This window comes from Halichoeres trimaculatus, unplaced genomic scaffold (assembly GCF_033239565.1).
Source record: "Halichoeres trimaculatus isolate MK-OKI-2021-1 unplaced genomic scaffold, fHalTri1.1 fHalTri1_scaffold_10, whole genome shotgun sequence".
Taxonomy (NCBI): Eukaryota; Metazoa; Chordata; class Actinopteri; order Labriformes; family Labridae; genus Halichoeres; species Halichoeres trimaculatus.
The window spans coordinates 13,952,106-14,023,394 of record NW_027437187.1 but is presented as its reverse complement, the minus strand read 5'-3'; the positions used below and the strand labels follow the sequence as shown (position 1 = coordinate 14,023,394).

Genomic DNA, 71,289 nt, shown 5'->3' with positions numbered 1-71,289 from the left:
CACGGCGCGATCTCAGTGCCAGACTGAAACGCCAACCCAGTACCTGCGCTGGCTCAACCAACAGACTCGATGGAGCAAGTCTTACTTCCGTGAGTGGCTCTACAACGCCCTGTGGTTCCACAAGCACAGCCTCTGGATGACCTACGAGTCAGTGGTTACTGGCTTCTTCCCCTTCTTCTTGGTTGCCACGGTAATCCATCTCTTCTACCGTGGAAGGTTGTGGAACATCTTGCTCTTCCTTCTGACGGTCCAGCTGGTGGGGATGGTGAAGGCCACCTACGCCTGTTTCCTCCGTGGCAGTCTGGTCATGATTTTCATGTCCCTCTACTCACTGCTCTACATGTCCAGCCTGCTCCCTGCCAAATTATTCGCCTTGCTCACCATCAACAAGGCCGGATGGGGCACATCAGGGCGCAAGAAGATTGTTATCAACTTCATTGGTGCGGTGCCTGTCACAGTGTGGGCTTTGGTGCTGCTTGGGGGTGTGGCGTACACAATCTACTGTGAAACCCAGGAGCCGTTCAGTGAGACAGAGAAAGCCTTACTGATAGCAGGGACGATACTCTACGCTTGCTACTGGCTCATTCTGTTGGTGCTCTACTTGGCAATCGTAGCCAAACGATGTAACAAGCGTGAAGAGCAGTATCACCTACCGTACGCAGAGGCATAAACCTGCTACCAGGGACAGATCCAACATCTGGGCGGTGTTTCTCTGCTGTATGACTCTAGCAGGGTCTCTGTTGACCCTGCTCAAGTGATCAGCTCACGTATGAGCTCACTGGTGCTACAGAGGTGTGAAACTGATATGGGAGCAGAGGGAATTGAAATTAGTTGGCGGTTGACTGGATCCACACAGCAGCTCTCCCATTTCTATCAGGCTCAATGGTGCTTCATATTGAAAAGTTAAACAGTACTGGCCTAAATAATTAAATGCTCACACATTTGTAAATGTGAATGCTGAGAAGAACATTAGGTAGTTGTCTGGTGCAGGCTGTGATGGAACAAGCAGAATGAGGCTGTGGGAACACATTTGTAAAGCAGGAAAGAGCCAAAGGAAGTCATGGTGGTCCATTTTTCATTCAATGTCCTTTGTTTTATTAAAGATGACATGAACTAAAGTATTGGCTATCATTAGCAACATAAAGTATTGAGATAAACATCCCTTTCAAAAAAGATAATAAAGAGATGAGTTTTCACATTGGCTCATCTGGCGTAGTCATATATCAGTATATCAGTCGTAAATCAGAGCTTTAAACCTGAAAGGTGCATCTGTGCATTATGTAGACTCATCAGCAAAAATGTGGGAAGATCCTGGTGCTTCAATGTTCCACCTGATAACCACAAAGACACAAAAGAAAAGAGGTGAGAGGCTGAAGCAATACGAGGCACAAGCAGGCAAGCATATTTACTTTAAAATTTGGTCTGTGTCGTCTTAGAACCTCATAGACTTCTCTGCCTCAGTCTCAGTCGTAGTATCTGTATCATGCTTTTACTCTTTTCAGAGATATAGTTCCAAATCCTCAGCCCTCTTCCTGTTGTAAGAAATAGCATCTTATCCCTATCTTCTTTTTCAGACCATGCTTTGAAACAACTCATAAACATCCTCTCCTTGTGTGGCATCCTCTAAAGTTAACACACAAAGCCAGGTGGCGTGGTCTGCGAGCGGCACTGCAATTTGAAGCGATTCTGAAAGCCGACCTAACTGCAGTGACAGCACGCAGCTTCCAGAAAGTCCCAACCTCAACTGCACAGATCTCAAACCATCCGAATCCAAAGAGCTTTCTCCTCTGTAGGCTTAACCCCAACTAAGACAATTTTGGGATTACAGGAAACCATTCCTCCCTCTTAAGACTAGATCCTTTCAACAAACATGAATTCCAAACTTCTGTTTTTCAAGTTTAGTTTATGTCTCTGATATGAAAGCCCTTTTCGTGTCAGTAGACACAACTGCATTACATAATGGTAGCACAAATATATTCCAGTAGTCTCTACAGCTCTCTGTGAAAGAGCCTTTTTAAGCATCCAGAAGCTGCTTTCTATGTTTCTTGTGAGGCCAGAACTCAACACTTACTTCTTATTTTAGTTCTCAGAGTAGGTTTTAATTAACTCAGCATAGTAGTTTTGGTTCATGAACCAATCATCCTAAAAGAAATTAAAACAAAAAAAGAAAATTTAAGCTTTTCAATACAGAACATCAATTCAGACACAGACATCGCCACCACCAACCTCTGGCTCTTTATTTTTCAGACTTTTGTTTCACAGGTATGAGATGTAAGGTATTTGAAACATTTGTCTAAAACTCTGCTGACTGATGCTCAAAAATCAAGGTCCTTTTCTTTTAACATGATTCCATACATTTTTCTGTGCATTTCATGAAATTTCAAAACACTGGAGGACCAACCAAGTTAGAGTGATACTAGTTATCAGTCAAACTAATGCTAGGACTGGAGCTAGACGACCCAACGTTCTCAATTAACTACGATCATTAGCCATCAGCAAATTTAACAGATACGTTAGATTTAGCACATAGGTCTACTAAATCGCATATTTACATTTACACTTTGTTAACCACAACTAAAACTAAAGCTTGGAGGAATATGGTAAACCTAATGATCTTTCATAATACCAATGGATATTTAAGTATGGAATTAAGCTCCAGATAAATCTCTGGAAATCCTGCGAAAACATTTGCTCCGGAAATTTCCAACATTTGCAAACTCCAGAGGATTTCAAGCAGCTACCTGGCTACAATAACAAACAGCAAAGGGTCATCATGTAATCTCATCATCCTTGATCAGCACAATCATCCGCTCTGGCTGTGTTTTGTGGAGCAGCTAACGATTTACCCAAACAGACAATCTGCACATATCTGAACACGTGACATGCAGTTGTATTTTGGTGCTGTTGAGCAGTTCTGAATGAATGAATAGTTTATTGATGCACATCTTGGTCCAATTCTCTGTTTACTGTCACCACTGGGTGGAAGTTGCATTCAGTGTTTCAGAGAATTTTGTATGGTCACTTTTAGTACTTGTAAAGGTGCCAATTCCTGTTTTTGTAATTGTCGAGTGTGACTACTGGACTCTGTTATTATCTTTGGACATTTGTGTCCTTTTACACCAAATGTATCCTTTGAGTTTTCCTACCATCTGCAACGGTGTAAGGACTGAAGACCAAAGACGTGAGAGCTCTGTTTCTTTCTATTTTAAATTAAGTGTGATTTCAGGACTGACAGATTCAGACGTGTACCATCAGCATATATGTGCCTACACAGACAATGTCTCATTGTGCCATTTAACTTGTGTTCATATTGTTTTATTTAAGCAGGCTGTGTAAGTTAAAACTTGAAAGTTCAAAAAGGACACATACATTAAAAGAATTTGTCTTCACGGGCTTGGTTGGTTTCGTTTCTTCAGCTGCTTCCATCTCGGGCAGAAAACTGGCATTCTCCTAAGTCATTAAAAACGCTTCCTGTTTCAGACACAATCCACTCATTCACAACAAAATGTCTCTGAGATTTTAATGACTGTCGTGACATTTTACCACATGCTATCCTTTTTAGAATACTCTGACATTTTGGGTCAAACTCTTTTCCATAAAAAAAGAAATACAGTCACAGGAAGTAATCAGCAGGACCAGCAAATGTTTTAAAACCAAGGCTTCATGGAGCAACAGTAGTTCAGCACTGACAACCTGATGTGCCTTATGACCAGGCATACTGATACAGCAGCCTCAGCATTAAGCTTAAGACATGAATTTATTTGCCATGTGTTTGATTTAATAAGAAGACTGCAGATAGTGTATGGAAAAATACATCCTGGGAAGCGTACACGGGATCATGGATAACTTAAGCTGACATCTGAAGCAGTTCTTTTCATTCCTGAGGATTAAGAGGAAGATAAATTTATCATATATGTTATAGAGCTGACATCACAAACTTAATAACATGTCTTTCTAAATCCTGTATTTGCATGTTTTTATGACTACGTGACCAGTATGCTCAACTTGTTTTTGAGACAAACCTGTGAGTGATTTCATGGCTGAATGTGGAGGAAAATATGCTCATTTGAAGCTGTTTGATCATAACAGTTGTTATTGCACCTGTCAAGATTAGATTAACATTAGAGGTGGGCAATAACAGGAATTTTGGTATTGATCCAGTACCAAGAAACTACAGGGCCAATATCGTTGGTACCAATATTTTAATATCTTTACATTATTTAAAGTTGATGTGTCATCAAACTGCTAACCTCTAGGTGTTTTTGTGATTTTTTTCTTTTGACGATGTTGTTAAAACTGAGGACAGAATTTGGGCAAAGTTTAAAGGTGACTACAAATTAGTTTAGTGTCATGATAAAAATGTATGTTTAGAAACAAGAGAACAGTAACAAAACTAATTTTCCTCAAAACATTTTTATGAGTGGAGTTCTTTTCTTAAGAAAATAAACTGCAAAAAAAAATATCACTTAAAGGTAAAATTAAAACAAAATCTTTTTGAGCAGTTAAAGCCTACAATACAAAAATGAATAAATAAATAAACGTTCTACCATTGTTGCACTCATCTTTTTAAAAAACAAAACACAAAGAATCATCACACCAAAACAAATTTTATATTAAAAAAAAAATCAAAAAATCTTCTTTTTTTTTTTTTTTAAGTAGAACTGTGTATTAAAACAATTCAAAAATAAAGGGACATGTTATCGTTAAGTGCACCTCTGTTTTTTTTCTTAAATAGACAAATAGAAAAAAATATCACTTGAAAAGAAATAAAAACAAAATCTTTTTTTAAGAAGAGAGAAAAGAAAGCAGAGAGAGCAGACACAGTCAGGTGACTACTTTTATTCAAGTAGAGCATCTTTTTTTACACTGATATCATTCAATATCAATACCAATGTTGGTATCCATATTATCGATATTTGGATCGATCCACCCACCTCTAATTAACACACAACCTTTGTTTTAAACAGATCCATGTCTCTTTTTTTTTTCCCCATCTCTGATGTTCACATAAACTTACCTACAATGGAGAAAAGAAGTGAAATATTACAGCATTAGACAAAAACAATAACAAATGTGAAACAAACATATTGAACATTTCATTCATATCAATGCCACATTTATAAAGATGTAGTTTTAAGAAATGATTAAAAAATCAAGAAAAAAGAAAGACATTTATTTGTAATCTGTTTTTTGTTTTTTTGGTGGTCCACATATGCTGAGCAGTCTTTGTCTCTGCTGCAGTGGTGCACTGAAGACTACAGTAAAGTTATGCAGTGTCAGAAACACTGCATCATCTTCTTTTGTTTTGCCATACTGCGATTCAATACAAGTATTTTCAATTAGGAATCCTGCCTGTTCCCCTTTTGCTCTTTGTCTAGTAGGCCATACTTGCTGCAGCTAATCTTTTCATTCCTCTTTGTCTCTATGAAGGCAGCATTCAGCCCTTCGGCATTTTGTATTCTTATTTTACTTCACTGTTTTAAAATTCTTTATGGATTCATATTTTATGGTACATTTGACTTTATTGCAAATGCAGTCAGGTTTACATTTGATCTGGTTTGGTTTAATGCTTTTACAGACAGTCTTATCATAGGGATAATCTAGACATCTGATTAAATATAAATTTTTTTTAGTGTTTTTACTGCACATCAATAAAAAAGAGCCTACGAGGGAAAATTTACAGAGCTTTGACTTTAAGGTTGATCTACTAACCACTCTAGACCACGTTTCCAGCATGCTCGAGTGAGTGAGTGCGTCTGTGTGTGTGTGGGAGGTGTCTGCTGAGCCCAGGAGACAGAAGCTTTACAGCAGCTGAGTGAATGGCTTCCTTCAGTACCCACGCTGAAAACAAGGTGGCTTTTTACTTCCTTACACCTCAACATGAGACCCGCCCTCATCACACAAACTTACAGGCTGTAAATTATTTGGCCTCATGTTCGAAAGCTGAGTTTTGAAAGAGTAACATAATTTGGCTGCCACTTTGAATGAGCTCTCTTTTTGTGATGATTCTAAAATAGTATTATTATGGACGGACGTAAACTGACGTATATTCAGGATTTTTTTTTCTTATCAACTTTGATCAAAAAAAAAAAAAAAGAAAGAAAGAAAAGAAAAGAGGAAACTGTATTGGGGGTCAGGCACAATCCACACACAATTAAATTAATAAACGAAAAAACAAAACAGCAAAACATTCACACAAGAAAAAAAAAAACAAACAAAACAGTTTCAAATTTTTATTCCAATAGGTTTTTTTTTTTAGTGCAGCACTTTTCCCTACCTTGTTTCATTCAAGCTTTTTAACATCTTTACTTTCACGGTGGTGGTTGTGCTCAGGTTTTGCAGGTATCCTTTTTATCAGTTGTGAATAAATAAATGGGGAAAATGAATAAGGAAAAATTGCACTCAGGTGATCACAAAAACTGTTCTGAATGCGTTTGCAAGACAGGCTCCTCATTAGCCAAGAAAAATTCATCACCACAACACAACGAAACCTCGTGTGAAGCTCAGACTTTGTATACCAATGAGATGCACTCATTGACTTTTAGGCAGAATCCTGATGAATATGCATTGAGATTATCATGGGACTAGGAGTCAGCTCTGAGGAAATGTTAGTCCAGTCTTGTCAGGAGGAATGGGGTCAACTCTGCAGCTGTCTTGATTTAAATCCCCTTCCATCTATTTGCCAAGCTGCTGTTCATGTACTCAATTTACAGCAGGGTGAAACTAAAATACAGACAGAAATTAAACAAGTTAATATTTTTAATAACCAGAAGCCACAGTAGTAGTACAGAATACAGATTCAGCATCATGGTTCTCACTCCTTTCTATGAATCATATCCCAGAAGGTCGTCAGCAAAAATTTGGCTGTTACAGGTTTACATCGTTCTAATTATTTTGGAAATGTAGCCTCATAATAAAAGAGAAATAAACATGCCACATGGCCTGTGCTTAAGAGTGAATAACACACACCTATTTGTCCTCTCACTACATTCTGCATTAACTATTCGTTGAAACTGTCAGTATACATCTTACCAGATAATCATTACATACTTTTTGACTTCAGCTGGTGTTTGATTTTCTCACAGCACAGACATTCATAGTTTGAATCACTGCGTTCATTCTTCGATGACAGTCTCTTGTTTCAGGTGTAAATAATTTGTCATTTTCAGGAGCAGTGCAAGACTTTTTTCAGGAATTTTTGCTTTTTCTCTCATTTCCTAATCCCATGTATTTACCATAACTGGACATTTTTTAAACTGTGGAAAAGACTAAGACACACACCTGTATACTTCTAAAAAAATCTATGAAAGCTGTTTTGTCAAACAAAAACCACAACTTTTTTAAACACTGAACACAGAGTTAAGAGCAGGTGACTGCTAGCGCTGTTAGCCTAGCTACATTTGATGCACACAGTGCTGAAGGTATGGTACACCACACTGTAAGAAAAAATCCCCACCATATCTTTTTTTTTTTAATCCTAAGTACTTTTATTTTGAATTTAATTTTCTAGAAAGGAGGTTATATCAGAAAACTGAATTGTTGATACTACCTTACTGGCCTAATGATACACTGGTTTAAGTTGGATATTACAACTCTGTTTGTGACAATGCAACCAGTTCTTTCAAGGAGAGATCTTATTTCTACATGAAGAATATGTTGAGACATTTATAAACAAAAGGTTTAGCGATTAGAAGTCCAAGCTTGTATCCTGAGGAGCAAAATATTTCCATCTGAACAAATTCTCTTCCAATGTTAATGTTCAAGGCAACTGTCATTCATCCTTCAACAACAGATCAGCTAAATTTGAAGCTATACTCGACACCAGAGCATTCTTCCCAAGTATCAATAACATAACAGTTCAAACCACAACTATCACTAGATATGGCCCAGTGCTGTGATCTGAGGATTTGGCTTTGCAAGATGAGGATGGAAACTTCTGTTTTCAGATGTTCTTCAAGTTTTCTCATCCCAGAACAGCAAAAAACAACAACAACAAAAAAAACAAAAAAAACAACAAAAAAAAAACACTTACTCATGCACTCACTTCAGGTGAACGGCACAATATTTATGACATGAATCCTCATTTACCCATCAATGGATCAGGTCAGGTCACAGTCTGACAGTATGGGTTAATGTGATGCTACCAGTGATCAACTGCAGAACATACATGTGATGAAACTGTCCAACAGTCCAACTAGACCTTCTTTGGTACGTTAGTGATGATGGGTTTTGGGCGAGTCTTAAAGATCAGTTTCCGTTTAATGAGAGCAGTCACAGAGTAAGAGGTGGTGCTGGGTCCTTGCTGGTTTGTTTCCATTGGTGTCTGTGTGACATCATCGTTGTCATGGCTGTCCAGACTGTCCTGTGAGTGCCCAGGATGCTTGGTGAGGACAGCAAACGGCTTCTCCAACTTAACCTGCTTCCCGTACAGAATGTGATGTCCAACAATGAGCACTGGCACCCCCTGGTGGAGGCAGATGAAAGAGCAGCTTGGTTACAACTGACAGGATCAGTAGTACAGAGAGGGCAAGAAGATTTTAAAGGTGTTTCTGTGACTTCTTCTCTTTACATTCAGAGCTAAAGAAGCCACAGCACCAAATTTAATCAATACAAATGTCTTGATCTCCACAATGACAGCAGAAGTCTTGTAATATTATCACTGCAGAGACCGATTTTCAAGGTTGATCTAAACCTAGAACCTTGTGGCCCTGGAGCTATATCATACTTTTAGCTGAGATACCAAGAATTTTGGTCCCAGGGGGTACTTCTCCAGGAACTAAGAGGTTCTTTTGGTTCACTAGATATTCATTAGGCATCTGATTAAAAAACAACAGTAAGTAGAAAGAGTACAAGGGCATGGAGCACTTTATTTTAGGAGAAATAACCTCTTAAATTATTGATCTGACACCTGTTCATAGAGCTATTAAAGAACTGAATCTAAACTTGTCAAACTCCAAACTTAATGTTCATGTGTTTTTTTTTCATGGTTTTAGTAAGTATTCAGCACTTTTAAGTCTGTCACTTACCTCTTTAGTGTAAACCAGGTCACCCATCACATTTCCAGCCAGACCAGTGTTGTGTCTGGAAACCATCTCCCCCTGAAGTTCGATCAGCAGCCACTCTGGAGGACTGCTGCCATCCACACTGCCTCTACAGGAAGACAGACATACACATAACATACATGGAAAAACGTTTGAGTCCTACAGGCATGATCTAAAACATGCAGTGTCAAAACAGAGGAGGATGTCACCCCACTTTGAACTGTCTTGTAAAATAATACATTATGTAAGCGACACCTATTTTTTTCCATTGTCTGATAACTTTCTCTGTGACAGGTGAGGATCACTCATTCGTTGATAGACATCATCTGAATAATAAAAGTTTTACTTGGTATACCAAAATTATTCCTTCGTAAACAGAGTTATACCTGCTTTAACATACACATACATGTTACATTTTCATCACCAACCCTGTTCCACTTGCATTAGTTTCTGTTATGGACGAGAACACACTACAATTTAAAACTAGCAGGCAAATAAAGCTCAGTTCAGTTCTGTTGAGTTTACCTTATTACTATTTGAACCATGTTCCTCTCCAACCTCGAAGACAGCTTTAAAACGGCATCATATAATGTAACATAAAACAGTTGAAGTTTTAAAAAATAATTTACGATATGAGCAGTTCACTGTGAAGCAGTATTTCCCGCCAGCTGCGTATTGTTGTGTCGGTCGCGAACCATCCGGTTCTCAGAGCCGACTCTTTGAAGTAAACGCTGTGAGCCGTTTACTTTGATCTTTGATAAAGCTGTGCGTGATCCGTGAAGTTGTAAAAGAATAGTGTATTGTCTCCTCCAAAAATGGCAGGTAATAACAAAGGGAAAAACAGGGTCAATGCCTTATATTTTTCTGTAATTTGCTAAACATGTCCATGTGGTTTCACAGTCAAAAGTAGAAATATATGGATTGGACATTCTGCTCCAATTGAGATGGGTCATTTTTTTTTTCTTTTCTTTTCTTTCTGTCTTTCTTTCTTTCTTTCTTTCTTTCTTTCTTTCTTTATTTATTTATTTATTTATTTATTTATTTATTGGTAGCACTCTCCTTGAAGTTAAGTAAATTGAGATTTTTTTTTTATTTTTTTTTTTACATTAGTAATTTACGTTATTCTAGATTATTTTTGGTAACAAATGAATTCAAGAAAAAAAAATATAAGACGCTTCCCATGAGCCAAACTGGGCTTTTAACCGAAATGAGCCAAAAGAACCGACTCACTAAAATAAGCCTTAACTCTCACCACACGGTCGTCTTCTTCTTCCGCTTCTTAAACCTAGCGGTGAGAAACTATCATTTAACAACACCGCCACCTATATGTGGGTCATAGACATCTTTAAAAGTAGAAAGAAGAAAAAAATCACACTTTATTTAAATTTTAATTAATACAACATAAACAGAAGAAGTTTTATTTATATAAATTTCATAGTCATTATATTCTTCTGTCCAGCCAAATAATTGTTACTATCACTTTTAAGAGCCGATGTGTAGTTGTTGAATTTGATGACGTATTTCCGTTACCACACGCTTGTTTGGGTTATACAGTTCCGGTTGAAAGGTCCCCAACGTGGCTACTGATGTTTTCCAGCGTGGGGAAATTTATAGCAAATAGAGTTACGGAACTTTGGTGAAACAGTAGGTAATCTGAATACTATAATGTCCATATTCGGTTTAATGTAACGTAGTTATTACTTTGTTTTTGTTTATTGAGCCTGGGAGGTTTTGATCATGGAGAGCAGCACTTAAGGCAATGTGGGTTGCATGTTAATGTCGCTTGCTAAGTCATAAGTAATCACCTGTTTCTGTTTCAGGTAGGAATGGGTGAGTTTAAGGTGCACCGTGTTCGGTTCTTTGACTACATGCCCAGCGCGATCAGAGCCATGGCCCTCAACAGGTTCACCGAACGGCTGGCTCTGGTACGGGCTGATGGGGCTCTGGAGATCTTCTGCTTTGCTGACAACTATTTCCAAGAAAAAGTAAGAGCTTTAAGGAGGTCCTGAAAAACTAGACCCATATATAAGATGTATTTACTCAGAGTGTTTGGTTTCTTCAAGGTGTGAGATTAATGAAAGTAGAAGGAACAAGAATATCTAATTGATCATTTGCTTATTTGTTGCACATCTTGTTTTGAAGGGTGTTCATTGTACTACTGTAGAAATCTCAAGTTATGACCCAGTGTCTATGAAGTTTTCCAGAAAGACACAGAAACCTCAACTAATAAGTTTAGCAACTTGACCTCTGATCAACAATGTTCTTGATTTAAGATGAGCAGTAATAACATTCATTCATTTTATACACAGGTCATTCCAGGACAGGAAGGCAGGGCAGTTGAGGCTCTGTGTTGGGTGGGTCAGCGTCTCTTCAGTGCTGGTTTAAATGGAGAGATCACAGAGTATGACCTGGAAAACCTGAGGCCTCTGTACACGGTGGAAGCCTATGGAGGACCAATCTGGACCATCAGCAGCAACAGCCAAGGAACCCTGCTGGCGGTCAGTCAACACCTTGCAAATATTACCATGTTTTTTTGGGGGATAAAATTAGCCCATCCAGGTCTATATTTTTAGTTAAACTTTGAGGATTTCAGCTTGTTGACTGAGTATTTCTTGTTTCAGGTGGGTTGTGAGGATGGGACTGTGAAAATTTTTGAAGTATTGGAGGGGAGGATTCAGTTTCAAAGAAACCTTGACAGACAGAAAGGTAAGAAGGAAAAAGGGGGGAGATGCTTTTCATACTAAACTAACACGTAAAGCTTCCCACCTAGAATGACTTGCCATTGGAAGTCTTGACCCTGTTCTCAAGGCTTCACTGTGTTAGTAGTGTTTCACTTTACCACACATTCAAGGGTGGGGGTAAAAAGTGGGACCAGGGATTCTGCTTGAATTAAATTTCACTTTACTTATTCATCGCCTTTTCTTTTCTACTTCTGTTATTGAAACAAATATTCCCTAGTTGATAGAAAATTGATGTTTTTAGACACAAATTTGAGAGAATGGCACTACGAACATTATTATAAGTAAATAAGAGTATCATGAAATATCAGGAAATTCCTTTGAAACCAACCCCCCCCCCCCCCCCCCCCCTTTATTTTATTTTATTTTATTTTATTTTTTTACAAATGAGTGATAGTAAAATTTGAAAAGAAGGAAAGTCACAAGAAAAATAGATCCTTTGTGGTAGCAAGTAATCATTTTTGTTTTCTTTCAAGAAACAGTTTGGTTATGGATGTTATTGTTTTGTTGTGTGTTAGGTTTGGTCTTGCTTATGACTTGGATCAATTTTGGTTTTTCATTTTGATTTCCCTGATCCTTCAGGTCGTATCATATCTCTCTCCTGGCATCCCTCTGGTGCACAAATCGCTGCTGGTATGATGGACATGATTCGGATATTTGACGCTGAGACAGGTAACCATATATAATTCAACCTTGAAATGATTTTCACACCATCAATGTACTGGAGGACCAGCAGCTGAGTTTGGTGTCTGTTGAACCTGGATCACCCTGCGTTCCCTCGGAGGTTTTCGCTGGCCCTTAGATTTTCTTTCGTTTATTCTCACTTTAGGCCACGCTACACACAGACTGCTTGTGGAAAGAGGAGTTGGAGCATCAAAAAGTAAGGAGGTGGTGGTCTGGAGCATCGTCTTCCTGTCTGACCACACAATCATCAGCGGTGACTCTGCAGGAAAGGTCCAGATCTGGGACGGATTCACAGGAACTCTAGTCAGAACCCACCTGGTCACCAAATGGGACGTTCTGGCCCTGTCTGTTTCTCATGTGAGTCGAGATCTACCTGGATTAAAAGAATGAATCATATTTACCCCTGACAGAGGGAAAGTAATGTTAAATCGATGTGTCACAGGATGAGAGCAGTCTGGTAGCTGGGACATCAGAAGGAACAGTTACCCAGTTTCAGTTCCTCTCCCCGAATGTGGGACAGCAGGAAAAAGAGTGGGTCAGAACCAGGACTTTCAAAAACCACTCGCATGATGTGAGGGCGCTGGCTCACACAGACATCGCTGTGGTTTCAGGAGGTTAGTGTGGTGTTGGCGTCTTTAATGTATTTCTGACATGATGCATCATGAGGTAATGCTTCAACCAGAATTAGCAATTACCCGGGACACTCTATTTTTTTGTCAATAAAAAATCACAAGGTTTGTGCTTTGTGTTATCCAATGGAATTTTAAACTTTAATACAACCTAGATTTAATTCACATTTCCCTTTCAGGCATGGACACTCAGCTCGTAGTGCGTCCCCTGCTGGACAAAGTGGAGAAAAACACCAGAGAGTCAGCACAGCGCAAAATAGCTTTCCCACATGTAAGTACACATTTTAGAAAAGTCTTGGAAGACCTTTTTTTCCAGTTTATTGACGGATGAATGTGTGTCCTGTTTGTTTCCATGGTGACACGCTCACTTTTGTTGATCTGCCATGTAGAGGAATCTGGTGTGCTGTGCGAAGAAGGCAGGACTGCTGCTTTTCCAGTTTCCTGACCATCTAGAGGTGTGGAGGATCGGAGAGAGTGATGGACAAGGTGAGGGCAACACACACAACCACGCACACACACACACACACACACACACACACACACACACACACACACACACACACACACACACACACACACATACACACACACGCACACACACACACACACACACACACACACACACACACAAACAAATGCATCTGAATGGGAAAAGGGGAACTTGTGAACATTATAATCACTATCCATATTGATACTGCGTGTTAACAGGAAAGCCTGGAGACAGTCTGCCTGTGAAGAGGAATCCAGAGAAACTTGTCCAGCTAAAGATAAAGGTGTGTACTGATATTTTTCTTTCTTTTGATTTCGTCATTAAGCTGCGTTTCCACCAAGCAGATCAGTACGGGTTAGCTTTGTTAAAATTCAGATAGCTGCATCAGTTAAATAAAAGTGTGATGCTAAAGCAGCAGTGTACCCAGCTTATAAATCCAATGAAGAATAAAAACTCAGTAAACAAAGAGCAACTGTGGGAGACATCCAGCAATTTGTCTTCTTTGTGACTGGAATGTTGCGCTTTGATACAAAGTTCAATCAAGCTTTGTTTCAGAGAAGTCTGTGTGCCGCCAGGAGAGAAACAGCTGCTGTCACGGTAAGTGACAATTATCTTGACCAATCAACAGTCTGCTGTGTTGTCGCTCCACCTTCTGAGAGCGGATCGGTTCAGGCTGGCACCCATACGGGAGGGTCCCAAAAAAGTGGGACGGCTCGTCTTGGTTTTTGGGGATCTGTCCTGGGATAAGTCAGTGGAAACACCACAAAATGCGCGCTGTACCAAGATGAACTGAACCGGTCTGTTTGGTGGAAACTAGGCTTTAGTTATTTGGGGGTCTGTCCTGGAATTAGTCAGTGGAAACACTGCCAAATGTGTGCCATGCCGAGAAGAACTGAACTGAACTGAGCCGCTTGGTGGAAACGGGGCTTTAGATTCCTGACAGCTGTTGATCCATACTTTAGTGTGAATGACCAAAATGGTTTGTAAAACACTTTTTGGGAGCCCGTCTGTGCTCCAGAGGAAACTGTCTGTCACCTTTGGCTTTACATGGACAGCCTTTTTTGAAAATATACAACGCAGAAACCTTGTTGGGATATTGATCTCTCAGTAATACTGTTGATTTCCTCCAAGATCCTTATATTGTCTGTATTTTACCTTGGTAAAAATAAATAAAGTAATGATGTTTGTTTGTGTTCTGTCCATTGCAGGGGAAGGATCATATCTGCTGCAGCGCTTTGTCCCCATGTGGAGGCTGGTTAGCGTACTCCACTGTCTCCAGTGTCCGTCTGTACAGATTACAGTGCGACAGCCTCAGCATCACCAAGGTGAGCTCCACTCTTAGTTTAGCTGATTGTAGACATCAAGTGTGAAGTCCGGTGTTTCACTCTGAATGGTTGACTGTGTGTGCTGTCAACAAGGAACTCGATGAAGCTCATTCCTCTGTCTTCCTTTTCAGATCTCCAGACTTCCTAAAGAGCTCTGCTGGGCTCACCAGCTCTGCTTTTCATCAGACTCTTCCAAACTCTTTGCTTCGGTCAGTAATTCTTCAGTTATCGTTGCTGCTCTCAACCAGCTGGAATGCAAATACCTTCACACCCTCAAACCTAAGTCAGGTTAGTCTGAGTCCCGAGCCCTGACTGATTTCTCTCAGTGTCTAACCTGCATACTACACCTTTCTGTTGTTCTAAAACATCTTAATTTGTGTTGTTCAGGCTCACGGCAGCCTGTCCACCTGCTGCAGGCCAGTGAAGATGGTAAATGGCTTGCAGCAGCAAACACAGACTGTGAGGTCCATGTGTATGACCTCAGCAAGCTAAAGGTGAGGTGTGACTCAGATGTCTCTCTGGGTCTTAGTCGTCTTATTCTTGAATTGTCCCAAACTCTAAATGTCTCACTTTGTTTGCAGCTGCATTGTACAGTTCCAGTGTACAGCTCCTGTCCCACTGCCTTAGCCATCAACCCAACAACAAGCAACCTGGTCGTGGTGCACGCTGACCAGCAGGTACACACAGTAACAGACTAATTATAAACAATCATATAGGTGAACAATCACGAGAATAATAGAGTTGATTCTACTTTTCCTCAATTTGTAAATATTAAACCAGGGTTTTTAAGAAACACAGGATCGTTGTTGGAAGTTCCTCAGATGTTAACTAGTGATGGTTTCACTCTTTTCTGTCGTTCATACAGATCTTTGAGTACTCTCTGAGGCAGAAAGAATACACAGAGTGGAGTCGAAAGCTGCAGAAACAAGGATTGCACTTCCTGTGGTTGGAAAGGGACACGCCCATCACTAATGTCACCTTCAATCCGAAAAACTCAGCTCACATCATCCTGCACGACACGTTCATGTTCTGCATCATCGACCAGAGCCTGGTTCGTGCATGCTCATGATTCAGTTCTGTGTGTCAGTCTTACTGCAAAGAAACCTTGAAGATGTTGGGTTGTTACTGAATGTGTTCAAGGTCTCATGTTTCTGTCTCTTTGTTTCCATGTGAAGCCGCTCCCTGAATCAAAGACTGTGCTGTTCAATCAGATGACACTGAGGAGTCTTCCTGAGGCCGAGAGGAAACAACACAGCCATGCCTTCAAGATATCCAAAAATTATCAGGTACACACTTTAAAGATGCAACAGCTAAAACAAAGAGTTCCAGGCAGACACAGCATCCTGGTGGGGGAGAAAGAGGGAGCTGTAAATCATGTGAAGCTACTTAAGGGTACTCATGGGACAATGTAAAGCCTAAACTAAAGAAGCACAGTATCCCTACTTTAATTCAGCCCAGAACATGTTTATAACAACTCTTTCTAAATCTAAAATGACATCTATCTATTACAATCGATCCCATGTTTACGGATGTTTTTTTGTTTCTGTAGCATCTCCTGTGTGTGAACTTACTAGAGGACCACTCTCTGGTTGTGGTGGAGCGCCCCCTGCTGGAAATCATGTCTCAGCTGCCTGCACCAGTGCGCCAGAAGAAGTTTGCTACATAAATGAACTGTTAGAGGAAAAAGATCGTTGGGGTGATTCAATGTATCGCCCACATCTGAACATCAATAACTGCTTATGTGTCGCTACTTTGTAAAAAAAAAAAAAAAAAAAAAAAGCTATGATTAAAAAAAAAAATTAATAAATAGATCTATTTACTGTCACTCCTGTCCGACTCAACAGATTTCTTTTGTGTGTGTGTGTGTGTGTGAATCTAGCTGTTTGGTCAGAATAATGACTTCACCAGGATCTTATAAGAGAAGGTCCTTGGATACGCTTAAAAATGATGAATAATTTAAACAGTTCTGAATTTTTATTTTGGTAACTCAAAGCTGGCTTCAGATGTGATCATCACTGTCTGACTGAAATGACCTGAGTTTTCTTTTGGGGATAATGCTGTTAGATTTAAAGGTCCTCGAGACACCCTTCAGTTATAAGCTGAAACCCAGACACTTCAAACTCTGTTAAGAACAGAAAACATTTGACTTTGTACGGTGAAGTTTTGTCAGCTGAGCAGTTGAAGTGGACGTATTCCAGGAAGAGCTGTATTCACAAATATTAAAGTAAAAAACTTCACTAGTAATGAGTTTTTTACCCATGACACATTTTTATCGATAATAATGCTCACATTTGAATGTTCACATGGATCTACTTTATATCATATAACAAAATTGCTTCAACCAGCAGTATGAAACGGGCAGTAAAGGCTGCAATGTCTGATTTTCAGGCTTATCTAGGCGTCTGACGAAACCGGCAAAAGGATTTTTGCAGACAGAATTGTCTAAATCTGAAACTTTTTCTGTACCAGAACCTGTGGTAATGGTGCTCTTTGCCAAACTGTCAAACTTCATTGACAAAAAAGTATTAACACCCTCATAGTTAATTTCCTTTGCACAAACACTGTAAGTGATGCAAACTTGACATAAAAACCATCATAGCCCTACCCTGGTATTGGCACTCAATTTACACCCTGGTTTTGACTCATGCTGCATGCCACTCCTCACTCTGCTGCCCACATGTCCTGCATCACCTCTGCTTTTCTGTCTAATACAGGCAAATTTGCATTAAAAAGCAGATTTTTTTAAAAAAAGGTCAAGATAATCGAAACCCAATGACTGAGCCAGCAGCTTCTGTGATCTTAAGGGTTTCATTTCTGCTTTTTTCCAACATCGTTTCATGCGTCTTTGGCTTGGTTTCAAAAGAGAATCCTTCCATCGATACAACTCCTGAGCCATTTAGTCACCTCTTCTCTTGAAAATTGCTATATATAAATGAACTTCACTAACTTACTTGAAGCCTGCATTTTGTAATGTGGACCGTGGAGGAAACATCACCCTAAAGGAAATATCACGCAAAGCCTTCTGCAGAAGTGGTTACAAAACCCTAGTGTTTAATGCTCACAAGGTAATACAAGGAACAAAAGCTGAAATCAATACCTCATTTGTCGTCATATAATTACAATTAAACAATTACCTTATGTCATTAATGCACCTGAACATGGCAGCTATTTTGCACTTTAAACTGTTTTGCACTGACTGAAGGGCTTTTGCAATGTTGTTGCACTTGTTGCAATGACAAATACAGTTCTATTCTATTCTATTCTATTCTATTCTATTCTATTCTATTCTAAAGGTCAGGTTACAGCCAAGCGGCAACCTCCGGTCTAAGAATATAAGACAATGCGGAAGTGCAAAAATCTGCTGTTTCTCGAGTGTCTGATTGAGGCTGGCTCCTGAAGTACTGGAAGTCACACACACACCAAGCCAAAAAAAAAGCTGTTTTTAAAGCAGAAATTAACCTCTTTACAGCCTGGTTCAAAAAAACGTCTCCTGTCTGAATTGTTAATTTCACTATCAGCACACACTGTACAGGGGGTGAATTTTTTTTTCTGACTCAGCCGCTCAGGTCACATGACCAAGGGTTGCCCTATTGCTGTACTCCAAGTCCTTGCCGCTTTCAATATGGCCGCTAAAGCCAATCTGCTTCATTTTCAATTTCAGGAACAGATGAGTGACTTCAGTCTATGGTTATAGCCCAGATATAAAATCACCAGAAACCAATGTTTTCAGGAAATATTAAAATACAGATACACACATTCAGCTTAAAAATATCTGATAAATAACAGATGTAAATAAAAAAAAGTGAGCTGTAAAGATTTAAAGTACTTTGTCATTGGCAGCTAAAGCGTCTGAATTTAATGCAGAGGTGACTCAGGGGGGCTGGTTATTGTTCTTCTGGGAATCCTGTGGTAACGATGCACTCCAGGGGAGTAAGGAGCCAATAACCTTTGATTTAATCATGGCAGATGAGGTATTACCCTTATAAAGCCAGCTGTATGAACACTTAATCTGAACTCTGTACCTCTCTGCTTAAACAAGAACAGACTCTGGTATATCCAATAATCACTGAAACAACTTGTTTGGTTCCAGTTAGTTAGCAGAGGGCGCTGTTGTGTTGTGGTTCCACACAAATAAATCGACAGGTGGTGGAGTTGTCATGACAACTGGTGGTGGTGATTGGATGTAGTAATTTAGGGATTTCATGAAAAGAAGAGCTTCAAAAAGTAAGTGGACTCAAAAAAAATAACCGGGTTTTACAGAAGAGTTGTTTCTCCCCCCCCCCCTTCTCTCCATCCCTTAAATCTTAAAGTCATTTGTTCAAGCTGATGGCGGCAGATTCCTTACAGATCTCATATGTCCAGGTGGAGTCAAACATTTTCTTACCTGCCTCCAACTGGACCCAGAGTATGTTACAAGTAAGATGGTGCTGTGGCCCACACATGCAGCTCAGAGCTATTTACCCATAACTAATGAGATCATCACTGGAAGCTGGAAACCTGGGCCCCCTCAACCAAACATCTGGGCACTAAACGGGAGACTCAACATGGAAATGGGGACAAACAAGCAGGGACCACTCACAGTTGGTCCACTTGGATGTCTTGATCTATTTCCTGCTGTGAAAACTCCCAGGTTAGCACAAGTTTTGTTTTAGTTTTGGAAATTCCACCATCCGAGTAACATCCCAGTTCAAAAGCAGGTAGGTGTGTAATGTGAATCCACTTGCGTGTTTTTACTGCTTTGGCATGAAGCAACATTTAGAGTTATTACACAACTGCACCAAACCGGGTCACTCACTGAGTGTGTCACTGGTTTGTTTGTGTTGTAGTCTCAAGGTTATAACTGTTGAGTGCTGGGAGGCCTGCTCTGGTCACGTTGTGTTGATTTCTCAGTTAACTTTTTACGTCCATACGTTAGAGGGAGCTCTATTTTGTCATACTCTGTCATGTATCTAATGTGAACGAGTGGATGAATCAATAGTTTACATTCGAGTCTGGTCAAGAACATGACTCACCCCTGACAAGATCATTCTGACAAATAAACTGAAAGTCAGCCTAAATATTACAAAATTTCAACCGGCCAACATCAAGTAGAAAAACAACATCATCGTGTGCGTGAGAACCACACCCAGGTAATAACATGTGTGTGTTCATAATACACGCATGCTGATGTCAACATACTCTCATAGACTCAAGGTGCCGAGACAAACCTAAGATAAACTTCATTTTGTTGATCTTTTTCAAATACTTTAGATCAAACAATTTTTAAAACATGTATTACATGAGAAATACACTTGAACAGGTTTATATATGTATTAAAAGTTACTTTTCTTCTATGTTCCCATGTTTTAACCTCCTGAGACCCGAGTTTTTGTCTGGTATGCATCATTTTATTTCTCCTTGCTATTTGGGATAAGTAAGATCTAATAAATATAACATAAAGAAGTTTATTTATTTGTGTTATGAGTTTGCTGTTAGTTATGTGTTATGTGTGTTATTGTACTTTGTGTCTGTTCTAATTGTACCATACATGTAATGTTTTTTTTTTGTTTGTTTTTTTTTTTTTAATGGATTTTGTTTTATTTTAAAACTTAATGTTTACATTTTAGGCTACCTTTTGGACAACTAGCCAGGGACTATGGCTGGAAACTAGCTGTAAAGGCTAATGCTACCTCTTTTGCTGTGTAGTGAATTGAAAGGGGACTGTCCATGAAACAATAAACAAATAAACTAAACTATCTTAATATGCTGTTGTTTTCACTGAAGTGGGTGTAAGGTTGTGATGTCACTAAAAGATGACACTAAATGTGGCTGATAGGTCAAAGTTTAGGAGGGGAGGCAGAAATATAAAGTCCACATATATGGGCACAGGGTCTTAGGAGGTTAAAGATGTTTTCTGATAAATCATACCAGAATTATCAAAGAGGTGACCATTCTAATGAACCAAATCCAAGTCAGGTGTACTTTATATATTTTAAACTATTTTTTTTGTTACTCAAAAGCAAAGAAAGCAAACAGAATATATCCAAATATTCTTAATTTGGATGATCAGTAGAAAATAGGACTATCTTTGTGCACATATTGCTGTGTTTCCTGAATGAATCTGGTCCCAGTGATGCTGTCATTTGGGTTCTTGTTGCAAAAAAAAAAAAAAAAAAAAAAAAAAGTAGAAAACAGATGAAACATATTCTGTCTGCATGTTTTTATACAAAGTTAACCCCAACTTTTGTTCATAATTTTAAATTCAGGCATATAATATGCAATTGGTAGTACTTTTTGATTTGGAGAGGCAATTTGCAAACCACTGATTTAGCAGATAGAACAAAATCAAATGAATTTCATCTTCCACTTCATTTAAAATTATTCAAACTCATTCACCCTCAGTCTGACCTAGTCCCTGTAAGTAGTGCTAACACACCTTAACTGTGCTCATGGGGATCTTTGAGTTTCAGTGTCCATACTGGCTGCTTGTGAACACTTGTCTTTGAGTCAACCCTCTGGTAGGTAATGATAGTATTAGATATCAGTCAGACCGAGGCACGGCTTCACTTTTCAAACAGAGTATGAAATCCCTGTTTCTGCTTCCCTGCAACGCATTTCCCCCTATGTATTCTCTCACTTACTGGTGACAACATAGTATGATGTCATTTGTTGATTTTCTTCCCTGTTCGCAGCAATGACATCACCTTAAAACCAATACACAAAGATTACATACTCTACCAGGGGAGCAGGAATGTGACAAATCTATTAATCATCAGTGATAAAGGACAGATTTCTTTCTTTCTCTTTTGGATGTGACATGTCTGTCTTTATCGTTCCCGAGACTTCATCAGCTGGTTAATGATCATAAGTGGAAAGTTACAGTTATGTGTCATGTTTCATTCTAGGTACTCATCAGCCAGGTTACACATAAATCCACTGACTGTACTGACATCAGTCCAAACTTTTTTTTTTTCACATCATCATATTGAAAAAAAAGTTGAGACAGTTAACTTTTTTCTCTTCAACTCCATTTTTCTTTATTTCCTTTTTCACACATCAATAAATATTACATTGTTTTCATCTATTCATAAAAAATGCTTCAAATGCTCAATGAGCCTTCATGTACACCAACTAAATAAATAGATATTTATATAAATATTATTAGCAGTTAAATTAAAAATTTAAAAAAACAACACACTATTTTACCATAAATCTTATAAAATAAGGAAATAATCTGTTTAAATCAGCTGCACTAAGCAGACCTGTAACATTGTCTTATAAAGAGCAAACAGGGTCCAAAATGACCTAAACAACAAACAATACAGTGTATCATGTGATGTATTTAAATAAAGCAGCCTGTAAAAACAGGCAGATGTGATCCTGACTTGTGAAGCCTCAGTGATGATCTCAGGGTTGTGGTCTGGGCTTTGAGATACAGCCAACAATCTGCTCTCTCATCACACCGTGACAACCCTGAGTTACAGCATTAAGTGTTTTAAAACAAACACAATCTTCATATTGTAGTGTCACACTCTCACAGCCTGGGTCTTACACAGGTACAGCCTACTGTCACTTCCAAATACTCTGGCTTTAAGTGGTATTTCGGCCCATCTTCTCCCGTGCAGAGCTCTCTCTTGAGAAACATCCTTGTCTGAGTTACGGGGGATGAGTTGTAGTCAGCACTCAGCACAAGACCCTGGTCCCCATTTTCTTTGTTCTCGATCAAGATGCATCCTGAGCAAAGACACTCAGCCTCGGCATAAGAGGATGGGAAATAATCGGGGCGTGTCCGATTCCTGGAAAGAAACAAAATCAGCTAAGTGTCAAAAGATGTAGAGGAGATGCTGAGCTCCTGTTACATAAAAAATATTTATAAAACAGAAAACTTAAAGAAATGTATCATTGTAAATACAACACAAAAAGGTTGAGACACTGTAACATAAAAAACAACAGAGACCAACAACTCCCATGTTCTGCAAAAATAAGCATTTTTGTTGATGGAGTATCAGACAGCAGCATAGTGGACCAGGACTAGCTGGTTCTGAAACCAAGCAGGGACCCACAACACCTCTGACTTTTGAGGTTCTGCTGGTTCTGGTCAAAAAATGGAACCCACTTTTGATCAAAAGGATGTGTCCCTGTAGGGATCCTTTCTGGGAAACTTTTAGACTCCCTAAACTTCATTTGAGCCAACAAGCACTTGGAGCGCACCTACTTTGATCTGAAGCTGTTGTCCTAAAAGATGCATTTTTTTTAATCTCTAATAGTCTTTTAGTTTTTTTTCATACATAGTGCATCTCAGTTTCATGTAAAACATGACATAATAAAGGTACAAGTCTTTATGAAATCTATGGAACTGTAAAAAAGCAGTTAGGCTTTAGAGGGCTTCAGATACAGATTTATATCTTTGTCAGATTTTTTTTTCTTCAAAATTTTAATATACTTTGAAAAAGATAGCTGGGTATGAACCTCTTACCTTGCCTAACTTACTTTCATTTTTCTAATTACCTTCACTTTTTAATTCTCTAAAGTCGTAAAGTCGTGTGTATTTTTTTTATTTACCCTCACAGTGGTGTTAAAGGTTATGTCCATGGAGAAGAATTTTTCCAGTATTTTGCAAATGGGCTAATTTTACCCATGCGGTGTGCAACAGTAGGCTTATAATAATTGACAAAATCAGAAATCAAATCGTAATCACTGAATTATTAATTTAAAGTTAAGGGTGACAAACTGCTACTCACACATATCTCCAGGGAGACAGAGATCTTTCGTTCTTGCCCTGAGGCTGGTGTTTCCGGTACAGCTCCAAGGGGCAGGAGGCGGCTACCTCCTTGAAAGCGGGATCCAGAGCCTGCTGGAAGTGGTTCCTCAGCCGCCTCTCCGCGGCGGTCTTCAGCTCGCGCTCTTCAAAGCACTGGTAGGTAAACACGGGCACGAGGAGGAATAGTCCAAAGATGAGAACCTGCGGAGCAGAGAGGCTGCAGTGAGGCATGGCGCAGGCAGCAGCGGGACATTCAGCTCTCACTGTATGTCTGTGTGAGTGTCTCACCTGTTTGAAATCCATTTCTCTTGTTTGTGTCTTCTTTGACTTCTGTCGAGGGTTTCTGCGCTCCTTCGCTGGCCGTCATGTTTATACGGTGACTTTTATTAAGGCGTGTATGAGGGAAAAACCGGCGGCATGAGGAAATGGAAACGCTTCCTCTTTCTGAGTGAAAGTGGCTCTACAGGTTAGTAGACAGGTGGGTGTTAAGGGCCACCCATGTGCTGTCATCAAGGAATGTATCCGGGCAGTCTAGGAAATATCTGCACACACTGGAGGGCAGTCAGGAGCACAGGAATACAGGCTTTCCATCTACAGCCATCTGCTCTGTAGTAAAAGGCATGAAGACTTAAGTGTTGAGGCACTAAAGTAGCCTAACTCTCAATACAGGGAGCCTGTACCTTAACATTAATGCAAACTTGATAATAATAATAATAATAATAATAATAAATAAAAATAATAATAATAATAATAATAATACTGATAATATACCTGTAGTGTGATCCCGCTATGTAAACCCGTCATTTTATGATTTTGCCAGTAACAGTTTGTAAAAAGTGAAAATAATTGTTACAGGTTACGCATGTGTGTATACATACATACATACATACATACACACACACACACACACACACACACACACACACACACACACACATATATATATATATATATATATTGCCCCTGAGTGCAATGTTTAAACGGCACAGCCTACCTGGGTATTGGCCTTGTGTATTGTTGCTGACCATGTCCATCCCTTTATGAGCACAGTGTACCCATCTTCTGATGGCTACTTCCAGCAGGATAATGCCCCATGTCGTAGAGCTGGAATCATCTCAGACTGGTTTCTTCAACATGACAATGAGTTCACTGTACTCAAATGGCCTCCACAGTCCCCAGATCTCAATGCAATAGAGCACCTTTGGGATGTGGTGGAACGGGAGATTCTCTTCAAGGAGGTTCAGCCGACAAATCTACAGTGACTGCGTCATGTTATCATGTCAATATGGACCAAACTCTCTGAGGAATGTTTCCAGTACCTTGTTGAATCTATGCCACGAAGGATGAAGGCAGTTCTGAAGGCGAAAGGGGGTCCAACCCGGTATTAGCAAGGTCCCCTTAATAAAGTGGCCAGTGAGTGTGTATATCACATTCAAATAATCATTAAAGCTAATTTGGCTCTATTTATGCAGTATTATTATGTAAAGACAAGAAGTAACAAATACATTTTATAATATCACATTAAATTATATATGAACTTAGACTCAACTTGGATGTTTATTTTGTAAGTTGGTATTTAAAAAGGTACCCAGACTGGGTTCTTGTGAATGAATGAATGAATAAATGAATGAATGAATGAATGGATGATGAGGAAAGGTTGTGATTTAGCATATGCCACTTCTTTCCACTCCTCTTCAGATATGTGGATAGAAATTAAACCAGTGAAAACATTATTTGTTTGTTTGTGAGTTGTTTGTAATACTGTGAAGTTTTCTCTCTTTGACTTCATCAACTTTCAACTTTTTGTTTATTTATTTATACAGCACTTTTCATGTACCTGTGCAACACAAAGTGCCTCACAGAGGATAAAAACAAAACAAAAACAAAACAAAAGAAAAAAGAAACAAAGGAGAAAAAAGAAACATCTTGTTTGTGGGGTTAATTACATCATGGCATTGTATCATGACACAATATGAAGCTAACAGATCAGGAGTATAATAGAGTTCGTTTATTTTGAATCTGGTTCAGGATTTCTTCACACATGTTTTGAGTAAATGATGTGTTGGCTTTTGTCTGTTGTATGTGAGCAACTGATCACACACTGATTCACAGCTCAGTAATCTTAGGTCAGGGTAAAGTTTATCAGGATCAGCCAAACAGTAACAAATGTGTTCATGATATTAATGGTCTACTCTTCACTTATTGTGCCATTACTTATACTAACTCTGCATGTCTAGAGTGCATTTCAAGGCACAAGGCATCTTCAGGCATTTTAATAACAGGTCTTTCTACTACTCTTATTCATCAAAATTATTAGTCAACAAAGGGATGGGGGACAGGGCTTACATCTCAATATGGTGTGTGGAGGAACTTAAGGATGCTTACAGTGCTATGTTGCTGCCATTGGGGTTTCCCCCATGGGTTAGGAAGAGGATCTTGATGACCAACATCCTTCTTATAGCCTGACTCTGTAGTTGAAACAATAAACAGTGAAACCTGCAACACACTCACTCACGCACTGACAGAATTTAACTCACACTTATGCACTCATACACTCTAAGTAACACTCCCTCACACATGTAGGGGCAGACAGCCATCGGTCTCATGTTTGACACAGAAGCTGGTGCTTCAGGTTAATAGAGGAAAATCCAGTTGCAACTTTTCTGTTGTCATTTGTCATGGTTTACTGACATAAGGCAGGTGCGTGTGAGCTAAGGTGTTAAAATTCTTTCCATGGAGCAGTCAAGTCCTTTCATTTAAGCCAGGTTTTAATGTAATTTGAACAAATTTTCCCCGTCTGTCTGTGATACTTCTAAAAAGTGGGGATGTACCATGTTGTGGTTTGAACATATTGCAAGCTTTCTGGTAGTTCCTGAATGTAAAGTAATGACATCTATGTCAGCATTTCCAAGTTCCTTTTCTTATAGCATTATGAATGCAGCTGTTCTTCATTGTCATATCAATCACAAATACAGACACCTATTGTTTTCCAGTGATGTCTGATTGATTGATTGATTGATTTATTCATTGGAATGTGAGGGTGGAGCTGGTTTTGCCTGCAAGGATAATAATACCAAACTCCAGCAAGTGAGGTTGTGGAAACAGTGAAATCCAGGGAATGTTTTGCAGTCAATCCACAGACAGTTGATCTTTAAACACTTCAAAAGAGCCAAAAAAAAAAAAAAAGAGAAAATAACATACTATTTATTAATTTTGGTGAGTAAAATATGGGTTTTTAATTTTTTCATCAATTCACTTTTTTGTGCAAATGAGAAAAAAAGTAAACATGGATGATTTGTAGAAGAATCAAATGTGACGAAACGCTTTATACTCTTATATACAAAATACTATCACTTTTTTTTATATCTCTAGCATTTCTGCCGGGTGAATTTCCAGGACATCTTTTTAGTCGGTTCATGTTTCCCCAGAGGAGATTAGGTGGCAGCTATTATTAGCCAACACTTTTGTTTGCAGCTCTTTGAATAAGTCATTTAATGACCTGGCTTTAAGTCTCTGTGATTGTTGCTACACAGTAATTTGTCGTCACTCACCCCAACCAACCACATAACAACCTAACACTCTCTATCTTCCCTCCACTTTGTGTAACATAGGTTAAATTTGATCCTTATTTGTGTTTGGATATCTACATAGTCAGTCTATTAGTGTATGGTCTGTCGCATGTGGCTTTCCTACTCATCATATGGTTGTGTAAATTACTTGACTCTGAATAGCAGAGGTAACGCAAGGGACAACCGGATCACAAATGTCATATGTGTGGAAAGATGTTACAGCACATTTAATATGCTGTCAATGGTTTCACCTCTTCCTGATGACACAAACATTTCCTTCCGATAGAATTTTATATGAAATAAATGAACTTTTTTTTTTTTACTCAGTTTATTTTAAGTGCAAATAACTTCAGAAAGATTGTATAACATCTGATGAGTTAAAAGCAGAGAAAGAAAAGAAGAAGCCATTAAAGATTGAATGAGACATTGCCAAGTTACAGGAAACTGTCACGAAGCAACCACAAACTGAAGGGTGTTAATGGGCTTTGGCAGCGTACACTGAATCGTGTTATTTCATGTCAACTCAAGGTTCAGGGTTTGTTTAATATCCCCAGGGGACAATTTGTTTTCCGCTTTGTGGTGACAGATCAACAAACAATACAACAAATTACACCACAACTTTAATCATGTAAAACATTAACAAGGTTAAAACAGTAGCATCATGTGACATTGTTTAGCAGGCCAGCTGCAGGGAGGGGGCAGCCTTAAGTACAAACTTAAAGGTCCCATATTATGCAAAAATCACTTTATTAAGTCTTTTAGTGAAATTTGTGGGTCTTTGGCTTTCCTCCCAGCCCACAAAACGTGATATTCAATAACAAAACCTGTACTTAGTCGTGCTTGTGAATGTAACACCCTGACCTAAAATGAGCTGTTTGGATTTTGGGGATTTGCTGATGTCAGCGAGTCCCTTTTTGACCAATCAGGAGCAAGTCTGACCTGATTGGTCCACTTGAGCAGATACCCCCGAACCCCCTCCCTGCCCACTCTTGCCCTTGCCCTTGCCCTTCAACTTTGGAGAATGCCGAAGTTGAAGGGCCATCACTGCTTTGTTTTTGGCTGTAAACAGCCACATAGTTCCATGCACAAGCTTCCCATCTCAGAAGAAGATAAGACTGAGTGGCTAGAGTTAATTTATCAAGGAAATGTGCCAGCTACACTCAGTAAAACTGTGCATGTGTGTGCTAGTCACTTCACGGCCGACTGCTTTTCCAACTTTGGACAGTACAACAGAGGGCTAGCGAATAGACTGGTCCTGAATCCAGGAGCATTACCAACCATCCACCAACAAACCTCTGACCCTGAATATGTGAGTATTTTAAATGCTGTGTGCTGTGGAGCAGATGTAAGAGCTTTTCCTCAGTGTCCCCCCTGTCTCTGCGTTAGCTTCAGGATGCTAACTTTAGCTGCAGTTAGCCTGTTGTTTTATCCTGTAATGTTACGGTAAACGATCTGTTTTCTAAACACTGTGCACTTGGAGCTCGTGGCGCCGCTCTCAGTGATGTGGAAAAGTGGGGCGGTATCAGCGGTGGCTCATTTACATATGAAGGTCACGCCCACTCAATCAGAGCGTTCTGAACAGAGGGGCGTTCGGAACATGAGAGCCTGGAAACAATGCTGCTGTGCTTGATTTATTGGCTTTTTGGACCAAAACATGTTACTACCATTTGATCCAGCCTGTTTCCCTCTTCCATCTCTTTCTGATTTACACACTTCTGAGTGGGGTGCTGGCTGGTTCAGTGGCTTTAGTGCACGCCTCATACAGGTGTCCCACTCCCAGCTATGACCTTCTCCAGCTCGTCTTCCCGCACTATCTCTGATCTTACTTTACAGGTAACTGGTTGATCACGCCATGAGGAACTACAGAGTTGTGTTTTTATTGTTTGGCAGTGATCCGGTCACTCTGTAAAGACTGAGTATGCAGTGGGGCATTTTGTCACAACAAATCACCATCAGTCCACAGAAGGGAATGTTCTCTAAATGAAGTCAGACTGTTTTGGTATTTACATTTGACTTTCCCCATTTGAGTGTTTTCTTCAGTGTGAAAGCATCAACATCTCAAAAGAGAGAACTAAACTCAGTAAAAATACCTGACTGGGGTACTTCAGAGTTTTCAGATGGCTGTACTTCTCCTAAACACCTATTATTCTAAGTCTGATGCAAATAGCTGTATTTTTATCACACTTACAACACGGCTCATAAGCTCTGGCTTGAAAGCATTTTAGAGGAATGATTTGCTGGGGATTTTTGCCATCAATGCTTGTCCTATTGGACTTAAATAGATGAGACAGCAACACACCAAAACACTGTTCAGTAGTGTTATTCACAAGTAATTTTATCAGAAAAAAAAAGAAGAAAAATGACAAGAAGATGCATCATACTGACACTGGTTGTATGCCTCTTTCCTTTTTAACTCACTTAGTGGTTCTTGACCTTTACCTATTTATTACTATTACTGTTGTTGGTTTTTTGATAATATTATCATTTGCAGTGGTTAGAGGAAAAACACAGTTTAAGAGGGCACTTGCCGACTGATTTGTTATGATAAGTCATGATCTTTCTTTTATTTGAAACATGAGTAGGGGTTAAAAGTATTGTGTGCAGGAGTATTCGTTACTTGTTTGTAAGCACAACATTCAAACTGGGCTCTTCCTTGGATCAGTGCCAAAGCACGGCCTCCGACCCAAGCTACATGAACACACTCACTAGCCTAGCAACCACCTGTAACATTGCGTTTCTACCTGGGAGAGACTTGAGAAACGTGCAACTGACCTGGCATGCTAGCACAAGCTAATCACAGGTATTTCATACCCATACCTAATCAGTAGAAAGCCAACTCGAGTTGCTATTGGTCACAAGCTGCTTTCCAATTGCCCGAAAGTGAAAGAAAGTCGCTTTTACTTTAGCGAGCTTCACCCTCGCTTAGGACAAAGCTTCATCTGTTTGGTGTCTCATTTCACTTTGGTTGTGTTTGTTTTTCTCTGTGCTATGTCCACTATAGTAGCTGCTCAAGAAAGCTCCTTCCACTTGCTATTATCAACAGGCAAAGTCACTTTCCCACTAGGCGTGTGTGATAGACTGACATCTCCAGAAACTACCAAAACATCAACATACAGGCTAAGGAGACAGTTAGAGGCAGATAGAGACACTGACACACATGTACACATTTTTAAGGAAAACTCAGCAGGCCCTGCCTTAAACAACTGCATAAAAAATTGTTTAAAAATGTTGTGTGAAAGTGGTGTAAGGCCTGATGTCTTCCCTTGTGGGAAGACATCAGGCCTTACACCAGTTAGCATTGACATGCTACAGGCTGCTAACAGCTGATTTCACATGTGAATGATGCAGCCATGGTTACATGTAGGATCTCCAGACAAACCCCAGAGAAAAAGTAGTAAAAATTTCACTGAAGCCACAGAAATGTTTGTTGTCCATGACCAGTAACGATCCACTCCAAATACAAAGATGACGGAAAAAGGAGAAGAAACGGACAAATTAGAGAGAGCTGCTGCAAAAGGCAGCCGTAGCCAACAGTAACCGATAAGATCATTTAAGATCATTTTTCAGAAGCGTGGCCCTTTGCAAGTATTTATTCCAATTTTTATGCTTGCATCACCATTTGAACTATCTGCTGCTCTACATTTGTTATAATTTGTGGCTATATAAAGAAAGATTGATTAATTAATTGATTGAGTAATTGACTGATTGATTGATTGGCTGATTAAAAGTTAGAATTACAAACATATCTCTTGAATTCAAGTGGCTTTAGCTTTGGGCAAGCACTTAGCAATATTCTGACAGGGGTGAAAAAAAACTTGATCTTAACCTGGAGCAGACCTGGACTCAGTCTTACACATCCATCTGCCATGAGTCAACCAGTTCATCCGCCTTTACCAGAGGCTTTTTTCCCACCTTTTTTTTTAACTTCTTAATCAAGCGAGCATGTGCACCGTTTCCATCTCCACTGCCTATGTACTGAGAGCAAAGACATATGGAAAACAATCACTTGCAGCACAAAGACGTCAGCACTCATGATAAAGTCTACAAGGTTTGATAATAATTAACAGCGGCTCGCAGTAATGAACTCATTTCAGCCCGAGAGTCTTGTCAGCATTTTACGCGCATGCATCTTTTAGCAGCTGTTAATTATCAGTAATATACTTTATTGCGAGGGCTGACGTCAAACAGTCATTTACGGTAAATAGCATTTGAGCTAGTGAGACATCACAACACAGATTATAGCAGTGAAGATCAAACTCTTTCCACATGAAATAAAATCTGCCTGAATTATATTCCCTCCTCAAGCCTGAGACGTAACTCTTGTGTGACTCTTAGTGACTGTGTTCATAATCAGAGTTTTACAGATTGACCACAAAGGTCAAAGGTTACTGAGGTATTTGAGTCCATCTTAAGACTGATGACGGTGGTTTTAAAGCTAGTGAACATACGGAACCAGGTCCTGAGGCAACTTCATGACAGTTTTTTTTTTCACCATTTGAACCACAGTTCCCAAAATTCTCCATTCATGTTTCTGTTCTTTGCTCAGGATGTTTCATCTTATTTTTTTCCACCTTGATACTCTTCGAGTCAAAGCCTGACTTTTTTTGGTGGGGTACAGCTGAAGCTGAGTTAGAACAGAGCTTCCCCGATACCTTTGAGACATCCATAAGTTGACTCACTCAGACACCAGCTCCTCTATTGGACAGTGACATAATTTTTCAGAGAACAAAGTCAAACAGTTTTTTTCTTCAAAGAAAAAAAAAGTGTGGCGTGTCATGTCATTTCTGAAGAAGCAAAGTTACAATGCATAAATAAAACAATGAATCATGATGCATGATTATTGTTAAGATATAAAGAAAAAAGCTGAAAGATTTTAATTTGCATCTACCCAGGGAGCAAAATGATTTTGGAGTCAGCCAAAAGATTCTTGAAGTTTTAAGTAGTAGTAGTAGTAATTTTCCTTTCAGTGTGGTAACAAACAGGAGTGGTTATTACAGCAGTGACATCACAGGGAAAATGAAAGCCCTTAACATCACAGTAGGCGTGTAATTCATGATGAAAACAGTTAAATAATATATAAATAAATGCATAAAGAAAAAGCTCTGCTTTCAACTGTTCAGTGTTTTTTTTATTTGAATCTTTAAGTTGAAATCCAAACTTCTGAATATTGACTCACTGTCTATGACTCATGCTGACTGTGACAATGTGATGCTATTTTTACCTCAGTCAGTTATTTTTTTAGAATAGCTATAACTTTGGCTCTAACTCTTACCATTAGGGATATTGAAGCTATGAACTCATCACTTTTCTCCTTATCGTCTTCATTATGAACCAGAGTACCTGGAATAACAAACAGTTTCACTATACAGTTATACTATAATTACCTCACACAAGTGTTTTTTAGCCTTTCTTTTTTGGGGCTGGTTTTTCCTTGCATTGTCAGGAGTAGATGACAATAAGATAAATTTGCATGCCAGCTAAATTTAACTCTACCTAGAATCACAGCAGAAATTTACTGTGTCCTCAAAATAATCCCATGACTGGGAAAATTTAGCAACAACTATCAGCTGACTAGCACTTTTTCACACGCACATTTTGGAGTATGTTTATTTACAGCTACTGGTCTGAAACCAAACAGTTAAAAATGGGTTTTTCCATGCTTTGAAATGCCCACGTGCTCGTATTTTCGAGGTATATTAGGGCTGCACCATATTTGAAAAAACTGACATTGCGATTTTTTGGGGGTTTGTGATGTATATTGCATTATTAAAGATAGAAGAATTTTCACCAGATGACTTGAATAGCTCTGTTTGGGAAGAATTTGGTTGACTCACAATGACACCATTGTATTCCTATAATACCGTTAGATCCAGGTTAAGGGGGTCTATCTGTGAATGATGAAGATTGCTGTATATGAAAGGGATCCAGGAGGCCATGTCTCTGTAAAAAATAGAATAGGTTTCAATTTCAGTTGCTTTTTTTCCATTTCTCCAATAAATGGGGGAAATGCGATAGTCACATCACATGGGCGATGTGACTATTGGGCATGTGCATATTGCGATGGCGATGTTCAAACGATATATTGTGCAGGCCTATATTAAAGTGACTTTCCGGTCCCTGTGAAACTGACAACATCCCATATGTATTTTGTGTTAGAATTGCTTTTTTTTGAGCCCAAATGATTTTTTTAAGTGTGTGTTTAATGATTACTCTATCAAAGGTTTTACAAGCTTTGGGTAAGCCATGGACAGGTCAAAGCAGTCAGGAACCTTTCCACACACTTTTCAGCAGCAGTAATTGGTTGAGTGGAATTTATATGTGACCCAAATTTCTACGAGTAAATATTTCAGACATGTGAAGCGGGTTAATGATTGTCCTCCTTGCGTGACAAATAAACACAAAGCCGGCCACTTAAATTCATGGTCTACTGAAAACATCATCCTGTTTCCTTGTCACCGGATGCAGCAAGAAAGATCATTTGGCTTAATTCACTAGCACATATGTGAGTGAACCATTCGTACTAATGTTTTAAATACAAATCTGGGAATCATTAATATATTCTTTCTTGAATTAATTCTTACCATACGAACAAAACCAGAACTTCCTTAGACCATGCATACGCACAAATTATGATGATGACCATAGTTCTCAGAAAATGTAAACATACTTTAATTGAATCAAATTCAATCATAAAAATTGTAAATTGACTAAATGTATTTAACTACCATGTCAGTGACACCTTTTCTCCTCGAATATAAACAGACATTTCTGCCTTTGTTCTGCTCTCTTGCTCTGTGCACAGAGCTTTGAATGTGACACACTTTTTAGCAATAAATGAGGAAAATGTCACAATTTTTAACAATGTTGCTTTTGTCACTTCCACTTGTGATTTAGGTTGCTTTGTAGCAACAAGCATCTTGGAGATGCATTTACCTGCTTTGCTTTGCTCTCAGAATCAGGTACTGAACAGAAAAGTGATAAATTGGACACATCTGGGGCACATTTAGAAACACTCCTTGAAAATGTTGCCTGTGCATGATACAATTTCACTTTTTGACATTTAGCTTTAACACTCAATGAGCTGCAAAATTCTTCTTAAAAAACCTGAAAGAATCCAGAACGGATCCCTGAGGGACACCAGTCGTGCATGTACTCTATTAAATTTCAGATTTCAGATTTTAATCTCTCTGCATTTTGGTACAATTTCTTAATAATTAATGTAAGATGCTTGTACTTAAGATAAAATATTATGTATGGTAAAACGGCAAGTATTTTTTAATGCTTCCTATTCAAACATACTTTTCAGTACATGATGATGGTTAATTTGTCAGTTTATCAAAAGTCAGGTAAAGGTCACTTAAAGGTCACTCAGTATCTTGGAGTCTTTCTCAAGAATAAGGAAAAATGAAAGGGCTCAACTTCTCTTTATCAAAATAGTTTATTTAGAAGGCTTTTGTCACAAAAGCAAGACAAATCTTGTTTCTAAATTTCTCCATTCCATCTCTCGCACTCCTCAAACTAAAAATATCACACAAATAAAACATCAGTTTATCACTTGGGAAGAGCTTAGAACAAAACAAAATGCTGTAGATAAAAAAGAAGCATTACTTCACATCACTGTAGTCTATGATCTTACACTTGAAAGAATTGGATGATTTGCTATTTTTGTACAAAGTGTGACAGCAAACACTGCTCTTAACACACAGAACCAGACGTGCCATTGGTTAAAGATGAGTCTGTTGTGAATAAAAACAGGCTCGTAATGACTTACAAGGGCTGAACGTGACGCTTGGGGATTTATACAAATAAGCAGAGTGACAGCTGTCAGTAACCTGCTGGGCTGACTTCACATGGAGAAAACTGAAGATGTGAGAAAAAATAAGCAATAAAAAAGATCAGGAAAGACAGAAGTGGTCAGCTTCATGTCTACATTTTTGTTGTCACACCTCGTGAGGAGGTGCTCCTTTTTAAGGGAAGGAACAGAGTTAGGGGGAAGTAGAGAAACGCACTTCAATACCCTTCTTCACTCCATTCCTGAGACTCCCCTCCAAACTGAATGCCCAAATGTTCCATCCTCTTCCTCGCTGAGGTAAACTGCAACTGAGACATTCAGACTTTAAGGGGATCTAACACTGGACAGAGAGGAGTAAGAGACTCTCCAGAATGGAGCAGAGCCAAACCTCAAGTAAAGGATGATTGCAGTGTGGCCACTTCCTTTATCTTTCACAATAACCTCTATACACGAACCATACAACATTTTAAAGGTCCACTGAGGCAGGGAAAATCCCCCCATGACCCTCACTGTTCCTCTGGCTCTCAAGGCCTCACAATCAGACGGGTGAGCAGACGGGTGCTGGCCTTGGTTTATTTGGTGGGAATCTTTGCTCGTTTTCTGGCGATGGCGTCCTCCACCGCCTTTAGCTGTTTCAGCAGCTCCTCGCGGCGGGACAGTGTGTTGCTGGGTTTGCCTGAACCAGAGCCAGAGCCAGGGACTGGAGCGGAGCCAGGGGCTGCTGGTTTTCCCAGTGGTGGCGCTGGGCCTTTCCCAGAAGATTTTGAGGGTGGTGACAGAGGGCGTTTTCTAAAAAGAGTTAAAAAAAAAAAAAAAAAAGTTTTTTTTTTTTTCATTCATTATCTCTATCACTTTTCCCTTTCAGGCCCATTGGCAGGCTGGAGCCTCTTTGCATGTATTCAATTATGAGAATTGCTATTATGTATGTGTGCAAAACGCTGAACAAAGCAATGTGTCATGTTTTGATTTAATATACATAGACGTGCATGTCAAACATCTCACTCTGTGTCACAGTAAGCGACGTGTTCCCATCACACCATCAACAAACACTACAACTGAGATGACTCAGACACTGCGTCCTGCAGCTGGGGATACTACGAGCTATTTAAAGCTACGTATTTATAAACTTCTAAAAATAGCCTCCTTCAGTTTGAAGAACCAGCTGCACCAGCTGCTCAGAGATGCAGACTAATCATAAAATCAACACTTGAGTTTACAACATGACTGAACTTACAGGTTACAACACATGAGCTTGTTACTTTTGAAAGAGGAGTTGTTTTTATAGTTTGCAGCTGGTAATAAGCAGGTGCTTCGGTCACATAGCTAACTAATGAGGAGGCTTAGATAAGAAAACAATCATCTCTTTCTTTTTTTCTTTGTTCTTTTCTTGACCACATGTTTAAAATGAGAACAGGTGAACTGTGGCTGACGCCTCTGAACAAACACTTGAATGATTGCTAATCAAACATTAACCCGATTCTGTGTGGCTTATTTTAAAACTTGCACAAAAATGATCTAATTAGAGCTGAAATGATTCCTCGAATGATTCGAGGTACTCGATTACGAAAAATACTCGAGTAATTTTTTCCGCCTCGAGGAATCGTTTAATTTTAAAAAAGGTCAAAGAGTGGTATTTCAAATAGAGCTGAGGCCATATTAAGAGAGTTTTCAGACCCCTCAAGCTACCGCTTATACAAAATAGCAACTAGCAACAAATCTAGCTTCTTTTCTGGAGTTTGGAGACTAATGGGTCATTCTACGAAACGGGTGTCATTTGGGTCGCAGCATTTGATGAGATGTACAAGGCACAAAAAATGTGTCAAAGTGTGTTTACAAAAAAAATGTTCATTTGAAAAATAACTGCTCTTTAACTAAACAAAAATGTATTTTATCCGATTACTCGATTAATCGATGGGATTTTCAGTAGAATACTCGAATACTAAAATATTTGATAGCTGCAGCCCTAGATCTAATACTTTGCTTTTTATTGCCAGATCTGATTCACAAAGTATGATGTCATGGCTGGAGGTGCAAAATCTGGCAATTATATAGAGATATGTCAAAGTAGAGAAAAGAAGACACCCCGCACTCTTACAGGGTTTAGATCATCAGATCAATTAGTCATAGAAAACTATGAAATAAGCACATTATGTTCATTCGGGTGATGTCATTCTATGCAAAGCAGGTGACTAATGCTGCTCATTATTATGAAGGCTCAATAATAGGTCAGAGTAAGTGCTCAATTAGTTTCCTTCCGTCATGTTCATGAAACAGAGAAATCATCTGCACTCACAATGCCTCTCTCATCAAGTGGGAACTTTGCACAAGAGGATGTTTAATATGGTGACGCATGCAGTGTTGATGTAATATTTGTGTACTTCCACTTCATGCCACTAATTCTGAGCAAGCACTTGTGGCCAGCCAAACTTTATGACCTCAAAGCTTTGATGTGTTTGACCCCAGTACACTACAGAGTTCAAGATAAAGTTTGGGGAAGAAATGAAGTTTAAAATTTCCAGACTTCTGCGTGGGTTTTTTTGTTGCAGTATTTTTTTGTCCTTTGATTAACAACAAACAGTAAAATGATGAATACAACAGCCTGATATATGCAAGGTTGCACCCACCTGTCTCCCTGGGGGGGCATGGGTCGTGGTCCTTGTCCTCTGGGTCGATCCATTCGAGGGGAAAGCGGGGGTCGACCTGGGAACCTCTTATCACGGCCTGAGAAGCACAAGTTTCACAGTCACTGATGCTGTCAGGGAGTTTGGTGATCACATAAAAGTTTGTAGACTAAGAAATCTTTAAACTGAGACATGACATCTGAAATATTTGGACCTCCACATGAGATGATCTGAAACAGGACACAGGCTTATGTTTGTGTTGAAGTGATTTAACAACACCTTCAAAACAAACCTGAACTTTCAAATCAAAAACAGAAGAGGAATTAACCCCAGCTTGGAGACCGCTGTGGCCTTTCTGTCTTAATCATACGTGCACACGTCTTTTCATATTTTTTCAATCAGGAAATATTGTGAAACCAACCTTTGCTGACACTACAAATTGTTTATTTTACTAACCCAAGCATTTCACTAATGCAGATTTTTTTCTTACTAAAGCAGAAATACAAAAATTACACTTGTTCCAGCTTTCACTGAGGAACTGTTTGCTGTTTCCCAATTTTCATTTTTATGTCATTTCTCTGATGGTGCTCAGCAATGCAAAAAATGTAACAAAACACAACAAAACATGGTAAGGCTTAGCACTACTTGCTTGGCTTTTAAAGCCTTAGTTAAAAAGCTCTTAATAGGTTTATTTTTCCAATCACATTTCCTTTGGTTTTGTTTTATTCCTAGAGCTGTAAAGTTTCTCCAGTCTTGATTTGAATGAACTGATATTCCTACACAGAGCACTTGGAATTACCTTCCCTCAACATGAACCTGCTTTGCCTTAATCACAAGTGGGCAGGCTGGTGAGTAGCTGTGAACCTAAAAGAGCAGAGCTGGCATTTGATGCATTTGAGCTGCTTTGCATGTACGGTTTCTACAAAGACAGTTACTGTTTTGTTGGTCAAATGATGGACCAGGCTGACACTGGATCATATTATGTAAGAAAAACACACGATGAGGAGGGTGTGGACATATTTCCAACTATGATAAAAATGGACGCCATGTTGGAATGAAGAGATCATTGTGCTATGCAAGCTACACTGATAAGATTTGTTACATCTTTCTGATATGCACAGACTCTAGATTATTTATTTAATCTAAAAAAGATTGAATCAATACTAACAAATCTAGGCTGTGATCCAGGCCTAGCTATCTTTATGGGGAGCTAAATGAAGCATATTCGATTATCTAAAACTGTAGATCTACAAGTCAAACTAACATTGTTCTCCTTTTCAACAATAGGCCACAAAATGTGTGTGAAAAGGCCCAGTTTTAAAATACCAGTTCCTCTTTCTGGTTTGAAAACTGGGGAAAACACCAAGTCTTAATTTACATTGGATGAAGAGGGGCAACACCTTCAAGAGGGACCGTCACGAGTGGACAAAGGAGGAAGGTTAGAAGCTAATAAGATTCGTCATGATGGCATGACAAGAAGAATGTGGCTTTAAAAGGTCCCATAGTATGCAAAAATCACTTTATTAAGTCTTTTAGTGAAATTTGTGGGTCTTTGGCTTTCCTCCCAGCCCACAAAATGTGACATTTAATGAAAAAACCTGTACTTAGTAGTGCTTGTGAATGTAAGATCCTAACCTAAAACAAGCTGTTTGGAATTTTTGGGATTTGCCGACGTCAGCAATTCCCTTTTCTGACCAATCAAGAGTAAGTCTGACCTGATCTGGATTGGTCCACCGGAACAAATACCCCCGAACCCCCTCCCAACCCCCTCCCCTCCCCGGGAGGAGAATGCCAAAGCTGAAAAGCCATCATTGCTCTGTTTTTGGCTATAAACAGCCACATACGGTACATTTATCAAGGAAATGTTCCAGCTACACCCAGTAAAACTGTGCATGTGTGTGCTAGTCACTTCATGGTTGACTGCTTTTCCAACTTTGGACAGTACAACAGAGGGCTAGCAAATAGACTGGTCCTGACTCCAGGCACATTACCAACCACCCGGCAACAAACCTCAGACCCTGGAAATGTGAGTATGTTAAATGCTGTGTGCTGTGGAGCAGATGTAAGAGCTTTTCCTCAGTGCCCCCCCCTGTCTCTGTGTTAGCTTCAGGATGCTAACTTTAGCTGCAGTTAGCCTGTTGTTTTACGGTAAACAAGCTTCGCCGTTTTCAAAACATTGTGCACTTGGAGCTTGTGGCGCCGCTCTCAGTGAAGCTGAAGAGCGGGGCGGTATCAGTGGTGGCTCATTTACATATGAAGGTCACGCCCACTAAATCAGACCGTTCTGAACAGAGGGGCTATGAGAGCCTGGAAACAATGCTGCTGTGCTTGATATATTGGCTTTTTGGACCAAAACATGTTACTACCATTTCATGAAGACATCAATGATCCATATTAAACTGCAGAAAAGGAGCAGAATATGGGACCTTTAAGTCACTCTGGTTTATAGCCCATGTTACCTCTGCTATCTGTAGAGAGTTAAGTCTAGAGAGATGAAAATAAATGTAACAAAAGTGGTTATAATACTTTCTAGAATAGTTTCATCCAAACAAAGCATTTCAGAGCTGTCACCAGTCTGGCTTATCTCAAGGATAAAACAACAACATGGTTCATTTAGCAAACCTTGTCATCGATTATCAAAAGATCACTTGACTGGTTTATCTTTTCATCTCTCTAGCACAAACTCTGGCATCAATCGTGGGTCTAATAAAATTTCTTCTTACTCTTGCTTGCCTGTTACACCCTTCCAACACTGATTAAACATGTCCACATGGAAGTCAGCAGAATCAGGCCAAAATGACATTGTTTGTGAAAATAAACGTGTGTGTCAGGTGTCATAGCACAATCCTCACCTCGATCTGGAGACATGGCCATTCTCTTGCTGACCGGGGAGCCCGGCCTGTCCTTGTCGGAAGGCAGGTACCTCTTCCTGTTACCTTTGTCTCCCTGCTGCTGTGGAGAGTACAAATACTAACTTAACATCTGATTGACACCAAATCACCAGGAATTTACAACTTTAAACGTCAAGTTTGAGAAGCTCGTCATGCTCAATATATTATCACGAACCAAACTGAAGAAAATGACAAAAAAAGTATCAAATGATCAGAGGATAAGTGTTCTGAAGCTCCAAGTTTCACTTTTTGGGCTGTCAGACTTTTTTTGGAACCAGACTTAACAGACTTGATATGAGAGTTTGGAGCAAAAGAGGAGTGAGTGATAAAAAGACATTTACTGATTTTTTTTCTATTTCATTCATTTTTTTATGCTTTTTTTTTTTTTTTTTTTAATTTTATTTTCTCTATATTTTCTAAACTATGCCTTTAAATTCAAAGCCAAAAATCAAATAAAAAGAATGTGTTGGGGAAAAAAAAGACTGTATCCAAAACTCATTGTTTGTTGAAAAAAAAAACTCTATAGCGCAAAATGAGCTTCCAGAACAAAACAAATAGGATACTTTGAATCTTTGTCAATACATTATGGTTCAGGTCAGGACACTACCATCCAACTAATTCATTTTTTTGGTCAGGAAACAAGGAGATGGGGGTAGCTATTTGTCTATTTTAAGATAAGCACCTTAAAGCTTCCTCGTTCTTCAGGGAAAGGCAGGTTTGGGACAACTTAAACTAGAAATGCTTCTCGCTCCAGACCCTAAGGCTTTGGAAAGAACCCACGCTTCTGCAACACAACACCACACAACTCCATCTATAGTACGACTCCAGAGTTTAAGTTACAGACATCTCATGTGCAGGTGGCTTTATCCAATTTTTTGTGCCTTGTCACTTACTAGAAAGATAAATGCAGGGAAAATACCTTCAGTAAAATGTACTGCAGCTGTGTACGAGTAACATCAAAGTATGTTTTCTGCAAGTCACAAATTCCTGTTTTTTGGGTCGGTAAATAACACGCGAGTGTGCCAGTATGTGAATTTAGAATTACTCAAAGTTAAGGTCTCCCACAGTCTGCTTGTGCTGACTTGATGGGTGGAATAAACTGTAAAAAATGTTTAAGTCAGCAGACACCTTTTGACTGTGTCTCATTGTTAGTACACAGTTTAACTGATTTATAACCACAGAGTAAATGTAAAGTGAAACATCCAGATAGCCCTGCATGTCTGTAAACATTGGCCTCTCCCTTGTGCAGGAGGTTGCCAATGATGTACAGTGCAGGGTCATGTTAATAATAATTCAAAAAAATGAATTAGTTGGATGGTAGTGTCTTTGTTTTTCCGTGTTTTAAAGCTGGTAAATTACCTTGTTGAGGAGAGTGAGTTTGATGTCTTTGTGTGATCCTGAACCCCCATAGCTTCCAGGGGGGCCCATGGCGCCGGGTGGAGCGTGTAAAGGGTGGCCGCCCCTGCTTCCAGGTCCTGACCTCGGCATGGGGTTGCCTCCCCTGGGTGGGGCACCAGATGGATCCATCTTCCTGCGGTCCTCCCTGAAGGGTTCATCTTTCTTGGGCGGTCTCTCTGTGTGCAGGATAAGAAAACTTTCACTTTCACCGAACTTGATTTCATAAACATTTTTTCTTTTTAGCAAATTTGCGTTTTACACTCAGATAATGACCAAGAATTTGGAAAGTGGTTCTGAAAACCCGTTTAAAATTATCTTGTTCATTTGGATTTGCTTCAATCTTCATTTCCCCAGTTGTTGCTGCTCTCCAACAAAAATACTTTGATTGCTGATCATTGTTTATATTACTGTTCAACAAGCTTTAAATGACAGGTCTTAAGTTACCATAATTAGGTCTTACTCAGTGGTGACCTTACAGAGCTTTAATCCATCTGCTGCTCTGTGGAGTCTGGCCTTTTATGTAGTCCTGGATTATTTGAGATTTATCATTTGTGTGTTAATTATTTGAATGTACAGTCTCTAACCTCTGTTCTTGTCCCTGCCATGTGGAAGCTGGTCCCTCGGCAGCCCTCTCTCTTTTCGAGGGTGGTTTGGTGTGGGTGAGCGGGAGCTGGCAGAAGACACGGGACTGGCGAGGTCAGCGTACATGTCGTCTGAGTCGGCACTCCGCACCGAGCTGCTGCTGGATGACGCTGATGACACTGACGACACGCTGCTGACGCTCAGTGACCTGCAAATCAGAATGACTCGACTGTGAGGTTTTTGTTTTCTGTGACATGAGAAACTGTGTAAACACTGTCCGTAACTTTCATGAAAATCTTTCATACCTGGATTTTCTGGAGGGTTTCACATGAAAGCAAAAGAAAAACACACGATTAGTGCACATGACTAAGTCATGACTGATTTAACATTCAAAACTTCCAGCTCTCTATTCATCCACTGACATTTGAAGAGGTGTGTGTTGATGACAAATCAAATTCATAAACATGAACACATATATAAATATATAAATTTAAGACCAGATGCAGCCGTTAGACTTTTTCCCGACAGTGTCACGGATCTTATCTGTCATAGAGCCGGTTGTTAAAAGAAATAAAAATCAACACAAACTTTCCACTCCTTCTAGGGATGTTTAAAACTTTCAAAACATGCATGTCATTCCCTCCATCTGTATTTCAGCTAATCACCGTGCATTTTATGACTCACCGTCCGAAATGACCCACTCATTGCATTCGCCCTTACAGCTAAAAATGCTGCTTTGTTGCTTCTGGTCTAAATGGGTTAAAATGCTCTGACGTTTTAAAAACAATCGTAAAAACTTTTTAATTAACTGAAGGTGAATACAATATATAAATAAGCCACAACTTCATTGTTTGAAACCTAAAAGAGGTTTTAAAAGCAATGCTTGACTGCACAATCAGCTTCAAGTGTGAGATGACTTTAAGCTACACCACTCTCTGTGCCACCATACTTTATGACCTCTTGACTTTTGCTGAAAGCAGAATGTTAAATTTATGTGATCCAAAAATAAATATATAAATTACTCTGATTTATTTAATAGTATGTCTAGTATCGTGAAGAAGTGTGAATTTGGTTAAATGCTCTTTAGTGAAGGAGTTCAGGAGGCCTGTACCTGGATTTTCTGGATCCAGAGCGAGAGAGGGAGTTGGAGGAGGATCTGGATCTGGACCTGGAGCTTGAACCAGAATAACTGCTGCCACTCCCACTAACACTCCCACTTACAGTTCGCCTAGAGGAAACAGACAAAGGTTGTTTATTTGTGCTGAACAGCTCCTCTGTTTGTGTGGCAGAAGATGATCTACGACCTGTAGGTGTTCAGAAAAACCTGGATACTTGAAACTGAGATCGAAGCTGAGGTCATGACAGATTTATGACACCAAGCTTTTTTGAGCATGACTGAACCAGTCTCATTCCATCTCACTAAAGGACTGTGACTTAAACATCTATTTATCTGACAGTCTTTGAAATAAATATATATTTTTTATTGTTCCAGACATAAGTGAAACTATCATAAAGAAATGTTGCACTGTTTTTTTGGAGTTACTATCAGATGAAGAAAAAATGAATGATGTAAGAAACCTTTCAAGAAATGTAAACGTTGTTGTCAAGAATGGGCAAAACTTTTCTTCTTTTAGAAAAAAAGGTCCAACCAGCCCAGACAGAACACAAAGTTTACAGTCAGAGCTGTCTCAGGCCTGGACCAGCTCTTCATCATGCTGCTATAGGAGACATATGCTGACAACCAGGGCTGTGTCTCAAAGCTCTTAAGTTTCATTCTTCGTTCCTCCACTTGCATCATTCACTTGCGATTTAGTCCCTCCCACCAGAGAAGCATGGAATGAAGAGAGGAAACAAGGAGATGTGTTTTAAAGGAAATGACATCCTTTCCTCCAGAGCGTCACATAAAGCAACATGTTTCAGTGATGACGGCGTCAGCTCTAATAGCTGCTTGTGTGCTGTAATAACTCTAATGAAACATAAACATTAACAGAGCTTGGTGTGTTTTTAACCTGTTAAACAAACATGTTCACGTGAAGAGAACCTGTGCTCTGTTTATTCTGTGTCCTGTTCAGAAGCACATGGATCACCTCACCGGTAAAATGTCTCATCATTAGATTATTCATTGATTATTTAGCCTTTATCTAGAGCTTATCTAAACATGAACCCTGAAAATTATTAATATAACCTGGTTAATTGTGTCTCACAAACACTAGTTATTTATAAGATCTCAGGGAAAGCAGAACTCGCTACTCTTTACAAACCCCATGCTCATGAGTGAAACCTGATGAGCTCTAAAGAAAATGTAAAATGTGTTTTCTGCTTTGTTTTCTAACAGACTTTTCTCTCAGACATAAATTGTGTCATTAGAGAAAATTAGAATCAGCAGGAAAATAAATGTGAAAAATAACCAATTTTAAATTTTTCTGTTCCGTCTGAATTATGAGTTTATTCGTTGAATAATGAGTTTGACATATAGAGTTATTTAAACTGGGTATTGATCTTCTGTTGAACTGATTTTATGACAGTTTTGCGCAGAGCTTTGTGCTTCAAACACTTCTTTAACCTCAGCTTTATGACCTGTTTCGGAACGATCATTAGTGACAATTTAAGCTCATCTTTTCACTCTCATTAATCTCTGGAGATGTGAAGTTTCAGCAAAGCTGCTGCAGTGGCCAATCAGTGAGTTCTATTACATATGGGGGTATGCCTATTGGTGAATAGCCTAGTTCATAACTCCTCTGATCAGTCTTCCTTTTTCTCTCTCCTCAGAGCACAGTCATTGCTTTGGGACATCAATTAATAGGTGGCTCAGAAAGTTCTTCCGGTGCCGCGAAGGAGAAAAGAGAGAAGAGACTGCAGTTTATCGCTTTGAGATGCACCCCAGGTGCCTGATTTTCCCCCTGATTGTCAGCACCCGTGAGCATGGGCTCTGCTGCTGTGGTCAGTATGTGTCCTCTCCATAAATGGGCATGCCAGTTTTGACTAGAGCTGCACGATTTGAGGAAAAGGTGCGATTTGCGATTAGGTGGACAATATTGCGATTGCGATTGTGCTTGCGATTTAATAAAAAAAGTTGTGTCATGATGAGTCTACAGACTTGCTTGGTTATCATGGAGGAAAATCTGAATTGCATGTGCTGACATTGCGATTGCGATTGCGATAACCTCTTTTGCGATTACGTAATTGCATGTGCTGACATTGCGATTGCGATAATTGTGCAGCCCTAGTTTTGACTGGTCTGGATAAGGCCATGTGACAAGACAACTTAAAGCTGGTGGTCCACAAAACAAAGCTGTGGCATTATTCTGTGTTAGTGGGGGGCAGGGCCCCCCACACGGGAAAAAAGAGGCTTGTCACATTTAAATCAATCTCAATGCAGTGAGATATTGAGGTGAGAACCAGAGGAAATCTCATACCTCCACAGTCTGGGACTGAACTCTGTCCTCCAACTTGCAGCCCCACAGAGCAAGGTTTCTCAGAGACAACCTCCCAAATTTGGGAGTGGAGATGACTTAATAGTCAAACAGCACTCGTGACCTCAACCCTATTGATCGCTTGTAAGATCAGCTTGGGCGTACTGTTTGCTCCAGAACAGCCTTGGTAGCTGACTTGTGACACGTGCTGGCTGAAGAATGGGATGCCAACCTACAACAATGTGTGACCAGTATGAGAAGGAGAAACCAGTGGTCCTTCCACACGCTACTGAAGCTCCTGTTTGTTGAATAAGTCAACTTTTAAATTGCCAAAGTGTCTAACTTTTTCAGACCAACCAAACAAAGTCCACAGCAGAATAAGCTGCTTGGCATCGGCAGAGAAGAGAAGATTTGGCAAATTTTCTAAGGGTGCAACCTGAATACTCAGCTCTGCAGCTCATCCCATAAATCCATGTTTACTACAAATGTGGCACCATTTAAAAGGTAATTAACAGTAGGGATGGGTACTGAATTAGGTACTTTTATAGGTACTGACCAAATTTTGCCAAAAGTATCGGGTACCAATTCAAGTAAAATCAAATGGTACCATGTTTAGGTACCTAAATGCATCCCTGTGACTGTGGGGCAGCGGAAGAGTAGGAGATCTTCCATGCTGGACATGAAAACAGCATTGCAAGGCTATATATTGAAGAATAAATATGTCAAATTGAAACAAAATTAGATTTCATTATTAAACAAATTTATATTTTTTACCAGGTAAACACAAAACTATACCGAAAATTGGTATCGTTGAGTACCGATACCGATTGCCAGGTACCGGGCATCGGTACTGTATCGTTTCATATGTAAAAGGTACCCATCCCTAATAAACAGGCTTTCCAACGTATGATTTATTAACAAGCAGTATTCTTATTAAAAGGAATCTACCAAAAACAAATTCAATACATCTGTAACTGAAACTGAGACACCGATCTAAGTTCTAGGTGAAATGTGTCCCTATGACTTTCGCTCAGGCTGTTTTATTACCCAACTACAACAAAACAAAACAGTCTGTTCCTAACAGACCCTCTTGACTGTTTGCTTTAATCTACCAAAAAACCTTCAGTGTGCATTGTTAAAGGCTGTTTGTGTTAACAGTTCCTACAGAATTCACAGACAGGAACAGCCGCAATGTGACATTCAAATATTTTACAAACGATACTTCATCCCACGGCTGCAACAGTATCGATAATCTGATGGAACTAGTTTGCCAACAGAATTCTAACTGCTTTTCCTGGATGGTTTCTAGTGTTATCATTCTGCCCACACACACACACACACACACACACACACACACACCCACCCGAAAGAGAAAAGAGGAAAAAGACTTTCACACACCTCTACTGTTCTCTCCTGCCCTTAAAATTCTTCCCCTCTGGCAAACGTTGTTGTGCGTTACATCCACAGAAACAAAAGCACCGAAATCTGAGAGCACAGAGTTTCCTCGAAGCCTTCCCACTCATTCCCTCACACCCACACAGTCTCTCTGGTCTTCCCCAGAAAATTCACAGGTGTTGGATAAACCTGCTGTCACATAATGTCACATACAAATATGGAGATAAATATGCAAAAAAAAGTTTTAGGAAACACCATTCTGCTTATGCACTTAATCTGTGTGTGTAGTCGCTGTAAGCATTCTGTTTGCAAATGAAGACCTTTGAAAAAGCTGGTCAACCCTCATCCTCCTACAAACATGGAAACACACAAAACCAAAACTATCATGATATTTATCCCTTTTTAAGCTCATTCAGTGAAATTACAGAAGCTTAGAAAAAATAAACTCAGAGCAACAACACTTTTGTGGACTGTTACATCTCTGAAGAATGAATAAAGGGATGAATGGATGGATAGGTATAATAATTACATCTGAATACTTTTGTTTTTAATAGGACAGTTTAATTTCTTATCGTTGTTGTATTCTCATATACGTCGTAAGCTCTGACAATCATCATTACCTAAACTCAGTCCAAAATAGATGCTGCTGCTGCGAGAAAGCTTTTAATTTCTTTAGCCTTCCAAGGTGAAGATCTTAAAAACTATTTTTTGTCTGTATTTACAGGGACAGCTGAAACAAAAGAAGACAAATGCTTATCTACTTACTTCAACTCAGGCTTGTCAGCTATTTAGTATTGCATGAAATGATAATAAAAATCACATGATGGCTGGCTACGAGTCTGTGTATTCTGGATACTGCAAAGGGACAGGTATGAAAATAGATACACTGTAAGATAGAAGAGCTTGTAGAATGTGATGTGGGAAAAAAGTGAACTTGTATGTGAAAATGTTAACTGATATAAAAAACACATGCAAATGAAATTAAGTTGATGTCACAAATGGAGAGGAAAGTGTTAACCAGTGGGGTTCAAATTTGAACTCAAAGAAAATATCCACAAGTCTGTATACTGATATTTAGACAAATACACTCACATGTCCAACTGCTTGTTAACGCAAATTTCTAATCAGCCAATCACATGGCAGCAACTCAATGCATTTAGGCATGTAGACATGGTCAAGACGATCTGCTGCAGCTCAAACTGAGCATCAGAATGATGAAGAAAGGTGATTTAAGGGACTTTGAACGTGGCATGGTTGTTGGTGCCAGGCAGGCTGGTCTGAGTGTTTCAGAAACTGCTGATCTACTGGGATTTTAACCAACAACCATCTCTAGGATTGGTGAAGAGAATGGTCCCAAAATGAGAAAATATCCAGTGAGCAGCAGTTCTGTGGGCCAAAATACCTTGTTAATGCCAGAGGTCAGAGGAGAACGAACAGACTGGTTGGAGCTGATAGAAAGACAACAGTAACTCAAATAACCACTGGTTACAACCGAGGTCTGCAGAAGAGCATCTCTGAACACACAACACGTCCAACCTTGAGGCAGATGGGCTACAGCAGCAGAAGACCACACAGGGTGACCCTCCTGTCAGCTAAGAACAGGAAACTGAGGCTACAATTTACACAGCAACACCAAAACTGGACAATAGGAGACTAGAAAAACGTTGCCTGTTCTGATGAATCTGGATTTCTGCTCCACATTTGGATGTAGGCTCAGAATTTGGCGTCAACAACATGAAAGCATGGATCCATCCTGCCTTGTATCAACGGTTCAGGCTGCTGCTGGTGGTGTAATGGTGTGGGGGATATTTTCTTGGTTCACTTTGGGCCCCTTAGTACCAACTGAGCATGGTTTAAAGTCCACAGCCTACCTGAGTATTGTTGCTGACCATGTCCATCCCTTTATGAGCACAGTGTACCCATCTTCTGATGGCTACTTCCAGCAGGATAACGCGCCAGGGGCAAAAGGTGGTCCAACCTGGTACTAGCTAGGTGAACCTAATAAAGTGGCCAGTGAGTGTATAATGACAGCAGCAAAACTGTGATGCAACATTTACTCATACATTATTTTATTACTAATGCCTCCTTTACAACCACAACACTGCAGCGTCTATAGCAAAACCTATTTGTACTTGTAGAAATGCCTAATAATGCTTTGGGTCTTTCACTCAGGTGAAGGTGAGGTCAGACTCGTATTGTTTTAGTGTAACAGAACTGTAAGACCTCAATGAGGATGAAAGGAACGTCATAGCTTTAGAAAACAAAGACAGCTGAAGATTTTGACTGATTTGCATTGTTAACAAACTGAGTCAGCATCAACTTCAAACGTCAGTGCTTCAGAAGCACCTGGCGCCTGAATGTTTTCTTTCCTGGTTCCTGCCATGAATCAGATTTGTTTTGTAAGAAGAGGATTTCCCGTTCAACAACAAAGATGGAATGTGAACTAAAAGTTTTAAAATGCAAGTTTGTTTTTATTTTATTTGCCTTAGATTACTTTGTGAATTCAAACACAGTTTTCCCCTCTCAGCTGACAGCACGCTGCATCTGCCCACAGACACTGCCTCAGGCAGGTCTGATGCACTGACAGGTTTATTTGAATGCTTGTGATGAATGCAGTTGAGAGATATGGGCTGAAGCCAGTTTTAATTTGTCAAATAAAAAACCTCACACATGGAAACATGAACATGTCAGCAGTTATAAAGTGGCTGAATGGCTGTTTGACTGGTGGTCAGCTGTCTGTGTAACAGCCAGAGTGTATTGATAAGCCTGCATTAGAGGAAGTATGGTGTTGTAAAATACTGATAAAACAGTGTATCCAAGGGCCTAATGGTAATGACCAATCAATTATCAGTATCAAAGAATATTGGTTCCTGGTACACGTCATCAGTCACACCTACCTCCGTGGAGGATGCTGCTGCCGGTCTCTCCGTCTCTCTTCTCTTGCATTGGGTGGTTTTCCAGGTTCCCGTGGTGGCGGTGGTCTCCCTGCTCCACCACCCCCAGGACCACCACCTGCACCTCCAGGCTCCCGAGGATTGACTGGAGGCTTTCCTCCCTCTGGTGGGGGTTTTGAAGGCCTGCCTGGTGGTCCACCGGGATGAGGAGGACTAGGAGCTTTCTTCATAGGGGGCTTCTCCCTGCGAGGAGGGGGCATGGCACCCGGCTTCAGCGGCATGCTTTAAGGGGAGAAAGGTAATTTTGTTTTCAAGCATGCTGACAGGGATTCGAAGGCAGTGGCCACATCCTGCTTTATACTTGTGATTATTTTTAAAACAATCATAAAACAACAATCAAGCAATACAACAGAATTAGAAGCCATTACAGCAGACTTAAAGAGAGGGTTAAAAGAAATTCTTTAACTTAGTCCCACTTTAAAAGAAATAGTCTGAAATATTTCAACAACTGCCATGATTTCAGCAGCAGTTACCAATGCGTTACAATAAATTATGGTGTCTTCAATGTTTCATTATATTTTCATGTGTTTTTATTAGTGCTGTCAGGCGATTAAAAAAATTAATCTAATTAATTACAAGATTTGTAATTAATTAATTTAATTAATTGCATTTTAATCTCATATCTGCTTAAGGTCCCAAATTAAAGAATTTGAATTCCAGGACATCAAAATTACATTAAAGAAATTCAAAAAAATATTTAAAAATAAGGTGGTAACATATACAACACATTTTTAGGTACCCTGAGGCATAAGGAACACATGAAAAAAGTTTTATGTTTCTATCTTTACAAAATCTACACAGTCCTGCACCTAAGATAAGCTGATTTAAATTTTAGAAGGTTTTTTTGATTCTGTGACAATTTTACTCACTGTTGACTCATTTTTCACTGCAATATGAACTTCTATATAGAAGTTCATATTGCAGTGAAAAATGAGTCATAGAAGTATATACTTCTATGAGGTCAGGAAAACCAGGGCTAAAGGCTAAAAACTGTGAGGAACTATGTACAAAACACTTAATTCAAGTCTTGGATCAAAGAAAAGTGAAGTATTCTCAGTTTTACATGCTCTGAACACACAAACTGTTGCTGATTGGTGCAGAGCAGCCCCAAGCTGAAACATGACGCCAGGAAGATGGAAGCAAATTTCCAAAGAATTCTTTAGATTTAAATACAGGACAAATATTGATCTTTCAGGACTTGTTTAATGCAGTAAAGAGTGTAGAATTATCTGTTTTTTACAGAATTGAGCAAGAGCAAACGATTGATTTTCTGCAGATTTTCAAAAAGGACGTGTGAATAAACGAGATGTGGACGACAGTCCCCCAAAAATCACTCTCGCTTCCCCTGTCTAAAGCATGTTGCTGACATCATGTGTGATACAATCAGGGACCGTCGGCAATTTGAAAATCTGACGAGAACACCACTCTTTCCAAGTAGGACAAACGGTTTGTAAATGCCAGACATTTGAAAATAAGTGCGTCTTTGAATGCCCCGCGGATTTGGATCCAGATTAATCTGCGTTCATTTTTATAACGCGTTAATTTGCAGTGTAATTAATCAATGTAATTAACGCGTTAAAATGACAGCCCTAGTTTTTATCGCATCTCTACAACTGGGGTCATTTCAAAATTTTTTTTTTCTATTCAGAGCCAAAAAATTAGTAAAACTGAGGCGGGTTTCAAGATAGCCTGTGAAACCCTTTACGGCAATGCATTGGTGGAAGCATATGAACTTTGCACAGAGAACATGGTTTGAAAGACTCTCTGATTTACCCTTTGGCCATCATGGGAGGGAGGTCTGGCTTGTTCTTTGCTGTCCTCGGTGCTGCAGGACTCGGTGAGGGGGATGTTGAGAATGATCTGGACCTGTGATGCAGACATCAAGGCGTCAATTTGCAGCTTAAAATCAACATTGGCTCACGTCTTTGTGGTATTCATGTTATGTTATGATCCGCCAGAAATGGTTGAGCTCAATCTGAATCATAGACAGCTAAGGAGAAACAGCTCACATCAGTTTCCGACTCTGTCTGCCAGCTGCTGTAGCATTACCACATTTACATTTCAGTCTTTTTAAAATCTAATGTGAATAATTTTTACATATCCTTATCATTTTTGAGCTGAATAACCAATATCTATATAAATATTGTGTCATCTTGTAATATTTTTATGACCCAAAGAAAAGTTGCTCAACGAATAGGTCAGAAAAAAATTACATTTTCATCTCTAGTTTGACATTTCTGCACCAAAATATTAACACACACTCAGTTTTCAGCGATTGGGCTATCTTTTAAAACGTCTTTTAACTCCTGAGTAGTTTTCAAGTTCCTTATATCACTTTAAGGAAAACTTCCTCCAAGAGCCTCAGATCATGAACTATTTCCTGAGACAGTGGAACCACAGGGAAGAGGATGTGGAGGCATTGTATAAACACTTCTACTGGCTGAACTGAGCCCACGAATGACCATGAGGCTGTGTTTTCTGGACCAGAAGTGCAAAACCGTCAACGTGTAGTCAAGATACGCACAGAAAGACACTTCTGTTTACCTGGAGCGGCTGCCGCTGAAGGAGCTGCGCTGGGAGGAGTGGCTGGAGTAAGAGCTAAATGAGGAAGAGCGGCTCCGTGAGCGAGACGATCCAGAGCCTGTGTAAGACGAGGAGCGTGACGAGGACCTGTAACACAAACAAACACAGAGCACATGTAGTTAAGATGATTGATGGGCCTGTTATCTCATTGGCTGCCACTGAGATCTATAGACGTCAATTCATTTACAACCCTTGACTGACAATGACGTCCAGAAACATCAGTTACATTTTTCAGTGCGGAGGGCTGCGTGACAGTCTGGCACACAATGACAAGATTTTAGGCACAACTAAATCCACAATATCTGCCTTTTTCAGATAAAATGTTTAAGAGCAGAGCTATAAACGTAAATATAATAAAGCTATAAAACAGAGTTTTGAAAATTATAGATGTAGTTATTAGTTATCTGATAAACATTGTGGTAATGACATAAACCATATATCTGTATGTTCCCTATCAGTAATTTCAGACATCATTCAACAATGCATGTAAATTGTAAAAGCATGAATATAAAAACTGAGACTGTACCTGGAGGAGTTGGATAAAGAGACCGAGGAGCCAGAGGGTCGATGCCGCCTGCGCCCTCGTGGAGGAGACCCCATTCCGGGTCTTCTTCTGGGAGACTTGGACCTGCGCCATGGGTCCTTCCACTCATCAGGTCGCCTCATGACCGGCATCATCTCCTTCTTTGAAGGAGGCTCCATTGGCCTGCTGAGAAATTTGAGTATAGAATCAAAAGCTGGTGAAACCATGTTAGAAGGTAATTACTGATGACACTAAACATCCAGCAAAGACTGAACAGATCTGAACATTAGCAGTAGTTCACTTAATTGTGCATTTGACTGCTTTAGATGACAAATCCATATGTGTTGTTTGTATTGTATAAGCAGTAATATATGTTACAGCTCTACTGAGATACAAATACAAAGTCTGGACCTGTTGATTTTACAGCTGTTGTTTTTTTTCATCTCCTTGGTGCTTAGCTATGTATGTTTTATCTGCAGACAGTTAAAACTGAAATATCTGCTTAGCACTGGAGCTAAAAAAGCTAAAAGCTAAAACGCCTTTAAAATCACAAGAACTTGAGTGCCCAACTATAATCCACCATAAAGTTTGTCTCAAAGTCTGTGACAACTCACAGCAGCAACATTTATCTTATTCTTCATCTGAAAGTGTGGGATAATGTATGGTGACAACACCTCCTAAAAAACCTTCTACACTAGCAGAGTGAGACGGTCATTGGCTGTTTCAGTGGCTTTAATTTATTTTAAACTTTTGAAAGGCACAAGCTGCCGTCTTTAACTCAACTTTTGTCTGAGCCTCCTGTTGTTTTGCTTTTAATTATGAAAATAATGCCCAATGATTAACTGATTGCTTTACCTGTACAGAAAGAAAAACACATTTTTATGAGCTTTCCTCTTAAAATGTTGCTAATTTATTACATGTTCTTGAAATTCCCTGTTTTCTGAATGAATAATCATAAAATCCAAAATTGAAGTAATCAGAGTGAGTATTTCGCCTTTTTGCTTCCTGCCAAGTTTTTGCAATCATTTAAAATGACTTTAGCTTAAGCTTACACAAATTGACCGACTCATTTAAGTTTATCTATTTAACTTTTTCATTTAATATCAAGTCCACCAATAGTAAATTAAAGGGTTTTGTAATACCTGCTGATGTTAATGCTTAGATTATCTTCTGAATGCTTACCAAGTAGGGTTGACATAAAGTCATTTCTTTATTTTTGAGTATTGAGTCAGTATGCTGGTTTCTTCTTTGTCTTTAAGACAGATAACTGACTGTTGAGAAAACACAGTTACCTGATTTACCAAAATCACTGAATGGACTGCTTTAACACCATTTACCATCACTGTGTTAGGGATTTTCCCTAGTAAAGAGGTCAATATTTATTTTTACGCAGACAGCGAGGGTCAAGTGTTTACCTCCGAGCTAAATTTTCTAATATTTGTTGGAGGAAATGAACAAGACGAGTGGATATTCCCACAGTGTCAGATACAGCCAACAGCAACAGACAGCTCGGACTTGGTTACTTAAGGAAGTCTTTATTTAGCATTTAGAAATATATTTATAACTTTCCTCAGATAATATGCTTCACTGACTTATTGTCAAATGAAAAAAAGTACCTCTCTAACTCCTGGTACAACATGTTCTTATTTACATAAAACTCTAACTTATTTCTTCATGAAGCGACCTGGTTTATGTTTACACAAACATTTTGAAAAGCATTAAGCTCAGAATGAGAAATTCCACAGGTGTGATGCAAGAGCAATGAGACAAATGGCCTCATCATGTTACGCCTCACGGGAGCTAAAAATAGAACCATAACAGAGGCGCTATTTTTAGCTCTGAATAGTGGTACATAAGCAGAATATTTCCTTTGAGGAAGTCATGATTGAGGAAGTGATATGAATAACCCCACGGGGTCCACAGAGCGTGACTTCAACAATAGCATGCTTGAAGGGTGTTGTTTCTTTTAATGAATCAACCTGAGGAGCCTCCAGGATGAGCCTGAAGCAGTCTGCTGTGAGAATGCTCAAAGGTTTATGTGAACCTAAGTTGAACTTGACATGAGTGTCACAGTTTGTTTCTAAAAATAGAGCAGATGTCGAGAATGTTCTCAAGAGCGGCAGAAAAAAAAGCAAGTGGGTGAAACAAGAAGAGACAACTTTCTTCTGCTGAAAGCTGTTGACTCTTCTTTGTATAACGTACTACATCAAAGTACACCTTACACTGTACATTACTAGTCTTAGTCTGGTTTAGTTTCTTTTTAACGTCTAGCGCAAATAATGACGCAACATTCTTTGACTGAACCTGTTCAACAAAACAATAGACCGCCTGAAAGGTACACAGTGATCATGCAGGATTATTAGGGACAGCACTAAACTGGTTTTTATCTTATTTTTAAGCATGTCTTTCATTATCATCTGACCCCTTTGCTCGAAGCGCTTCATTTGCTGCCACTGGGACAGATCATAAACAGTTTTAACAGATCATCTCATCTAAAAACTGAGGACTTGCTACTGTGCTTCTCATTTTAACCCAATGAGGCCTCAAGGTAATACACAGGCCTGGGCGATGTATCGATTATATCGATTAATTCGATTGATTCCTTGTGGACGATTTGAAAAATGAAAAATTTGATTTTTTTCTCCCTGCTATGGCGCACCTTTTATAACCACAGCAAGCGCTGACTCCGCATGTGTGCAACGTGATTTAACAGTTCACTAACAAAACAACAGAAACCTAAATGTCATAAAAATGTTCTTGTGCGTCTTTGAGACCCAGCATCTTGACGAACAGGTGTTCCTTACAGTCCGTATCAACAGCCCAAAGAGGCTAATATAAACTATACTTCTCGTCAGTAAACGTTCAAATCCCTTTTCTCCAATACTCTGTTTTCAATCTTCAATCTGTTACTTTCAGGAGTTTAAACAGATCTTTGACTGAAACATTTACAAAGCCGGGACCCTTTTATGTTCACCTGCAGATTATTGATGATGTGACTGACGCATAAAACCTGCTGCTCTTCGAAGTTAATACTCGGATCATTTTGAGATTTAGATAGTAAAGAAATACATTAGTTTTTCTCAGAACACCCTCACTCTACTGAAGAAAACACCTTCTTATGGTGATTTGGATGGATCATGATTTGTGAGAGTAGACTGCGGAGTGGGAGACGGGACAACTTTGGGCGATCGAACAGAGTGGTGCTGCTCGGACAGACATGACTGAGAAGTTGTTGAACTTTTACCTGAGGAAAGCTGAGTCCCGTCTTTCCCTGCAACTCCCTCTGTTCCACCAACTAAATCCTCCATTCAGCAAAAATCCATCTGCTGACGAGCAGAGCAACATAACGAACCAGCATTGAGGTGCACTCTGTCAAGCAGGGGTGGACCAGACTTTTTAGCTTGGGGTGCCCTGACCAGGGCACTGACTTATGTAGGGAGACATGGAATTTGTGAGCCCACACTTGAATAAATAGCATTTATTTTTACTTATTTGTTTGTATTAAAATTAAAGGATAAACAGGCTACAGCTTTAGAAAAAATAAAACTAAACAGAAACAAAGTGTTTTTTTTTTAATCTTTTAAATGTAGAATATAACTGAATAGTGTTGTAGTGCACTGAAACAGAGCTGTACACGCTTTTCCTAGCAGTATTTCTAAATTTAAAATGTACAAAATGGTGCAGCTTTGAATGTGAATGTAAATAAGTCTGCCTCCTTTAAAACTACAAACTGAAGTTACTGAAACAGAAGAAAAGCTGAAAATTCAATTCCAAGAGTCAAATAGAGGTTACTTTTATTAAGTTTTTGACAAAATTAAAGCAAAACTGGTTTTGAGTTTTCTCTGTCATTTGAACTTATTGTTTTTCTTTTAAATGAAAAAAAAAATAGTCAAAAAATTGTAAATCGAATTTTTTGTGAAAAAATCGCAGATTTTGTTTTTAGGCCATATCGCCCAGCCCTAGTAGTACATGCATTTTGGTTTGTCTCATTTGCTCTTAATAACTTAAATCTTTCAGGATTAATCCCCAGTGAGAATTCTTCCTACCGCATTAAGTCTTTCTGCTGTGTCGGAGGAACCTCTCAACTACAACAACCGGTCTGAAGTTTTGCTCAACATGATGCTGATAATGTGCTTCCTCAAGCACGTCCCTTGCAAGTGTGGAAGCACATCTGTTATGACATTTACTTCAACACAGCATGGAGTCCATGTGCTGTGGTCTCCTGCTAACACAAACAAATCCAATGCAGCTGTAGCAAAGCCACGTCACACTCAGGAGCAACGTACAGCTGAGCTTACGTTAATTTTTAACATTGAGGTAAACCGATCCGTCAACATAAGTTTTAAGTGTATTTCAGTCAGAAACACGCACTGTTTGCTAGCTTTAGTTGTTCAGATATTTGTTATTTTTACCCTCTTAAAAACTGGAATCACTTCAAAACTGAAATATCAAGCAGAACCAGAAATTATGAAATAATCACAGTACCCTGCTCTACATGTGATTACATCTTACTGCTGGATAGGATTGTCCTTTCTATCTAACAGATCACCGGGTCTCTTTCCCATGCTGTTACTTTGAGTATGTACAATCCAAAGCCGTTATCTGATCAAACCTCACCTCACATCAATCATGTTTACACAACTCACCAGGTCACACTGTTTCCATTTAAGAACATTTTAGATTTTTTTCTACTCCTGTATTTGAGATACTAATACGTGCCACTATGTCATCATTACTTCTTTCAGTACTCACCACTCTTCACTCATTATAAGTATTCTGGCTGCATGCAACTGAAGACAAAGTCAATGAAACAGTCTCAGGTCACCCCTGTACTCAAACTCCTTCACTGGTTCCCTGTTGCTTTTAGAAATGTCAGTTTGAAACTCGCACACTTTGGACTACAGAGGCAACAATCGTCATCAACTCGTCTCTACTCCCCATGCTTAATTTCTCTCTTCAGCTGTTCTATCCATTAAAAGTACAAAAAGTGCTCTTCAACTCACTTCAGATCCCTACTCTATCAGACTCCATAATCTCTTCCCATTCAGAGATCACTGGATTCTTCATTCAGCCATTTGTTGGTCAAGTATTTTAAATGCCAGCTATTAGCATTTGTCACAATAATCTGTCTTTCCCTTTTAGCCCAGTTGGCACATTTCCCAGGTATGTAACTGAAGATAAAATCAAGCTCTGAGCTGATTCTTGATTTGATTGCATTCACAACATCTACCACGTAAGAGGTTATTTTAAGGACATTCCCAAACATACTGTATAGAAAAATGTCAAGCTACAACACAACCACACAAACTCCTGCCAGGTCTCTGTTACCTTTGTGACTCTTTGATTTCAGGCGATAAAAATCTTTTGACGCAAACCACTGATTTTTTGTATGTAGCAGCTGTGTTTCTTTGACTTTAAATCTTTATCTGTCACTTGTGGACCCATCTCATTTCTCATATTTCCTCTTTGTGTCACTGTTTTCTGTATTTTATATCTTTAAAAAGCACTTTCTGACCAGTGAACAAAATAAATGAGCATGAAACTCTCACATTATTTCCTGAACATAGAGCTGTGAGTTTGCTCTGTAAAAAGAGATTAAAATGTGTAGGACCCTGGTGTCTGACTCTGAGAGCTGAAGTGGAAAATTTCAATCTTATATTGCCCAAGTGCTTACGGGGTAGTGCATCACTCGTCACTAAACTCTACATGTTGAAGTAAACATGGGTGTGGCAGATGTCAGAAACATCATCACTGTCATGATTTTCTTTGTTTACAAATCTGAAGCTAGTAGGGAAAGAAACCCGTTTAAATTCCAGTATTTCAAAACAAGAAACTACAACTGTGGGTCCCACAGAGAAAACGTGTGACACTCACTGGAAACCAGCCACAGCTACGAGACTTTAATCAGATTTGGCAAATGTGAATCACAGTGCAGGAAGTTTCTCACATACATTGACTTCTCATTTATCTATGACTTGTCTAAAAGAAATGTGTGTCAGTATGATGTTGTGTGTCCGAGACATAATTATTTGGTCTGGAACTGCCACCTGCAATGTGCAATAATTGTCCAAATCCCCCGCTCTAGTTCTACTGTCTACATTTTCACAAGTGTGTAGAGATGGGTACCGAGTTAGGTACTTTTCAACTGAAACCTAGACACATCCTTGTGACAGAGAGGAAGAGCAGGTGATTTTCCATGCTGGACATGAACACAGCATTACAAGTTTATACATTGAAAAACAAATATGCTTAATTAAAAAAACTTTAAAATTTCATTATTGATCAAATTAATATTTATAACTACATAAAAACACACAAAAGTACTGAAAAATAGTAGTGTTGAGTACCAATACCTGTTGCCAGGTATCGGGCATCAGTGCCTTAATGTTTCAAATGCAAAAGGTACCTCTCTCTACAAGTGTGACATGTTTTGTTGTATTTTTCCCTTATCCCTGATCCTGAAGAGCTTTGTTTCATTCATTTAAATAAAGGAAGAGGATTTTCGTGAAATAAGTATTTGTTTTTTAAATTAACCACTTCAACCAGAGAACTAAAAGTAATTGATTTTATACTAAGTGTCCAGTTTTGGCCTATATTGGCAAACACATACACACGACACTAGGTACGTATGCATGGACCCAAATTCCGCTTGCATTCGGTTTAATTGCTCAAACGGGAAAATTTTAACCTTTGTATACACCTCATTCCAAAAGAAAAGTGTCAATCCGAATGGACATTTAATCGGTTTCACAGGGGTGGAATATTCTAGAGCTGAATGATTCGAGGGACTCGATTACAAAAATTACTCGAGTAATTTCCTCCGCCTTGAGGAATCGTTTAATTTTAAAAAATATCAAAGAGTGGTATTTCAAATAGAGCTGAGGCCATATTAAGAGAGTTTTCAGACCCCTCAAGCTACCTCTTATACAAAATAGCAACTAGCAACAAATCTAGCTTCTTTTCTGGGGTTTGGAGACTAATGGGTCATTCTACGAAACAGGTGCCATTTGGGTCCGCAACATTTGATGAGATGTACAAGGCACAAAAAATGTGTCAAAGTGTGTTTACAAATTTTGGAGCTACCAAAGCAAGTGCTCTTATTGACATGATGTATAAGAAAATTCTATTTTTTAAAGAGAAAAATTTTCATTTGAAAAATAACTGCTCTTTAACTAAACAAAAATGTATTTTATCCGATTACTCGATTAATCGATGGGATTTTCAGTAGAATACTAAAATACAAAAATTCCCTACATTGTGCAGTAAGATGACATTTTTCTTCTGTCTCATGCTTGTATGTCTATAATAAATAGTCCCCACATCTCAGCTAAATGCCCCTGCCTCCATGAACACATACACCTCACACAGAGGCAGGGTTGACACAGACAGACATCTCTCTTACACTATAATTAGTGTGAAGCTAGGTTTGGGTGTTTCATACGTGAAGAAGAAAATGGATTTCTCACTTGTTATTTGGAGCATTTAATTGGGACAAAAAATCCAAAAGTAGCTGGCTGCACTCAGGTAAACCACTTGGCAGCTTGTGATTGATGGCTGGTGCAAACTAAATGCTTTGTCAGGGACGTTTGATCTGATATGCAGCATGGATATTTACAGGAGCACTTCTGATGTGATTTTCTTATTGTTAAATTTTAAGTTGAATACTTGATGAGTTGTTCAGCCCCCTCCTAAGTATTATCAAAATTTCAGGCCAAAGATTCTGTGCAATCACAAAGAGTGACGACAGTGGCTGCTCTACTTCTATTGTGATCTATTCTGGTGGGATAAAACATGACACAAAAAACCCAACAATCTAAATGTCACTTACTTTGGCGGCATGCCAAGAGGCGAGCGTGGTTTCATCTTGTCCTCCTCTTTCTTTTCCCTGGCCTCTCGAGGAGGGCGCATCCTCGGTCTCTCTTTCTCGTCCCGTTTCATCCGGTCCCTCTCCCACTCCTCTTTTCGCCGGATCCTCTCCTTCTCACGCTCGCGCTCTCTCTCCCGCTCCCTTTCTCTTTGTCGGCGCTCCCTCTCGCGGTGATCTCTCTCCCTCTCTCGGTCACGGTGGCGCTCCCGAGGGTCTCGCTCTCGTTCACGCTCCTGCTGAGATGTAGGTGATACGGTTTGTTGCCAAGAAGGTGATTCATCGACAAATTTACCGTGATGAAAAGTGACATTTTAGTTACTGTAAAGACATCTTGAGAAAAGGTCTGACATATTGTGTTACCCTGTCCCATGATACTTTTTGGCTTCTCTACTTTATTGTAACACGATGTTCAGGGCCTTTCATTGAAGCTTTGCTTATAGAGCATTCGAAGGTTTCATTTTCAGAAAAAGGTTAGTATGTCCTTCACAAAACACATGAGATTTGATCTTACCCCAACTCCAACAATGGAAACAAGGAAATTCATTTGAAATGAGAAACAAATCATAAAAAAACATTGTTTGTCTGCAAATTATAGTTTTTGTTTGTATGTGATTTTAGTTGTGACGCTCCCTGTATTCTTTCATCAGCTGCCTTGTTAGATTTATCTTTATTGGGGCATCCTTAATCAATAATGTGAGACCAAGCCATACAACAGTTATTCTTAGATGCAATGACTGTATTCTGTCTTGGCATCACTAAATTTAGAAGGATTTCCCTTAAAACTGAAATTAGTAAGTGCATGCAGAAAAAATCAAAATCTTTTCATTCCTTGTAGAGTTAATGGATTAAAAATAAAAAGGATACACACGTGAGCTTTGTCCTCCAAAATAAGACTGCAGCTGTGTTGTGCACTGTTCCATATTAATGATAGAAATGTGATCTGATTATTAGGCAAGTGTTTTTTTTCATATGATGAGGAATAACAGGAGATGCCTAAATTTCTATCTAGTAAGATAAAAACAAGAACGCATCATTTGACTAAATTTTGAGATTGATAAATGCCTCCCTGCAGCAATTTTTCAAAGGTAGAGTTAAACCTCTGGATGGGATCTTCAGGATACTTACAGTGTAATGGTAGGGAAGAGGGGCTTCTGTGTACTGCACTCTGAAGTTTTCATACTGGCCTCCTCGCCACAGAGCCTCCATCTCATAGTCATAGTATGGGTCAGCATACGGGTCACTGCAGAATAAAACACACATTTGACAGAGTTAGGATAAATCATATATACAGTGCTTTGTATACCTCTTAGCATGTGGGATAAGGTATTCTGGCGTTGATAGTTATTTTTTTTATGTTAGCGTTTCAACGTTTACTCAAAATTTCCAGAATAATAATTACACATGACTTTTCATATTCTTATTCTTATGTTTTCACGGCTGAAAACAGTTCTGTTTAGCTTAGCATACAACACCTGAACGTATCTTATCTGCGCTCTTCTCTTTTAATCAATCATTTTCAATGTTTTATAGTATGATTTTATTTTGCCTATTGTGATTCTATTTTATTTTAGCTGTAAAGCACTTTAAACTGCCTTGTGTATGAAGTGAACTGTGCTGTACAAGTAAACTTGCCTTGTCTTACTCAAGCACAAGGATAAAGACAAAGAATTTGTAGAGAAACTGATCTCATACACTAATGATCCCACGCTGATGCTGTCATAGTGTGAGGAGGTGCGCACCAAAAAGGTGAGTGTTTATCATTAATGGTACATTCAGGACAGTAACACTGAAGTATATTCTGTTCATCAGCAGCACCAAAACAAGCTTTCCTTGATTGGTAAACATAACATCTGGTTGAATATTCACACACTGAAAAGGAACTGAATAAGACCTAATGCTGCTGAGGGTTTGTTAGTATTTTTTAACTTACCCATAGATGGGATCTCTGAATTCCATTTCACTGAAATAGGAAAAAAGCTGAGCGTTAATGACAGCAAACCAATACATCTACTGTAGAAAGGAAATTTACCACGGAGGAGGTGTACTTTAACTTTGTTTTTATCCACACCAACATCTAGCAGACTTTTTTATTGGAGGGGGATATCACATTGAAGGATGTTTTTCAAATCTGAATAGTGGTGTGGTTCAATCTGCGGAGGGAGTCTTTAAATTTGGAGTTAATTGAATAAAAGAACTTAGATCACGAGAGGACAGTTTGTGATCATTTCAGTTACAAGAAAAGGTCACAGAAGTAATTCAGAACAAAGAACTGGTATAACTACAATGTGCAGTCCATTATCTCTGCGACAATAAACAAATAAATATAATATATTGTGACAAAGACTCTGTGATAGTGTGTTTTAAAAAAACTGTCAAAGAAGTCAATGTTTCATTCAACATAACCCACAAATGTGTCACGTTAAATGAACAGGCATCGAGAAAATGTGAGAAGCAGAAGTTCTTGAAAGACAAGAAAAAAAGAAGGTATAAACAAACGTCTGTCTTCTGTGGTTTGAGTTAATGTTAAGAATGAAACTTTTTGTTCATGAATGGGGAAATGTTTATTCACAAATCAAGAACTTCAAACTCTCACAAGAAGTTTTAGTCGAACCACAGGCTGCGAAAGTGAGTGCACTTCAGGATCAGAGGTTTGACATGAGACTGGTGCTTGTACCAGTGACCAGTACCACTTTTCCACCAGTGCTTGTTCAGTGCTGGGGCTGTTACTAAGTTGATTTAAATTATGTTTAGAACTAAGAACCGGGTTAGTTTTCCATTGGCAAAGAGCCAAGTCGGGGCCACGTCATTGCATCACTGTAGAGCACCAGTACATCACTCCATACGTACAGGGATGAGGTGTGTCGGTGTCAGCTAAAGACACATGGGGCAGGAGATGGCATAATGTTGGCACTGTGAGTGCGTACAACTAGCAGAGAATAGTTTTACACCACTTGTTTCCAGCTGCGTACTACACAGAGTGTGCTCACCTCTCTTTCTCTTTCTGTGTGTGCGTGCGTGCGTGCGCGCATGTGTTTGTGTGTCAGTAAATGGAGTGGATCTCTGCCATGTGCAATACAGAGCTCATTAACATGAGGCAACAGTGACACTTGGTCATGTAAATAAGATACATTACATAAGGCTGTTTTGTCTATTAAAATAATAAGGTACAGACCTGATCTATAAGAGACAAGGCATTGCCACTTGAATTTCTCCTCCAGTTTAAGTTATGAATGAGTAAACACCAACAAAACAACAGACGTCTCACTCAGCAGCTTTCCTTTTTAGGAATGATAAATAAAACAAGAGAATATTAAGATTGCAAGCTCGCCCAATCAGAGGTACAGCTCAGGGTCACGTGACCAACAGGCGCCCTATAGCTGCACGCGAAGCCCTTGCCACTACCACTATGGCCGCGATACCTGTCCGTTTTAGACACAGACAAGTGACGTCGGGGAGACTACATCCATGTTTTATATAGTCTATGGTTTTTCACACTGATTGTTGGTCACTGTAGCCCCGCCCCCGCCCCCCATGTAGCAGGTGTTTAGTCGGTGCTCAGCTTTGGCCCAGCAAAGAGTTTGCGCTTGCCAAGCACCAGTTTTAAGCACCTGGAGCCGGTTCTTTGTTGGTGGAAACACAAAGAACCAGTGATTAGTCAGGAGCCACCTGGAACTGGCACCAGCACCAGTTAAGTGGAAAAGGGGTAACTGTGTCTTGTTTGATTTTGTTTCCGCTGATGGGAAAATGTGTGTATTGTGTGTAGGTCATACTCTCTGATGATGCGGTAGCTGCGTTCTCTGAAGAATTCATTCTCTTTGTCAAATTCTCTCTCGTCTTCTCCAATGGTCACGTTAAACCGCTTCTCCTCAAAGTCAGGCTCCTGCTCCTTACGGATCGTGGCCTTCTTTAGCACCTGTGAAACACAAAACAACAGAGTAATTAGCATCGATCAGATTTGTGTCCTGATAACATGGCAGTTTTATTAGATGCAATACAGTTAGGTGTGTCTGATAACTGGCAATGAATTTAACTGCATGTCTGAAATATCTTAAAACTACAACTGACAGGGCGGAAACAAACACACAAAAGTCATTATCAGTATCTTGTTCTGCTGCAATAAGCACACAAACATCACATTTTAAATATTGCTCCACCACTATAAACTCATAACTAAGTAAATACCACAGAGAAGCTTATGTGAAACCTCACTTGGCTGACAGAGTGAGCCCAACATGCATACTTCCCTCTAAAGGACAACACTTCCAAACAGATCAAAATAAAAAGAATATTCATTGACCTGCAGTTACAAATTATTCAAAATCTTTCCAACAGTTGGTGTTTAGTTTTGCTCAACACATGATGATTTTGTTTTTGAGGGCTCATTAGAAGTGTCTACCTCTTTGGCATGTCTGAGTCCTCTTTCCCAGGCGCTCTCCACTGGAGGCTCCACTGGAGGGGGTGGGGGAGGAAGCTCCTCCACTGCAGGTGCAGCCTAAAACAGGGAAAAACAAAATTACTTGTCTCTTAATGAAACAGAAAGCTGTAGGGGTTTGAAGAAAATGTCAACATATTTGTTGTCTGCATGGACCAGATTCTGTGCATTCATGCTTTACACATTTTTTTAATTTGAAACCTATCTATTCATTAGTACACTAAAAAAGCAGAACAGTCCCTGACACACGTACCCAGGGATTATTGGGGATGAGTGGGTGTGGTCCTCCAGGAGGCGCTCCATTAGGTGAGAAGGGGTCTGGTTTACTGATGAGAGAATAGTTACCTTTGTCGTTGACTCCAGGGTGAATAAACCGACAGTTCATACCCCAAGTACAATTTCCTATTGGACACAAAGGGTGACAGTGTGTTTGAAATGTCGACAGTTGATGACAAAGAAATATTTATCCAGAGCCACAAAAAGTGTCTCTACTTCTCTGAATCAAATCTGGTCTGAATGACAAAACCAGCAGAGAAAAATAACTGCGCAAAAAAGTCAGAAATGTTGATGATGTATCATATGATCCAGTTTTTGACTTCAGACCAAAAATCTCATAGATGGTATTCAAAGTACTTAGTTTTCTATGAGTGCACAGCTCACTGTGAGCAGTAGAAAGATCTACAGCTGGTACAACAGCTCCCTCTGCTGACACACAGCTTGAGTTACAACAGTTTACCCATGACTGTCTTCACGTACTTTTTACGGCAAAATGTGAAAATAAAATAAAGGGTGTGATGCGAGACTGTGATCTGATTATCATATGAACTGAGCAAACACGTTTGCAATAGTGTGGAACTGCATGTGTAGAGCTCTGGATCGTGATCTGCTCTTCACCTACCTTTGATGAAGAACCTGCAAATAGGACGGGGTCGGATCTTCCTGTCAGAGGGATCCTTGACCTCTCCCTCCTCCAGATCATCATCCTGCAAACAAACAACATCTTTACTCAGCACAGCAAGTATGTGCCTACACAAGTATGCAGGCACAATGCTTTGTAAAACACCTCTAAGAGTCTCATTTGTAACCACTACACATGCTCAGAACTTGGCTGGAAGAAGACACACACTACATCTGAAGTAAAAGTAGAAACAAAAACCAATAAAAAATAGTAACAGTTAGCACCCCCACTTACAAGATCATAAATAAAACTCCAACACCATGCTTCCCTTTTTAGAAAGCAAAGGAAATACATGGGTTGTTAATAAATTTCATGATAAAAAAAACTTGTGTGTGATGAAAATGAATGTTTAATTGGGAAAATGTCACTGCTTGAGCTACTGTGGTACAGAGTGGAGTTCCTTCTCTGGCTAATGATTATGGTTGAGTATTGCAGAGGTCACAGAAACTCAACAATCACAATAAGTCAAAGAAAAGCAGATAATGCTGGCCAGCAATGTTTGCCATTGCAACAAACCAAAGGTTTACTCAGTCTGGCTCAGGCCACAAGCTGTTTCTGAACTTTTCTTTTTTTCCTCCCTGCTCATCAGACACTTTGTGCCTTAACTTCACAAACTCCAATGTGTTCCACACAACTTTGACTTGTCAAACCCTGATTTTGACTTTCCAGAGGCAAAACCGTTAAAGTGCTAAACCTCACCAGCCGAAGTAATACAGTCTAGTTAAGACATGACATGACATTTTTTTTTTTACCATAATTTAAATGAAAACTATCACTTTGATTAGGGCTGGGGTCATATGCTATTCTCGCGGTTCAATTCTGTAATTATTTTTAGGGTACCAATGCAATTTAAGTTGCTATTGTTCCATATTAATGATTTTTAGTTTCCTTTTAACACCAGACCATGTTGAAAAGTTAGATGATGATGATGACGTCTACAGACTACATTATAGGGGTGCACCGATCACAATTTTCTAACCAATCACTGTTCACCAATCATTAAAAAGCCAGACCTGCCGATACTGACTTGGGCCAATACCGAGTTTTGCTTTTTTATTTTTTATAACTGACACCATATACCTCCTATGTTCCAATGTTATTTTGTTGAAAATCATTGAACAATACTTGTGAAACAATAAAACCTTTATGTTTTAACTTAAACAACCAATAAAATGTCCTGAGTTTTAGGTCTCAGAGCAAAAAAACAACAAAGGCTTGCTGTCAGACCTTCCCAGAGGTATATAAGATCAGTTTCATATGCAAGGATGGGCTGTTCCCTGATTACTGATTCCTCCAAATTTGGAAAATCGGCACCGACCGATCGATCGGTGCATGTCTACTATATCAGGAGCCATATTTTCCCCTAAAATGCACATCACGTGAGTCAGAGAGAAACATTTCACCCTCTGCCAGAGAATAGTGGTAACTTTTTTCTAATCCAGTTGATAAACAAAGACTGAAATTAAGAATTTGAATTTGAAAGAAAAAAAAAGAAATTTTTGACGTAGAATCCTGATTTTGATATTGCCACACAAAAAATCCAATAAATTGTAAAACAATTTTTTCTCCCACCCCTCACTTTAAATGTGCCTGGATGGCCACACACAGCTTAGGACATCACAATTAATCCCTATGGCAGTCCATTTATTTAACAGCTACTGTCACAATAATTTCTGACAGTAGACAGTAGATGTTTTGAACAAGAGAAGGGGCCTAAAACCTCCAAGTACACAAGCTAACCGCCTCCCACAGAGGTTGAAATGATGATGATGAAATGATCTGAATGGGATATTTTGATAATGTGACATTACACACTTAAGAATTACAATAACAGCGTACATTCTGAACTAATGGGACACCTCAGAGATTGTTTGAGCTCTGTGCAGAGTGAACCCTTATGAAGAGATCTTTACTGTTACAGCGTGGCTCTTGGAAACATTTGAATTGTTGTTTTTAAGGCCCTTCATTATCTTTTTGGGTCATCTGGTGTCTCTTGGTGTCCATAGTTCAACCCCAAGTAGATACTGCTGCTCAAACACTAAACACTAACATCCTTCAGTAAAGGATGTTTTTAGGTTTCACCACAGAACCTTCAGTTTGTTTTAGCCTTTCATTACTGGGGACTTCTTATTAAACTGGCAGCATAATCAAATTATTTATAGGTTATTATGCAACAAATAAGTAGGATCCTTCCCAATCACCCAGGCCTTCATTGATTTTCATGCAACAACTGGTCAAATTATTATCACTCACATCAATCTCTCCTTCGTCAATCTCTCCATCATCCTCATCCTTCTTCTTGTCTCTGAAGGAATCTCGACGCGTCCCCTCAGACCCTTTGGACTCATCTGTCCTCTTAGATTCACTGTCTTTAGGAGACGGAGGAAAAATAGTTTTCCTCTCCTTTCTCTTGCTGATTTTGTCCTCACTGTCCTCCTCTTCTTCTCCCTCTCCTTTTGGCTCTTCCTCATCTTCCTCTTCCTCATGACCAGGAATGGTGGGCTCTTCCGGCACCTCCTCATCATAATCCAGTTCATGCTCGTCCAGCTCCCTAGAAACAGACGCTGAGTCATCCTTCATTACTCTTATCGCAATAGCTCTCCTTCTTTTCTCTGCTTCAGCTCTTATCCTTTCGTCCTCATCTTCCTCCTCTGCTTTGTTTTTGTCTTCTTCCTCCTCCTCATCCATCTCAGCTCTCTCGCGCTCCATCAAGGGATCCTTTTGATAGTCACCATATCCCTCCTCCCCATCTTCTCCATCCTCTTCGGCAATATAACTCTTGCCCTGATCTGGCTCTGAGTCTGGGGACTGTGGGGTGTCAATCACTCCATCCTCTTGCTCTTCTCCTTCTTCCTCCCTGCCCAACTGGTCCTGTTGAGGACCATCATCATCCCCCTCCATCAGCAGAATGGTCCCATCTTCTTGTCCCATCTCCTCGTTTTCCCCAACGGGCTCTTCATCCTCTGGATCTGAGACAAAGTCAGGGACCACTTCATCTTCTTCATCCAATCCCACTACTCTGACTCTGCTTTCTACTGCTTCATCATCTTCATCCTTCTCATTGTCATCTTCATGGACTATCTCACTGTCAGAGATGGCCCTGTCCTCATCTTCGTCATTAGAATCTAGCAGCTCGCTGTCAGAAAGGCCCTTATCCTCCTCTTCCTCAGGGGACTGAGGAGACTGGGTAGGGCTTTCAGGAGTATCCATTAAAGAATAATCTGGTGCAAACAGAACATGTTTATCGTTAGGGAAAAAAAGGTTAAAATGTTATACTCTACTTGAGAGTGCATAAAGACATGGATCATGATTATAAACACATCATATAAATTCAAATTTCAGTACTTATATTGGTTTGCATCCCGAACATGACATCCTACTGAACACGTCATTTTAGCAGAATGTCATGTTACATTTCATTTTGCATTTCTGTATTCAATTCGAGTTACCTAACAGATAGCTAACTACAGGATTCATACAGCGTAACGAGTTTGCATGCTCCAACTTAGGGAAATTTTACAAATCTTGTAAATAAATGAAATACGGGACCAAAAAATAACAACGTAGTATAAAATTGTTGGCTCACTCATTAGCAATTTATGCGGAGAAGAGCACAACTTATGTAATACTACTGTTACCTTTTTAGCAAGAATAAACTTCCTGTGAAATAATTAAAAATGATTCTAGCTGTCGACAAAAGTATGAAGGTCTTATTTACATTCTTGAATAAAATACGACAAGCGAATACAGTACTTCAAAAGTTGACCTGCATCTAAAATGCGACTCGAAACTATCTCAGTTTAGCTTAGCCGCGCTAGTTTGCATCAAGGCCTGTAACTTCACAGCGTGAAGAGAGCAGGCAACAAACGAGCACACTGCTTTCATCCAACTGTCCGACTGTTAACTGACATCCATGTTGACACTATGAGGAGGAATAGCCAACTACCGGACTCCAGCGGCTTTGGCGGACAGTGTGGTTAACTGCCTGTCTTTGAATTAACAATGCTGTCGGTCCCGAAGCTAAGCTAACAGCACAGCTTCACTGTGACTGCTAACAAACACAGATTTTCAGTCACCTTGTCGACCCGGACCTCTTTCAAGACGGCACTGCTGCGCTAAAAAGTTAGCTCTCCAGCTGATGTAGATTTTGGTGGTCTACAATAAATAATAAAGAGCTAAATTTAATCACTTTGATGGAGAAAATAAAACACTCGGCACGGCACAACGAGAGCGGCCATTACCTCAGCGTCATCAAAACACGACAATCTCAGAGAGAATAGCTCGCGCTGAGGCGGACCGTTGCGGATCTGAGATCAGCTTTCGGGGTCAGAGGGTGACTTCTGTGCACCATCACAATAACAAGAACTGACTCAAGGCCAGTGAGAGTAACCCTACTACAAAAAATGCGCTCCTCTGACACAACATAAAACAATTTAATATAACACAAGAAAGTGGAATTTCATAAAGTATCAACTTTTATATTTACTGTTATATATTTATATTCTATTCTATAAATGCACCATAGTTTATCATATTATGGCCTACCATAATTATACTAAATATATATATTTTTTCTTTTCTTTTTTTTTTTTTTTTAACATAGTCTACACTCTCTACCCTCCCGGGACAATAGTGACTGCTCCCGATACTTAAGCACAAAAACC

The 71,289-nt window shown here is 39.4% G+C and overlaps 5 protein-coding genes across 11 annotated transcripts in view; 2 read left to right on the top strand and 3 right to left on the bottom strand.

Annotated features, from left to right (window-relative positions):
- Positions 1–3,384, top strand: part of has3 (hyaluronan synthase 3) — a 17,961-nt gene extending 14,577 nt beyond the window's left edge. The window contains exon 5 of the mRNA XM_074678527.1: positions 1–3,384. This exon is cut by the window's left edge and continues 260 nt beyond it. Within this exon, the coding sequence (XP_074534628.1) occupies positions 1–670 (670 nt within the window). The 3' untranslated portion in view covers positions 671–3,384.
- A 4,639-nt stretch (positions 3,385–8,023) lies between these two features.
- chtf8 (CTF8, chromosome transmission fidelity factor 8 homolog (S. cerevisiae)) lies at positions 8,024–9,743 on the bottom strand. The gene is made up of 3 exons (XM_074678528.1): positions 9,567–9,743; positions 9,027–9,150; positions 8,024–8,464 (listed from the first exon to the last, which is right to left on the bottom strand). Exons 1-3 carry the CDS (start codon positions 9,584–9,586, stop codon positions 8,195–8,197), a joined length of 414 nt encoding a protein of 137 aa, XP_074534629.1. The 5' UTR covers positions 9,587–9,743; the 3' UTR covers positions 8,024–8,194.
- An 828-nt stretch (positions 9,744–10,571) lies between these two features.
- On the top strand, positions 10,572–16,661 carry utp4 (UTP4 small subunit processome component). 2 transcript variants are annotated; one of them, XM_074677705.1, is made up of 17 exons: positions 10,572–10,689; positions 10,866–11,026; positions 11,351–11,539; positions 11,663–11,747; positions 12,362–12,451; positions 12,609–12,820; positions 12,906–13,077; positions 13,272–13,363; positions 13,482–13,578; positions 13,801–13,865; positions 14,791–14,907; positions 15,039–15,195; positions 15,295–15,401; positions 15,489–15,584; positions 15,773–15,958; positions 16,083–16,193; positions 16,457–16,661. In XM_074677705.1, exons 2-17 carry the CDS (start codon positions 10,868–10,870, stop codon positions 16,571–16,573), a joined length of 2,052 nt encoding a protein of 683 aa, XP_074533806.1. In that variant the 5' UTR covers positions 10,572–10,689; positions 10,866–10,867; the 3' UTR covers positions 16,574–16,661. The 2 variants fall into 2 exon arrangements, with proteins under 2 accessions (XP_074533806.1, XP_074533805.1); XM_074677704.1 differs by having other exon boundaries at positions 10,862–11,026.
- A 5,588-nt stretch (positions 16,662–22,249) lies between these two features.
- il17c (interleukin 17c) lies at positions 22,250–24,096 on the bottom strand. Its single transcript, XM_074678322.1, has 3 exons — positions 23,936–24,096; positions 23,628–23,848; positions 22,250–22,682 (listed from the first exon to the last, which is right to left on the bottom strand). Exons 1-3 carry the CDS (start codon positions 23,948–23,950, stop codon positions 22,421–22,423), a joined length of 498 nt encoding a protein of 165 aa, XP_074534423.1. The 5' UTR covers positions 23,951–24,096; the 3' UTR covers positions 22,250–22,420.
- A 10,589-nt stretch (positions 24,097–34,685) lies between these two features.
- Positions 34,686–70,933, bottom strand: zc3h18 (zinc finger CCCH-type containing 18). Of its 6 annotated transcripts, none has more exons than XM_074677526.1 (20): positions 70,867–70,933; positions 68,879–69,846; positions 66,566–66,650; positions 65,921–66,069; positions 65,632–65,727; positions 65,006–65,148; positions 63,166–63,195; positions 62,361–62,475; positions 61,197–61,471; positions 53,372–53,554; positions 52,807–52,932; positions 52,036–52,128; positions 50,206–50,484; positions 43,612–43,728; positions 42,806–42,814; positions 42,503–42,708; positions 41,880–42,094; positions 40,482–40,581; positions 37,633–37,729; positions 34,686–35,797 (listed from the first exon to the last, which is right to left on the bottom strand). In XM_074677526.1, the coding sequence occupies exons 2-20, from the start codon at positions 69,833–69,835 to the stop codon at positions 35,581–35,583; spliced, it is 3,492 nt and encodes a 1,163-aa protein (XP_074533627.1). In that variant the 5' UTR covers positions 69,836–69,846; positions 70,867–70,933; the 3' UTR covers positions 34,686–35,580. The 6 variants fall into 6 exon arrangements, with proteins under 6 accessions (XP_074533627.1, XP_074533626.1, XP_074533629.1 ...); XM_074677525.1 differs by lacking the exon at positions 70,867–70,933 and adding an exon at positions 70,702–70,860; XM_074677528.1 differs by lacking the exon at positions 70,867–70,933 and adding an exon at positions 70,702–70,860 and having other exon boundaries at positions 40,482–40,578.
- Positions 70,934–71,289: the final 356 nt, after the last annotated feature.

Bases quoted from the DNA above. Each gene is read 5' to 3' on its own strand.
- chtf8 (XM_074678528.1), bottom strand. From the start codon at position 9,586: ATGGTTCAAATAGTAATAAG. The intron at 9,151-9,566 runs GTAAACTCAACA...GTCTTCCTGTAG, and splicing joins ATGGTTCAAATAGTAATAAG to AGGCAGTGTGGATGGCAGCA. The intron at 8,465-9,026 runs GTAAGTGACAGA...TGCCTCCACCAG, and splicing joins ACCTGGTTTACACTAAAGAG to GGGGTGCCAGTGCTCATTGT.
- utp4 (XM_074677705.1), top strand. From the start codon at position 10,868: ATGGGTGAGTTTAAGGTGCACCGTGTTCGGTTCTTTGACTACATGCCC. The intron at 13,364-13,481 runs GTAAGTACACAT...TCTGCCATGTAG, and splicing joins GCAAAATAGCTTTCCCACAT to AGGAATCTGGTGTGCTGTGC. The intron at 16,194-16,456 runs GTACACACTTTA...TTGTTTCTGTAG, and splicing joins AGATATCCAAAAATTATCAG to CATCTCCTGTGTGTGAACTT.
- il17c (XM_074678322.1), bottom strand. The intron at 22,683-23,627 runs GTGAGTAGCAGT...GTTTCTTTCCAG, and splicing joins CTGTCTCCCTGGAGATATGT to GAATCGGACACGCCCCGATT.
- zc3h18 (XM_074677526.1), bottom strand. From the start codon at position 69,835: ATGGATACTCCTGAAAGCCCTACCCAGTCTCCTCAGTCCCCTGAGGAA. The intron at 40,582-41,879 runs GTAATTTACCAG...TACTCTCCACAG, and splicing joins AACTCACTCTCCTCAACAAG to CAGCAGGGAGACAAAGGTAA. The intron at 35,798-37,632 runs GTGGGTGCAACC...AACTCTTTTTAG, and splicing joins ATGCCCCCCCAGGGAGACAG to AAAACGCCCTCTGTCACCAC.